This window comes from Cupressus sempervirens, chromosome 10 (assembly GCF_028749045.1).
Source record: "Cupressus sempervirens isolate cs-2001-9-10 chromosome 10, ASM2874904v1, whole genome shotgun sequence".
Classification (NCBI taxonomy): domain Eukaryota; kingdom Viridiplantae; phylum Streptophyta; class Pinopsida; order Cupressales; family Cupressaceae; genus Cupressus; species Cupressus sempervirens.
Window position 1 is genome coordinate 171,970,948 of NC_143127.1, and position 72,089 is coordinate 172,043,036.

Sequence of the window (72,089 nt, forward strand, 5' to 3'; positions counted from 1 at the left end):
TAAAAGAAAGGTGAATATTTACATTTATCTTGTTTCAGTCATTTTCATTTACATTTCTTGATTTAAGTTTGATTCCTCAATCTAAGGCTTGACCAAGGCAAGCCCTCATCTACCAAATAACAATAGCCTTTACTTTTTGTAATAAAAAAAATTATTACAAAAATGAGAATAACATTTTGAAATCTTTCTAAAGAACCTGGGGACTTTGTTACAATACCTCGAGGAACTAGGTGACCTCACAGGAATTGTTATAGAATAGTTACAACCAAGTCAGTCTATTTTCTACTCCTTAGTAAAAAAATTAGTTTCTAGGTTTTTATAGGTTTTACATTATGTTCAAGAATTTGTAGCTAGAGTTTTAGTTACATATTAACAACCACACTTTTCATAGCTAAAATAGAACTTTCTTAGTGCATTTCAAGGTGAGTCTTATGTATTTCATTTCCATTCACAATTTCATCTTTTATATATATATATATATATATATATATATATATATATATATATATATATATATATATCTTAATTAGGCTAATTGTATACACTCCACATCTAAATGTACATTAATTAATCAATTAGTTCATTTTTTAATACAACTCATCACACATGATCCAAAGAGTCTATTTCTTTATATTGCATTCCTTTTCACAATTCAAATTTAGTATTGGTATCCCTTCCTTTTTTGGCCTTACTATTCTAATTTGGATTCAAAGAGGAATTATATTTGGAGATTATCTCTTTCCCTACACATACATATTTGAATGGTTTAGTGCTCGAAAAGTGGAGGCCTTTATTCTATTAAAGTTATTCTATTTTCCACTGAACAAATACAACCTAAGATATGAGGCCTAGAAGGAGGAGGATGCTTAGAGATTAGATATTACCTTAGCCAATGTGTGAGAAAAAGGGGAATCAAGGAGGGGTTATTATGTGCTACCTCAATTTCACCTAGGAGAAAGAGAAGAAATGAAGGGAAGTGTGTGGTCTAAGTGAAATTATGAAATGTAGACAAACCAAAGAGGAGTTAAAAGGTCACAAATTGAAGTTCTTCCAATTTACAATGCTACAACAAGAAGGATAAATTTGTAGTTCCTCCCACTCAAGGGGACACCACCAACCTTTCCCCAAAACATTACATAATTGAAGAGGTAGATTTTTGGCAACCCACTAGGGAAGGTGGTAAAACACTAACTATGTTGGGCATAAAGCATCAGTTTAAGGAGTTAGATAAGGTTGAGGCTTAAATTCAAACCCTTAGGCCCTAAGGTATTTTATCAATACCATAATGGATTCCATTGACCTAGATAACCTACAAATTTCTTCGAAGTCTACACTCAAAAAGCGAGCCTCTTCTGCTATTCTTTCATATTCCTTCTTGGAAGATTAATGCTCCTAGTAGAGAAAAAGTTTTGGAGAGTTTATAGAAGAGTGTATAGGTGAGATGATGTGGCTTCTACACTCTATTTTTTATAATGCAACAAGGTTAGCAACCTTGGTAGAAGGGAAGAACAAGATTTTGGATTCAACCCATGATTTGTAGGGCCCATTTGCCGTTGTACCAAAAGCCATGACTGTTAGTGAACATGGAACACCACATAATTAACCACCTGTGGGCAGGGGAGCGCGTCGCATCACCCAACAATCTCCCCCTCGACGCGCATACCAGGTGCTTACGCGGGTCGAGAAGGCACCGGGGAGATTTGAACCCATGACCAGGCCAAAACCAGGCTCTGATACCAATTGTAGGGCCCATTTTCGTTGCACCAAAAGCCATGACTGTTAGTGAACATGGAACACCACATAATTAACCACCTGTGGGCAGGGGAGCGCGTCGCATCACCCAACATGATTGGTATATTTTAAGGCTAAGCTTGTAGAAGATGAAGAAGAAAGGTTAGAAGAAGCTCTTGGCCATTTTTTATAGAACTAAATTTGACAAATTTGGTGATTTGATTCAGAAAATTAGACTTAGAGAGAAGAAAATGATGGAAATTTTCTGGTAGATTTAGGATATTAGAGAAAAGGCATCTAATAAGTGGAAAAAGGAGGCCACCTCTAAAGTAAGGAGGTCTTAGAGATCTTCAAAGATTATACCAAGAAAGATTTATTCTTAGTCACTATGGTGGTACAATAATTTTGTGTCTCATTCAAGACCATTTTTATAGAGGAAGACCTATGAAGATTATTCAAGAGTGAAGAGATTTTGAAGAAAGTTGATCATGAGGAAATTTAAAACTTCTACTAGAAGATTAAAAAATTAATTCAAAGTTTAGATATGTCAGGCTCATTTGATGTAATGAGGATTGTATAGAGACTCAAGTCTAAGTATTCAAGAGTTTTCTCAAAACCACAAGGGAAGATACCTAGATCCCAGTTTTGGACTTATCCAATTTTCCAAAAAAAAATTAGGAAGCTTTGAAGCTCTACACTTTTTAATTTTTAAGGCCACTTCATAACTCTAAAGTTCACTCCATAGCTCCACAATTCCATAACTCTGAAGAAGTTTTGAGACTTAGTCGTGGACATAGAATCTCATTTGACAATTTTGGCAATTGACATGTTTACACATTTTCCACCACCACTTCTTATTATAGATGGATTTCATGTGCATTTTTGGAGGATATTAGGAAATATTTTGAGAAGTGGAGTCCAAATATCACTTTGAAGGATCAATTTTAGCTAAAGCTTATTCTTCTTCTCTTCTCTTCTTCTCCACTTTTCTCATCATGTAATGGCCTTGTGCATCTAATAAAAATATATAAAAGAGGGCATATCTAGTTAGCATCAAGTTAGGAGTTTTTTTTGCATACAATTAGATGAAATATGCATTATTTTACATATTTTTGCATGGTATAAATGCTACCTCTAAAAATCACAAATTTAGGGTTGGTACTCTATAATAGAATGATTGTATAATGTATCAAAGACCTCAATTTTGTGAAATAAAGATATACAATTGTGAATAGAAAGAAATATGGGTAGTGGGGAATATGATATGAGGGGGAATATAGAATACATCCTTAACCCAAATTCCCAACAGGAATGATCCAAATTGATTAACCACAAGGAAGTGATCAATGCACAAATGAATCAAACAATAGAGAATATGAAGAAAGCGGGAAATATTATAATCTACCATTGAAAGTAATTAATTGAAACCTTGAATGAATGAAAGACAAATACTAACCTCAAAGTAGGGTGAATCTAAAAAATGTTGATTTCTAGTGTCTGTGTACAATAGAGAATATGAAGAAAGCGGGAAATATTAACCACAAGGAAGTGATCAATGCACAAATGAATCAAATTGATTAACCACAAGGAAGTGATCAATGCACAAATGAATCAAACAATAGAGAATATGAAGAAAGCAGGAAATATTATAATCTACCATTGAAAGTAATTAATTGAAACCTTGAATGAATGAAAGACAAATACTAACCTCAATGTTGATTTCAGGGAATTCTGCAACCTACCCTAGACTAGAAATGTTTTTGATTTGGAAAACAAGTTTTACAGGGATCCTGAAACCCAAAGTTTTACAGCAATAAACAACTTAAAAGCATAAAATTCAAAAAAAACAAAAACAGCCACAAAAGGCCAGAAACAAAAAGGCTCGAAACCAGGGAAGCAAAGGCTAGGAACAGAGCCTGGCAGGCAGACTAGTGCCCCTTCTTCTCCATTGCTTGTAGGATTTCTGTAGCGTCGCCTTCCTCCTGGATGGCTTCCTCCTCCTGGGTCGTGGGGGGGAAATGCTTCTGGTCCCCCTGGCTTTCCTAGATTCCAACCTCTTTCTGAGGATCCTCCTGATTGGTTTCGTTATCTGTACTCTGCTCCATGTTCCCCACAAGACCAGCATTGGTCAGATAGTCCCCCAGATTGACAATATTTTCATTCAAGGTATGGAGGGTATCCACAATCTGTTTAGTCACAACCTGGTGAACGGAATCCAGCCTTTGGACCTTCTGCTCGAGCTGGGTGATTCTGTCCTCCTGATTGTCACTAGGGTCCTTACTTCTATCTTTTTCTTGGCTACCCACCTGGTCTTTACTGCCTCTGGCCTCATGATCCTTGGCTTCCCCCTTGTTGTTGATCTGGTTGGACCTGTCCTTCAAAGTCTCAATTTCTTGAAAAAGCCACTTTATGGAGCGGAAATTGTCAATCAGGCTATTCTTTGCATTGTTGAGGAAGTTGAAACCTATTTCATAGGCATTGTTAGAGAGAACCAAAAGAGTCGGGTCAAGGAGCTTGTCATAGTGGGTGTTACAGTCGAGATCCCCCAACACCTGGATTTTAGCAGGTTCTCTAACAATGTGCAAACTAACACTATCCATATTGAAATTTTGCCAGGCTCTTCTCTTACTTTTCTTGATGGCCTCCCCTCCCTTTTCAACCATAATTTCTATCATCTCTTCTAGGGGCAAAATGGGGATCTCCAAGGGGGAGGTGGGCGCAGTGGGGCTGGGGGGCAAATCAGTGTTATCATTGAGATGATCATGGGTAGGGGTTTGGTCCAATTTTCTTTTCTTGGGGTTATCCTGGGTTACCAAGGGGGTCGCCTCCATCTTGTCATTTTCTTTTTCCTTGTCATCTTCCAACTCACTATCCTTCTCTACCACTGAATCCGCATCCTCCGACTCCGTATCTGACTCCTCACTAGACTCCTTAGGATGAGGGGTAGGGGGGTTAGGGGGAGGGCATCTGGGGCTCTTCCTACTAGGGAAGCGGGGAGAGGGTTTGGCTTTTGGGGTTTTAGACTTGACAGATTTCACAACGTGCACTTCCCCTAATTCAAAGCTAGCAGTGTCCTCCGAGGAGCCACCCGAAGCCCCGATGGGCTTGACTCCTGTTTGGTTTTTCAGAAACTCAAAAATGAGGAGCAGGAGACCTTCATGAAGGGCAGGGTTCTTGACAGGACATTTTTTGTAACTCTCTATATTCTTAGTCATAGAAGTAAAAATATAGAAAGGAAAGGAGATTTTCACTTTATGTCTAAAATTATTTAGCAGAACAAAATGATGGGTTCTGACTCTATCAAACCTGGGCTCCAGAGTGACATACTCTATGATGATCCTCAGAACAAGCCCCCAGAACTTCTTAATGGACTCTATGTCGTAGAAGGTGTCAATCTTTACCAGTTTGCTTTTCTCCTTGTCATTCTTGACAAAAGCATTGACAACATTGGCGAACATCTTCTTATCCCTAAAGAAGCTGATGCCTTCCTGGGAGAAGCCTGTCACCTCCGCAATGAGACCCTCAGTGATTTGGTGTGAGACACCATCAATTATGACCTTTTCATTGTGCCAGGTTTCAACCATTATCTTTGTAACCCCCGCGTCGAAGCCATGGAGCCTCTCCATGAAGCTGGTTATGCCACCCTTCTGGAGTTTTTTCCAAACCTTCCCTTTTGCTTTCTAGCTCTTCGTTTCTCCCCATGGCTCTCTTCTAATCCTTTCTCTCACCATAGCGATTTATGCCACTCTAAGCCTAAACCCTGAACAGAATTGTAGAGCTCAAAGATGGACAAATCACTAAGGACAAAAGCTTTAATGCGCATGTTTTTGGGTTTAACTCTGGCTTTCTTCTGCTCGTGTAATCCGTACACATTATTATGAAACGGTGGGGGTTTCGCATAACTCTTTTTTATTCCCTTTTTAAAACATGATTTAGCATGTGTCGTCATCATAAAAAGATTTTGAGTTGGTACCTTGAATTTGCTCCTTTCGGATGAGCTCAATAGCCGCCGTCGAAAAATGATTATTGTTTCCCCACGTCATCACCAATTTGAATGTGACCGCTGCGTTGGCAAACTAGTCAGCAACCACATTAGCTTCACGACAGACATGGCTGACATCATAATTTCTAAATTTTCTCAAGTCCATTTTTAGATCCTCAATTATGCTTTCAATGGTCCATGATGGTTTGGTTAATCCTAAAATACAATTAATTATATTTAGGGAGTCACCTTCAAGCCAAAGTTGTTCAATCCCTAAGTCCAGGGCCAGCTTAACAGTGAGTTTGGCTGCACTGGCTTCAGCCAGATGGTTGGTTTGGTGACCAATAGGGGAGGAGATTGCCACAATGCCCCCTCCCAAGCTGTTTCTTATGATTCCACCACATCCAGTGGGACCCAAGTTCCCCTTAGCCACTCCATCGAAATTGGCTTTATGCCAATTTTCAGGGGGGAAGGACCAAGAAGCCAACTATCTTCTTTTGATCTTGTCTTCTTTCCTGGTCTTAATTTTCCCTTCGTCCTTTATGTTTCCATCTCTAGTTGTGGCATAGTTCTCTTTCATGAAGCTATCAATTTTCTCTGCTATAATACCCTTAGGATTTTCTCTATCTCTGAATATCCTGTTGTTGCGCTCCTTCCATATTCCCTAGCAAAAGTGTGGAATAATCCAGGAACTCAAAATTTGGGATTCCAAGCCTTTTATGGATACTTCTCCACTGAATGAAGAAATTCTGGATGCTGGCAGGTGGGCACCAGTAGGAGTTCATATTGGAACTTAGAAGACTCCACACTCTAAAGGAAAAGGGGCAGTGAATGAAAATGTGGCTAACCGTTTCCAGGTCAGTTTTACAGAGGCAGCATCTGTTGGGAATAATTTTTCCTCTTTTGGCTAAATTATCCAAGGTAAGGATCTTATCTTGCAAGAGGAGCCAAAAGAAAATGTTGATTTTGGGCGTTAATCCAGGGATCTAGGCCTTGGCCCAAATAGGTTTCTCCCTTGTTCCCACAAGGGAAAGATAGCCTGAGGCTACAGTATAATGGCCTCCAGAAGAGTCTCCCCAAACTAAGGCATCGCCTATCTGGTTGATGTTAATAGCATTCAAAGAGGCCATCAAAGGCTTGAGATCCTGTGAAAGATCCGCTAGATTGTGCCAATCATTCTCATTTCTGTAGTACCTAACCAGCATACCATATCTGCCTATTGCCTGATCAGCCCACCTGCCAAATGAAGGATGGTTATTGAGAGGTTCCTGAAAAAGCCAGCTATCCTGCCAAAAAAGGATTTTGTCTCCCATTCCAGCTTTCCATTTAGCCCTGTATTTGGCAAGGGGAAGGGCCTTCAAAATACCTTTCCAAATGTAAGAACCCAATGGCAACTTAGCCCCCTAGAAAATGGAGGAGAGAGACATGCCTCCCAGGTACTTCTCAGCCAAGATGTCCCTCCAAACCCCTATGCCTTGAAAGGTGCACCAAGGGAGTTTAGCTAAGAGGGATTGATTAAGGTGAGAAATTTTCCTGATTCCAAGACCTCCCTGGCTTTTGGGCAAGCATACCTGGTCCCAAGCTACCAGGTGGTATCTCTTGTGGTCATCAGTTCCAGTCCAGAGAAAGTCCCTCTGAATTCTCTCCATTCTATCCGCAAACTTAATCGAGATCCCAAAGAGACTGAGGGCATAGGTGGCGAGGTTCTGGAGAATCGAGTTAACCAGGGTGCATTTTCCAACCTGACTGAGGGTGGCCCCCTTCCATCCAGCAAGTTTCTTGTTGAATTTGTCAATAATGTTTGTCCAAAAGGAGTCCAGGGGTTTGGAGCCAAGAGGAAGCCTAAGATAAGTCGTCGGTAGGGACCCAATGCCACAACCTAGAATTTGAGCAATTTTCCTCTGCCTCTATAGAGGAGTGTTGAAAAGAAGACAGAGCTCTTGTCTAAGTTAATAGCTTGGCTATAACCCCTGGTGTAGGTATTAAGAATGCTATTGAAGGTCCTGGCCTCCCGAACTGAAGCTTCACCCCCCAAAATTGTGTCATCCACAAATTGTTGATGAGTGAAAGATGAAGGACCCGAAGAAGGCCTCAAACCCACTAAGCACCTATCCCTGATCTTCTTCTTAATGAGTCTTCCAAGGTATTTATCCATGATAACAAACAAGACCAAAGAGATGGGGTCTCCTTCCCTTAGACCCCTAGAGGGGGAGAAGAAAGGAGAGGAGTGGCCATTGACTAGAATCGACAAAGAGGGTGAAGCCACAAGCTGAGAGATGAGTTTGCAAACCTGATCATCAAGGCCAAAGGCATGAAGAACAGCAAAGAGAAACTTCCAGTCAACCCTATCATAAGATTTTGATAGGTCCAGCTTTAGAAGGAATCCTTCCTTTTTGCCCACCTCTAGAGAGTGGATGACCTCATGAACCAAAAAAATTGAATCAAGGATCTACCTTCCAGGGACAAAGTCGATTTGCTGAGGAGAGATAATCAGAGGGAGAACTCTGAGGAGCCTAGAAGTGAGAACCTTGGCAATAATCTTATAGAAGGAATTGCAGCGGCTAATGGGCCTGAATTTATCCAGAGAATCAACACCCGAGATTTTGGGGATGAGAACCAGAAAGGTAGCATTAAGTTCTTTAAGGAAATTCTTGGGTCCAAAGAACTCCTGAACTGCTTTAACCACATCCTTTTTCACAACATCCCAAAAGATCTGAAAAAAGAAAGTAGGGAAACCATCCAGGCCAGGACCTTTATCCCCCAGAAGAGAGAAGAGGGCCTGATGGATTTCTTCCAAGGAGGGGATTGCCTTCGGCATGGAGTTGTGGTAATCTTGAAGAATTGGGGGAATGGTTACTAGGATTTCCTCTTGTTCAAACCCAGAGAGGGAAGGGTCAACAAAGAGGAGAGATAAGAAGTAGCAGATAGCTTCCTTCTCAATTTCATCATCATTGGTAATCTAAACCTGGCCCTTTACAATGTTGGATATTCTATTATTAGCCTAGTGCTTAAGGGTGGTCAGGTGAAAAAATTTGGTATTACAGTCTCCTTCCTTCAACCAACTAACTCTTGATCTCTGTTTCCAGAAGAGCTCTTCCTTAGATATGATGTTGTGCAGATCTGAAAGGATGGCCTTTTCTTGCTGGCTATTATGTTCATTGTATCCTGAATGTTGGATTTCCTCCTGAATAGAAGAGAGTTGATTAGAAACCTCATCTTTCTCTTGGAATATGTGGCCAAAATCAATTCTGTTCCAAGATTTGATGTTTCTTATCACATTTTTTAGCTTCTGGGAAACTCTGTACATTGCAGTGCCTTCAACCTCAATGCTCCACTAATGAGATATATTATCTTCCAGTGTATGTTGTGAGAGCCACATTTTCTCAAAGAGGAAAGGGAAGGCCTTGTTGCTGGAAAGGGGGGAGGCAGAAAGAGAAATTGGGGAATGATCAAAGCCCACTCTGGGGAGGAGAGATAAGCTACAAGAGTGGGAGAGGAGCCATTCAGGGGAGATGAGGGCTCTATCAAGACGAACCTAGATACTATCACTCCCAATTCTTCTATTAGACCAAGTGAAGCTGCCACCTTGAAGGTCCAAATCTAGGAAAGCCAAATTTTGAATGAACGAAGCAAGGTCACGTTTGTTATCCTGATCTGGGGCTTGACCCCCCCTTTTTTCTGCATCAAAAAGAGGAAAATTGAAGTCCCCCATTATAATCCCTTTATTCAAGTTACAATTAGATAAGATGCCAATGAGCTTAGTCCAGAAGTAGTTCCTTTCTTTCTTGGTATTGGGGGCATATAGGTTAAGGATTAGCCAGGATTCATTGCTTTGGATGTGAAAAACCTTGCAAAGAAGAGCATTAGAAGAGTTGTAAAGAGTATTTAACTTGAAAGATCTGGTGTTATACAAGGTTAGGACACCTCTTGAAGCACCATTCGAATCAGAAGCTTCGCAGCAAAAAGTTTTACTGAAAGATATCCTTCTTACTAGGTCTCTTTTCATCTTAGTTTCCTGTAACAATAGAAAGTCAGGTCTTTGGTCTCTAATCATATTTCTAATGAGATCCTATTTGTGAGCCCCATTAAGGCCCCTTATGTTCCATGAGATAACTTTCATTTCTTACTCCCTAAGAAATCCTTAATGGACCTCTGGCTTCCATCTGCTAGGTTCCTTCTTGTTTCTTCTTGCAGAATCTGATTTAAGTTCTTTCTTCTTGCTCCCTTGGGGGGTGACCCAATATCAACTTTAACCCTGCTTCTGGTTGAAGCAGGAGAAGGGGGGGGGGGGAATTTTCTTCTGGTTCTTCTTTTTCTTCTTGACCATGCACTACTCATCAAGGCTATCTGATGCACTATTATCTAACCTATCTTCCCAAAGGGCAAGCTGAGATGGATCAGTGTTCTTAATGAGGAGATGAAGCTTGGCCTCAATTCCTATAGGGGCTAAAGAGTCTCCCCCCTTGCCAGAGATGACCCCTGGAGAAAGAGTGTTCTCAAGGGGAAGACACTTAGCTTGGTTGTCCTCATCCCAAGCCGGGGATTCCCGTTCCAAGCGTTTCAACACTGTAGCTCCCAAAAGAGGGACTTCCTCCGCTGCGGGAGAAAACTGAACTATAATTTCCAGAGGGAGATTCTGTTCCACAACGAGATCCTTAGCTAAGGAGGGGGAACTTACCTGTGTAGACACCTAAAAATCCTTTAGAAAATAAAGTATTTTTATTTTCTGAAAAATTCTCGATGACATCATCATTTATTAATTAATTAATTATTTAATTAATTAATTAATTAATTTTTATTCCATTAAATCCCTTTATCTTAATTAAAAATATTTAATTAAGGAATCCCTCCCAAAAATGTTTAAATCTTATTTAAACATTATTTCCTTATTTATTAATTATTTAATTAATAAATTGACCAAAAATCCTAAAATAAATAAAAAATTTATTTTTTGCCCAAAAATTGGCCAATTTCCTTATGACCAATAACCTCTTCCAAAATCTTCTAATCCTTCTTTAATTTCGATTAAAGGCTAATCTCATCATTTCCTACCCCTAACCCCAACTCAAAATATTTAATTAAAATTAAATATTAATCCTCATGTTTATTAAAAAAGTTTTAATAAATATCTCCTCAACCCAAACCCTTGAAATAAATAAAACTTTATTTATTTCCTAAAAATCTAATTTATCCTCACCCTAAGAAGTTCTAGACTCTTCTAGAAAGTCTTCATCCTCATCCTAGGAAATTCTAGACTATTCTAGAAAGTCTTTATCCTCATCCAAAATCTAGACTCTTCTAGAAGATGTCTTTAAACCTAATCTTGATCCCCTCCTAACCTTGTCACATTCCCTAAACATGGGTTAAAACTTACTAACCCAAGCCAAAGTTAACAAATATCTCTTCCTTCACCCACCCTCATTAAATGCCATCCACTTGCCTATCCCTAAGCTAATCCTAAACCATCCTAATCCATCCTCTAATCATTTGCACAAGCCTAAACAAGCTTAAAACATTTTTAATCAAGTCCAAGTCGAATTTGCTCTCATCACCCTCAAAATATCTCAACCATAAAACTTTATGAAGTCCACTAGGTCATAAATGACTCTTACAAGCCCTTTTATTGCTCTTACAAGTCATTATGAGGGTCTTTATGAAGATTTTTATCTCTTGAGCCTCCTTTGTTGACTCATCCTTGCCCTTTCCTCCATCCTCTCACCATGTGACATGTGTCACTCCTTGATTGGCTATAAGGAAGCACAATCCATGTGCTCTCCTCTCATGCAATCTGAGCCTTCCATAAGCTTTTTCCCATCCTTGCATCTTAGCCCTCAATCCCTCAAGCCTCTTGCCTATAAATTGGATCCTTCCCCTTTGCAAAATAACACAATCCATGAAGTAAAGTTATAATGCTATTTTGAGAGCCAAATCCATACTAAAGCCATCTATCCACACCAAAAATCCACAATCATCCATTGAAGCCCTTTTTGAAGCATAAAGCTTGAGCATACATCCTATCTATTTAGACAAAGCTACTCAACAAGAGAGCTTCTTATTGAGAGAGCCCATTAATGGCTCATATTCTCAATTAAGAGCTCATCTTAGTCTATCTTGAAGTTTATGAATTTTGTTTAGTTTGTAGAAGCTTTATTTAAATTTGGTTTCTATTAGCATACTAACATTTCTCATATACATTTTGGCACGCCCGGTGGGACCCCGCATGGGTCATCTTCATTAGCTTTTTTAGTCAAGTTTTGTATGTCATTTGCTGATTTTGGCTAATTTTTCTTGTTTTTGTGATTGGTAGGATTGTATAAATTGGTTTTGTAGGTCTACATGAGCATGAAGAAGACAAAGGAACTCATAGTCAATCTCATAGTGTTTGCAGATTTTTCAAGCTTATAGGTGGAGAAAGCACTTGGGATTATTCTTCCTCTTCTTGTCTATATTCTTCTTATTCCATCTACTTCTTCTTCTTCTTCTTGTGGGAGATCTTGGCCATTTTTTTTGTTAAGGAAGCAAAATCATACACACTTCTTTTTAGTGCTTAAAATGAACCCCCAAATCATACTTAAATTCATTGAAAAACTAACAATTTGCAAAAAAGAAAAAATCTTTTAACAAGTGAAACTAAACCAATCTAATCATTTGCATACTTGCAACATCAAGGTTTTAGATGCATTCATGCAAAATTAGGAACACTTCATTTTTGGGAATTTAAAAAGAACTTCAAGTTTCTATTTCAAAAGGTTCAAAATCAACACTAAGTGCACACTAAAGTTCTTTTAAAAAATTTCATGAAAACTAAGAGTCCTAAATGGTTGCCAAAAATTGTCCTAAAAGCTTTGTTATTTGTTCCAAACAAATGTCTTATTGCAAAATCTTGAATGTTTCTTAGGATTTTCATGCATCAAAACAATCTAGGAATATCATTTTTGGGCTTAAAATATGCAAACTAGAACACAAAATCTTGAATGAAAACCAAAGTCCAAAGGGTCATTTTCACTTTTGAGTCCAAAACAATCTTGAATGATCTAAGGTTAAAACAAAGCACTTCAAAGTTCTTAAAACAACACACAAAATCTCAATCTTGAATGCTCAAAAGAAAACACTTGAATGTTTAACCACTTTTCTTTGAATGCATGTTGCTAAAATCACTCTTGAATGCCATGGATTAAAATCAAATTTTCCTTGAATGCATGGTTAAAACAACAAATCCAATCTTGAATTCTAAGGATCAATTAACTATTGCAATATCAAACACTTCATTTGGAGCTTCTAAAAATTGAACAAAACAAATCTCTCTAGGTAAAGTTTGATTTTTGGACATTTAAGAAACCTTGTTAAGTTAAAATACAAATTTGCAAAAATCAATTTGAGTAGTTCCTTGGACTCACCTCTTTTCTAATCACCCATCAAATATTAACCATTGGTTGCAATCTCAGCGCCATTTATGGGGATGGGTCTACTTGAAAAAGGTGTTAAATGTTCCACAATCTAACTCACTCACTTGGTCTTTGAATTTTTGCTTTAACTTTATCAAAATTCTTAAATGATCAAAACTCTAGATTAAATCGATCACACTTCAAGTTTGGGCACTAAAATTGAACAACAACTGACGTGGAGAGCCTCCGGGCGCGCGCTTGAAATCGAATCTCACACACTTTTGTTTTGGGCTTAAAACAAACACACACTCAATCTTGAATGCCTTAAAGAAAATTAATCAATACTTGACGTGGAGGGCCTCTGGGCGCGCGAGTTTGCTTTTGTTGACCCTAACTCTTCTTATTGTTTTCATTCTTCGATCGATTTACTTTTGTTGGCGCTTCAAGTTGGAATAAACATTGTATCTTAAACATGAGTGCTTGCAAAGTCTAGATCAAAAAACTTAAGCGTCAGTTGGTAAAAGAACAAATGTGTTTTTTAGCCCAAGGTCATCCAAGTCTTCTCTCCCCTTGTCGTCTTTTGAGGCCATCTTGGGTGCATAAGATTAGGATCCAAAACCTTGTTTCTTTTTAGGAGGCCTGCTTGGGGATTTCATCACCCCTTGGACGACCTCAACTCCAGCGTTCTGGCAGAGTATAAGAATTGGAAGGTGAATCGAAAGACACCTCTCTTGGGATCAAGATTTTGTCACTCGGGCTAAGCCTCAAGGAACTTTATACCCTTGAGAAGTGAAAGAGGAGAAGTGGGTTACCGCTCCTCTCGGCTGTGTGACATCTTTTTTGTCTCATCTACGAATTTGGGCCTCACGTACCTTGGGTATATCGAGGACTCCTTAGCTAAACCAATTGTCAGCCTTGTAGACAACCATCTAGGATGTTAATGTGTTTGAGGTGATTGATCGAAACATTTGTAGAACATACACACTCCTTGGTGCAAGTATCACTTTCTGAGAATCAAAAACTTCTATCTGGTTGTTTCTATCTATTGCTTGATCTTTTATTTGTTGAATGAATGTTTGCCAAACTTGGTCAATCCTAGCTTAGGGCATACTTAGCGTAGTCACTGCCTATTCCAGAAGTTGAATGAGTTGAAGCAAAACAACCAAGATCTCTCAAAGCCAAGCAAATTCAGAAATTAATGTCAGAGCAACCCAAACCCAAATAGAAGTTCCACAAAGTTAAACTCAAACCATCTCTAGCATACCAAGAACTTTCAGCCAAGAGAAAAGAAATAACACCAAGCCCACGAATTGCCAAACTCCACAAAGCAGAGGAAAAAGCTACCGACGAAGCACTTCAAGAGGCCTGGTTAGAGCGCACCATCAAATTTAGCCAACATCCAGGAGTTAATCCTGCTTATGCCTTACCAACTAGGCATGATTTCTATGATTAGACACCCTTGTTTTTCCCCATCTTCTTGGATTAGCTTCACTTTAGAGTCATCTTTGTAGAAAAGCCAGCCATCTTAGGTTATCCCCTTAAGCATTATTAGCTCATCCATCTCATTTAGAATCAAACCATCTAGCCAGAAATCAACACCACACATCCAAGCCTTCAAAATTGTTGTCACTTTTGCCAAAAGTTTGCCACTCCTAAAATCTTCCAAATCCATCAATCTCACCAAGGTTATCCCTTTGATAGAGCTTTGTCTAGGGTAATCCAGCTTTGTCACTTGTTATCCCTCATCACCTTGAGCTAAAGGTTGGGATCCACAAGTGGTCAATCTCGTGTTCTTCCTAAAGGATCATCAGTCTATCCTTAAGTTGACACAATCACCACCAAGCTTACACATAGGAAAGCAGACCTTTCGTGCTTTGGCAACATATCTTTGAAGTTAGAATATCCAACCCAATCCTCCTTAGGTTTCTTCGTATAGCTTTGCCTTAACCTAGGAAATCATTTGCATAGAGAAGCCTTCCCCCTTTTGCATCCATCAGCATTATTGCATCTCATCCCTAGGAGCATTTTTCATGCCACCCGTCACTCGCTTAGCCAAGAAGAAAGAAACAATGGAGCCCTATCATTTGGATCGAACAGCCTCACCCCCCTTGAGCACTCAGCCATCCTTCAGCCCAGAGAAAGCTATGCCATCATGTACTGACATTGAAGCTTTAATGAACCAACCAGGAAATGCAGTGTTGGTAAATGCCATTATAGACAAGAACAAAGAGACAATCATGGCTAATTTTCGAAGGGAAAATGTAGGAACCTTTGACTTTGGAAGACCCCCTCCATTATCAGATCCATCTCACCCATTGTTTGGGCAGCTGCCACCACCCATAGGCTCTTATGATCCAAATTATCCTCAATATATGCCAAAAGAAGAGCCTCTAGCCAATCCATATGATCCAACAGACCCAAACATACCATCATCCACCCAAGTTGAAATCTCCATGCCGCAAGCCAACCCAGCCACCACCACTCCATCCTTGGTTCATACCTCTCCGCTCCAAACCCCCTTTACCCAAAACAGCTCACCGTTCACCCCCTTCACTATTGCTGCTGCTGCTCCCCAACCCAACCTTCCAAATCCACCCATCTCCCAAATTAGTGCTAGCATCTTTGGCCAACCTCAGCAATATACAACAGGGATGCCACCCATGGGGCCAAGTAATCAACCTTTCATCACACCCAGCTTGTTCACTGTAGCCCAAAGCACAATCCCATCATTTCCATTAGGTCTTGGGAGCTCAATACCATTAGCCACAAATCTACAAGCTACTACCCTCACTCCACAAAGCTATCAAATCCCACAAGCTACTACCAATTTTCTACCAATCTCCCAAGTGACCCCAGCCCCTGCCACCACTCTACCAAGCTTCCAAATCCAACCACAAAGCTATCAAACCCCATCAGTTCCATTCCCAAGCTTTCAATTCCCACCACCTCCACCACCAACTAATCCATTACCTCCAATTACCAACTACTTTTCAATGCCACTTCTAGGAGGTAATCCACCACCCCAGCCAACCACCAATTATTTGCAGATACCATCCCAAATGGGGGCACAACCCACATATATTGGTCAAACCCCACAAGCCCCCCGATCCTTTCCCCAAGCCTCTCAACCATCTTATACCTTACCTCCACAAAGCAATCCATTTATCCCACAGCCAGCTTATGTTCCTCAATCCCAACCTCAAATCCCATATCAGCAGCAAGCCTCGCAGCACATGCAGCAATATGCGCCACCTCCCCCTCAGCAACTTGTCATCCATCATGCAACTGCCCAAACAATGTACAATCCCTATCAGCAAATCCCTCATAGCCATCCATATTCAGTGGCCCCATCCAGCACATACCTACCTCAAGGCACTCCTACATTGGGGGCACCCCAGCCATCACCTATCAATTCAGAATGGGAGCAAATGAAGATAGCTCTGAAAGCCATCCAAGAAGGGAATGATCCGAAGACATTCAAGTTTGAGAATGTGTGTCCTTACCCATTTGACAGAGCCATTACCATGACACCATTTCCCAAACACTTTGAGGTACCCAAATTTGACAAATTCAGAGGAAAAGGAGACCCTGTCACACATATCAAAGAATTTTACATGCACTGCCAGGACGTAGCATACAATGATGTCTTCCTCTTGCGCCTTTTTCCCAAAAGCTTAGTTGGACCAGCTCTTGAATGGTTTTATAGAATCCCCTATGGCACAATTAAAAACTTTGCTGAATTATCCGAGGCATTTGTAGCCCAATATGCCCATCTTGTTGAAACAGAGCTATCAATAGTTGATCTTGTCCACACCAAGCAAAAAGGTGGAGAAAGCCTTGCCGAATACCTGCAAAGATGGCAAACCCTTACCACCCGCATATCCTGCACCTTGCCAGAACGCCATGTTGTGAAAATGTTTATTGATAATGCCCATCCTAGCTTGGCTCACCACATGACCATGAACTGTTTGCAAACCTACAAAGATATCAAAGAGAAAGGAATGATCCTTGAGCAAGGACTCATTAAAGATGGTGTGGTCAAGCTTTACAAGGAAGCCAACCAAAATCAATCACATTCCAATGACAAGTCTAGGTATTGGAACAAAAACAAGCACGTTGCAACAGATGGCGTCACTGACACCAGACATGTGAATATTGTTGGTCCTTCTCACGACCAGTCCAACCCACCATATCAACCAAAAAATCAACAAGCTATCAACTACCAACAACAGAATAACCAAAGCTATCAAAACCACAATCCAAGACCCAACTTCCAAGGGTCTAGCAATCAAGCTAATGCCATCAATGTAGTTGCAGGACAAAAGCCTAGATTCCAACCTACACCTAGAAACTATACACCCCTTGGTGAACCATTGGATGTCATTTTTGAGAAATTAGTCAAAGAAAACCTAATCAAATTTCCTCCTACCCAGCAAATTGACCCAAGCCAATCCAAAGCTGCATGGTACAAAGATAATGAGTACTGCAAATTTCATAGGGTAAAAGGTCACACTACCCTCAGATGCATGAAACTAAAAGACTATGTGCAGGACCTCATTGATCGGAAGGAAATCACTGTTGGTGCCCAAACCTCTCCCAATGCAGGCTTACAGATCTATCAAAATGCTTTTCCTCCACACCACAACCAAAATCCTGGAAAAGCACCTATCCAAACCAACAACAACAACACCAACAACCGTCAGCCAAACCAACAGCATGGGAAGAACAATGACCACACTTCATCCTATATAGACTATGGTAGCCTTATAGGTTGTATATCCGAGAAAGAGCCTTCCGTCAATGTTATCAATATCCAAGGACCAAACAATGAGTGTGCAGTCACCACTCGAAGAGCGCGATTTAACATCGCAGGCCCACCTGTTACACCAACACCATCAGCTCCATCAAAAAGCCAGTACAATATCTTGGAACACCTTGGGAACATGCCAGCCCAAATCTCCATTTTAGACCTTCTTCGCACTAGTCCTGTGTACAAGAACATCCTTGATAGTGCTCTCATAGAATCTTGTGTCCCTTTTGATATCAATGCTACTGATTTTTGTAATCTTGTTGGACACCTCTCATCCTCATGTGCCCTATCGTTCAAACCCACCGACATACCCGTGGTCGAGCCAGATCACACCCTTCCGCTTCGCATAGCCATCATGGTATCCAACTTTGCTGTAAAAAGAGTAATGATAGATAATGGATCAGCCTTGAATATTTGCACCCTAAAATTCATAAAACAAGCTGGGTATACTGAGGCAGATATCATCAGTGAGGTTATCACCATCAAAGCTTATGACAACTTGGAAAGAACCACAGAAGGAACTATTTTGCTGCCAATCAAGGTTGGGCCAGTCATCCAAGAGACACTCTGCCATGTTATTGATCTAAACCTACCATTTAACATCCTCCTTGGTCGCCCATGGATTCATGCCATGAAAGTTGTTCCATCCACTTACCATCAGTGCATCAAATTTCCGCATCAAGGCACTGAGGTAACCATCCATGCTGATCCAGAACCCTTTGCTTACTGCAATGCGGTTGAAGCTTCATATACAAACCATTGCCTTGGAATTGATATTGGCACATCCATCGCCAGCTCATCCCACACTTATAATGACCCAGAAACCATCCTCGCCTCTACCTTGTCTACCGTGAAGATCAATAACAAAGGTTGTGGAGAGTATAGTCTGTCAGATGCATTTGTTGTCGGGGCACTCCCACTTGATCCACATGCCCATGGATGACCGACATATCATAAAGCTAAGGAGGTTCCACCTCCTCGATACAAACAGTTTGGCCCAACAACCTTTGTATCCTCAAAAATCCCTCTTCATGAGGAGCTCACTCCAGATATCAACAAATGGTTACATAAGGATGCACCTCAAAGAAATCAAGCACGCCTTGATCACTTCAGCCAAAAGTATCCCCAAGAACATAAGCTCATCACTGACAAATGGAACTATCAAGGTGGTGGTCTAGGACCAGAAGAAAGAGGCATACAGTGCCCCATCGACGCACATAAGTGAGAATCGAAGTCAGGTCTTGGCTTTGGCATATCCACAACTGGGGGCACCAATGAGAACGGTCACGCTTTTTCGAACATTCACCGCAACCTTGTCGAAATCGAAGACATTCCTGAGGAAGTTGAAAAGAGAGCCTACGACGATATCCTAGACCAAATCTCCCTCGGAGACTCTGTTCTCCAAGAACTATCCATCCACCTCATTGACCTACCACTCGCCCATCCACAACTCATAGATTGGGACCAACCAAGTGTCATACACATCGATGAGTTCACATCAGAGGAGGCACTTCTAAGATTCATGGGAGCTGAAACTCCTCACAAGAAAACAAAGCCAGATTTTGCCTATATCTACAAGCTAGATCCCAAGGGGTATTTTGGAGAAAATCCCCAACCTAGTTCCGATACACCCAAAATTGGAACTAAGGTGAATCTGAGACTAGCTAAGGCAACGAAGAGAACCCCTTAGCAAGAAAATCCAGAGCCACAAGAAGAACATGAGGATTTAGCATTGCCTCCTCAAGATAATCGACCAGAGGTGTCTTCTATTCTAATTGAGGATACTCGAGAAGTCAACATTGGTTCTTCAGAGATCCCCAGACTTGTTCACATTGCTGCGTCCCTATCACAAGACCAAGCTGACCTCCTCTTTGAGGTCTTAAGAGAGAATATTGGCCAATTTGCATGGTCATATCAGGACATGCCAGGACTTGATCCAAAGCTTGTAGTTCATCATCTTGCAGTTGATCCAAAGATCAAGCCCGTCAGACAAAAGCTTAGAAAAATGCACCCCAAGGTGGCATTATTGGTCAAAGCTGAATTAGAAAGAATGCTAGCTGCTAAGGTTATCCGAACTATCGACTACTCAGAGTGGATCTCCAACATGGTCCCTGTCACTAAACCTTCTGGTGACATCAGAATCTGCACTGATTTTAGAGATCTTAACAAAGCTTGTCCAAAAGATGATTTTCCCTTGCCCAACATAGATATGATTGTAGATCTTACAGCTGGACATGAAATTTTGTCCCTCATGGATGGATTTTCTGGGTATAATCAAATCAAGATTGCAGAAGAGGATCAGCATAAGACAGCATTCACTACCCCTTGGGGAACCTTTTGCTACAACATGATGCCTTTTGGCCTAAAGAATGCTGGGGCTACCTATCAAAGAGCTATGACAGCCATTTTTCATGATCTCATCCATAGCATCTTGGAGGATTATGTGGATGATATCTTGGTCAAGTCTCATACCTTCATGGATCATCTTGCTGACCTGGAGAAAGTCTTTGATAGGTTAGCCAAATATCATCTCATGCTGAATCCCAAGAAATGTGTCTTTGGGGTCACATCTGGCAAGCTTCTAGGTTTCATAGTTTCTAAACGAGGTATAGAGATCGACCCCAAGAAGGTCAAGGCTATCTTAGACATGCCTCCTCCCCAGACACTGCGACAGCTTCACTCTCTTCAAGGAAAGCTCCAATCTGTTCGGCGCTTCATCTCCCAGCTTGCAGATAAGTGTACACCATTTTCACATTTACTGAAGAAGGATGAGAACTTCAAGTGGGATCCTTTATGTCAGTGCAGCTTCGACCATCTCAAGCAATATCTCATCAATCCCCCTATCTTGGTTCCACCAGTTCCTGGTCGTCCCCTGATTTTGTACATATCAGCAACACCTACTGCTCTAGGGGCACTTCTAGCACAGCTTGATGACTACAACAGAGAAAGAGCCATCTACTACATCAGTAGAACCCTAGTTGGTTATGAACTCAATTACACTCCTATGGAAAAAGCTTGTTTGGCAGTTGTTTTCTCAACTCAAAAACTTCGCCATTACATGCTAAGTCATACCATCCAACTAGTCTCCAAGATTGATCCTCTCAAGTATATGCTCTCTAGAACAGCACTTACAGGCCGTTTGGCCAAATGGGTTATGCTCCTTAGTGAATTTGACATCCAGTATGTGGATAGAAAGGCAATCAAAGGGAAAGCTATAGCAGATCACCTAGCTGATGCACCTCTAATAGATGTTTATCCGTTGATCACAGAATTTTTAGATGAGCATATCTGTCTAATTGAAGAACAACCCCCATGGAAACTTTATTTTGATGGCTCATACACATCTCATGGATCACGGGCAGGAATATTGTTGGTCACACCTCAAGGAGATTACATTCCAAAAGCCTTCAAGCTACAATTCCCTAGCACCAACAATATAGCTGAATATGAGGCCCTCATAGCAGGATTAAAGATAGCTGTAGAATGGAACATTGTTGAGCTACAAATCTTTGGCGATTCTCAGCTCATCATTAAGCAAGCCCTAAATGAATATCAAACCAAAGATGAAAAGCTATTACCCTACAAAGAGCTAGTTGATCAGCTAACCCAACATTTTACAAAGCTTCAGTTTACACAAGTTCCTCGAATACAGAACAAAGCAACAGATACTATGGCTACTATAGGCTCGCTCTTGGAAATTCCCCAAGCAGCTACACAATATGAGTTTTTAGTGGAGCAGCTCCTCACACCTGCCTATGCAAATGAGGATTCAAACCGTGTTTGTATCTTGGTTGGTCCCCAATCCCCTTGGTACCATGAGATTCATGCTTACCTTAACGATGATATCATATCCCCTCACCTCACACGTACCCAATGCCAGAACCTCATCCAAAAATCATCCCGCTATGTTATCATAGCCAATACCCTATATCGTCGGGGTTATCACGATACTCTCTCTCGATGTTTAGACCAAAATGAGGCCGCAATGGTGTTAAAGGAAGTACACTCTGGACTTTGCGGTGCCCACACGAGTGGTATTGTCCTAGCACGACAAATCCTTAGAGCAGGCTACTATTGGCCTACCATTGAAGAAGACTCCTGTGACTTTGTCAGAAAGTGTCTCCCATGTCAGCAACATGCAAATCTTGTGCACGCTCCAGCACAAGATCTACAACCTATTGCACCACCTTGGCCTTTCGCTTGTTGGGGCCTTGATCTAGTTGGAATTATCACACCCCTCTCATCTGATGGACATAAATGGATAATAACAGCTACAGACTATTTCACTAAATGGGTGGAAGCAGTCCCCCTAGTCTCAGCTACAGGAGTTCAGGTCTCCAAGTTCATCTTGTACCACATTGTTTGCCGCTTCGGCATCCCATCCACCATCTTCACCGACCATGGAGGTAACTTTGAAAATCTCAACATGGAAGAATTATGCACTTCCCTCCGCACCATCACCGCTTTTCTAGCCCATATTTCCCACAAGGTAAATGCCAGGCAGAGGCAACTAACAAAACCCTCCTCAAAATTCTAAAGAAAGTTGTCAATGATTCCGGCTGTGATTGGCACCTACAAATTAATCCAGCCTTATGGGCCTATCGAACTTCCTTCCGTACATCCACAGGCACAACTCCATACTCCCTAGTCTATGGTGCCAAAGCGGTACTACCTATAGAGGTTGAACTTCCCTCCTTGCGCATATCTTTGCAAGGGCAAATATCAGATGAAGAATATAGAGTAGCTCGGCTCACCCAGCTAGATCTCTTAGACGAGAAGCGACAACAAGCCTATGATCATCTCACAGTCTATCAAACTCGTCTCAAAAGGAATTTCAACAAGAAGGTGCTTCCACGACACTTTCAGCCAGGTGACATGGTCCTTAAAGAAAACATGAAAGTCCAAGCAGATCGAGAAAAGAAAGGCAAGTTTGAACCTACATGGCTTGGTCCTTATGTTGTCACTGCTTCCTTTGGCTCTGGAGCCTATCAGCTATCTACACCGGAAGGAGAACTCTTGAATGATCCTACTAACATCATTCATCTCAAGAAGTTCTATGCTTGAAGATCCTTGGTATACCTAGCTTTTGAAAAATACAAAAAAAAAAAAAAAAAAAAAAAAAAAAAAAATAGTAAAAAGAAATAAGCGTCCAATGGTGAAAACTTGGCAATTCAAGCGCCTTGGATAGGTACCTTGGTGAAAACTTGGTAATTCAGGCACCTTGTGTACTAAAGACTAATCCATTATCTATCACTATCCTATCCCTCATCCATTTACCCACCATCCCATAAGACACACTTGCTTGTTCCCTTGGTGTTCCAACCAAATATCCAAAATCTGATGAAGCTTGTAAATACCTCCTGTACAGCTTGTAAATCTTGTACCAAAGCTTGTATTATACCTTGTAAATCTTGTACCATACCTTGTCTATCCAAATCTTTTCCAAGGTTTGTACCATATTCCAGCCTATAAATAATCCTGTATCCTAGCTTGTATACTATCACGTGCACACACAAAATTCCATTTTCCTTAAGCTTTTCGCAAACCATCTACCTATCCACCTATCACCTATTATAGACATCCCATCCTTCACAAACATTTCCATGTCACAAAAAACCAAAACATGAACAAACTTGTACATTTGTAACATATCTTGGTCCATCAGCTTGTACATCCTCTTTAACTTAGTACCATTATATCTATCCAGCGTTCATGTCAGTTTGTCCTTGATCAGCATCTTGCACCCATCACACATCTTGGTTAGCTATTCCAACGCATCCTTTAGCTAGATTTCCTGTCACCAAAGTGTTATCTTTCTTAGTTCAGCTTTCCAGACACATCACTCAAACAAATCCACCAGCTTAGGTGCTCTCCGATAGGTCCTTGCAGGATATAGCTTTCCTCATGTCTGATCTTGGTCCGTTAGTACCTTGTCCTACCCATCTCGTTGGCAAACGGCTCTCTTTTGGATTTTCACTTTCTTTTGATTTGGGATCTTCCCTTTTGGGTCTTGAAGTATCTTTTCCAAGCAATCTCCTTGTTCCCTCCTCAAGGTTGCCACGATCTTCCATATCATGGTATGCTGCGAATGGGGCAATTAGAGTGTAAGGTCTTGATCAGGTCTTTCGTTTGTTTTTCTTTTCTGCTTGTGGGTTCTCCAGTGTCGTTTCCACGCTGCTTCCTCTAGGATTCATGTGTGATGCTGGGGCAATCCTTGTGTGTTTTTTTTGAGTTAGTTTGTTAGTCCTTTGGATGGTTGGTGAAAAGGCCTTGATGTTCTTGGTAACCTTGGCAATTAACCAATAGTCCTATAGCAAATCTAGTGCTCAACTACATGGTGGTACTTCTCTTTGAAGTATCCCCCGCTCAAAAAGCTTCAATGGTTTTCCTTCATCTCCATTATCCCCCATCCATATCCAGCATCCGTCTCTCCTACCCCAGCTGATGCATCAGTATCTCTTTGAATCACTCATCACTCTTAGCTTTATTAATCCACAATCCTAGTCTTAGGGATCCACCAATCCAAATCAACCCACCAAGCCTCATCTTTCGAGATCCACAATCCTAGTCCTAGGGATCTCCGAAACCCATCTTTCGCCAATCTAACTCTTTGAAATCCTGTTGCATCAGCTCTATAATCCCCTCATCCATCTCCCTATCCTGGATTCTTTTTTATAGCGCTCCGCTCCTTCATCCTCTACAATCCCTAAGATCTTAAGCTTGCTTCCTCTTGTGCCTCTGATTCTCCCTTTATCATTCTCTCATAGTAAGAGTTTGAGCTAACTAAACCTCTTCTCTTAATCCAATTTGAGTCTCCTTGCTCATCCCAGATTCTTGTATTTTTCAAGAAGCCACCAAGCCTCGCTTTCTCTCCCCGCTGCCTTCTTGAGGGGGCATCTCATAGTCCATTCTCTCCTCTTCTGCTCTAGCCTTGGGCATCTTATTTTCTTATCTTTGATGTCATGCCACTTGCGGCATCACATCAAAGAGGGGCAAAATGTAGACACCTAAAAATCCTTTAGAAAATAAAGTATTTTTATTTTCTGAAAAATTCTCGATGACATCATCATTTATTAATTAATTAATTAATTTTTATGCCATTAAATCCCTTTATCTTAATTAAAAATATTTAATTAAGGAATCCCTCCCAAAAATGTTTAAATCTTATTTAAACATTATTTCCTTATTTATTAATTATTTAATTAATAAATTGACCAAAAATCCTAAAATAAATAAAAAATTTATTTTTTGCCCAAAAATTGGCCAATTTCCTTATGACCAATAACCTCTTCCAAAATCTTCTAATCCTTCTTTAATTTCGATTAAAGGCTAATCTCATCATTTCCTACCCCTAACCCCAACTCAAAATATTTAATTAAAATTAAATATTAATCCTCATGTTTATTAAAAAAGTTTTAATAAATATCTCCTCAACCCAAACCCTTGAAATAAATAAAACTTTATTTATTTCCTAAAAATCTAATTTATCCTCACCCTAAGAAGTTCTAGACTCTTCTAGAAAGTCTTCATCCTCATCCTAGGAAATTCTAGACTATTCTAGAAAGTCTTTATCCTCATCCAAAATCTAGACTCTTCTAGAAGATGTCTTTAAACCTAATCCTAATCCCCTCCTAACCTTGTCACATTCCCTAAACATGGGTTAAAACTTACTAACCCAAGCCAAAGTTAACAAATATCTCTTCCTTCACCCACCCTCATTAAATGCCATCCACTTGCCTATCCCTAAGCTAATCCTAAACCATCCTAATCCATCCTCTAATCATTTGCACAAGCCTAAACAAGCTTAAAACATTTCTAATCAAGTCCAAGTCGAATTTGCTCTCATCACCCTCAAAATATCTCAACCATAAAACTTTATGAAGTCCACTAGGTCATAAATGACTCTTACAAGCCCTTTTATTGCTCTTACAAGTCATTATGAGGGTCTTTATGAAGATTTTTATCTCTTGAGCCTCCTTTGTTGACTCATCCTTGCCCTTTCCTCCATCCTCTCACCATGTGACATGTGTCACTCCTTGATTGGCTATAAGGAAGCACAATCCATGTGCTCTCCTCTCATGCAATCTGAGCCTTCCATAAGCTTTTTCCCATCCTTGCATCTTAGCCCTCAATCCCTCAAGCCTCTTGCCTATAAATTGGATCCTTCCCCTTTGCAAAATAACACAATCCATGAAGTAAAGTTATAATGCTATTTTGAGAGCCAAATCCATACTAAAGCCATCTATCCACACCAAAAATCCACAATCATCCATTGAAGCCCTTTTTGAAGCATAAAGCTTGAGCATACATCCTATCTATTTAGACAAAGCTACTCAACAAGAGAGCTTCTTATTGAGAGAGCCCATTAATGGCTCATATTCTCAATTAAGAGCTCATCTTAGTCTATCTTGAAGTTTATGAATTTTGTTTAGTTTGTAGAAGCTTTATTTAAATTTGGTTTCTATTAGCATACTAACATTTCTCATATACATTTTTTACTAACAGTTCTCATAAACAACCTGCACCTTAGGGACCTCCAACAGGTCTAAGATTGATTTTTCCAATACAAGGCTCTGTTCAAGGGGGGTGGAGATGGCATTTTCCTTGGGGGGATCCTTTTGAGTAGTGTCCTTCGCTACTATAACTTTTAGGCTAACAGTCTTTCTCCCTTGCGCCACAGAGAGTTTGCGCCTCCATAGCATCTTCATCTTTCCCTTACCAGAAGGGCGTGGAGCAAGTTTCTTGGTTTGATCAGGGATGACTGGTTTCACGATCTTCTTCTTTGCCTCATTGGGGCACTGGTGGGCCTTATGACCAGCCTTCAGATGGAGGAAGCACGCAAAGGGGATCATTTCATAAATAATTTGCTAGTTGTGCACTCCAAGTTTGGAATGAAGTTCAACCCCTAGACTGGAAATGTTGAGACAAAGAAAACCTAGAAAAAAATTGTACTTACAAGGGTAGATTGACCTTGACCTAAATAGCAGGGCACAATCTTACCCCAAAAAGTTGACTGTCACTTGCACTACAATAATGAAAATTATGTTTGCAGATCTTGGAAGTTCGGCAAAAAGGGTATCCAAATCTGCTCTCTAGTTTGTTGTCTTGTACCTATATCTGCAAGAAAAATGTTTTTTGTTTGGATGGGGGCTTTGCCTTGGTCAAACCCTAGTTTGGAATCAACCTTGAAATGTAATTGAAATTGCAATATGTATAAACAAACTAAATGGAACTATTCACCTTGCTTGTATTGAAATCCTTGTAGAGGATTTGAATCCTTGGATCCACAAGTACGTATGCTCCAAATGACTATAGGATGTCTCAAATAAATGGAATTAGATCTTCAACACCAACCTTGAATGGATCTTTGCATAGGAAGAGACTTGGACAAATATGGATGGAGAAATCTTCAACATGAGGGTTCAATAGAGATTGAATCCTTCAATAGCTAACAATGGACCTCCTTGATGAATTGGATCTTGAAGGCTTGAATGCTTGAGTGCTTGAAAATGGATCATCATATATATCTTCTCATGTGTTATTAAATAGTAGATCTTCACTTCATAGAATAATGGATGTGCAAGATAATGGTTCATAGAAAGTGTATGTCAAAATGAGGGAAGAAGGCTTCCTTATATAAAGATCTAGGGCACAAACTTCTAGAGAAGGCTAACATTGGAGAATTAAATCCAAATTGACCTTAACCACTAAAAATGGACCTATATTAAATGTAATTTAATATTTTACCATTTTGAAACCCAAAATAGCCAACGCAAAAGTAGGAAAATGAAACTTTCCAATGCTCAATATCCCAAAACTCCCAAAACTTAAAAATTGGACTTTGGGTCAAGGACAAGGTCAACCCTACCCTAGGTCAGGGTAAAGGTCATCCTTGACCTAGGTCAAGGTTAAGGTTAACCTTGGCCCTTCAGGTCTTCCTTGAACTTGAAAGTCAAAGTCTTCAGTTTCTCAAAGAAAGTCATTAGAAAGAGTGACGTAGAGTGGCACAGTGGTAGAATTCAAACTCTTAGCTTTTAAACAACTAGGCTCCAAAACACCAATACTCACCTAAGGACTCAAAAAGAGTACCAACCCTTAGAAATGAGTGCTATGACTTCTAAAAACCCCAAGAACCTCAAACCAGCCCTCACAACACAATTCTCAACTTGGAACAAAGATCTAACAACAAGTTTCCAAAACAGGGCTACAAGGCAAAAACTAGAAAATTCAAGGTTCTAACTCAAACAATTTCACAACCTCTAAAAGGATGATGGATTTTGATGAGGTTTTATAACCCTAATAAGATATCCCAATACCAAGGTTTGATTCACTCCAACACTCCAAGGATCCACCAAAGTACACAGACCTAATAGGGCCCTAAAAGGCTTGGTTTTCAAAGGAAGACCAAAAGAATGGGTACATGGACTAGATATAGGGCTTAGGATCTCTTCTAGGGACTATTTTAGCACCAAATCCACTTTAACTTGGTTGCTTCTCTCCACATACAACTCTAACAATTCAAATTCCCTCAAATTTAAACCAAATACATGCAAATATTTGGCCTAGGACTTGCAAGCATAATTAAATCCCTTTGTTTCTGCAACTACTACTTTTTGAATCTGATAGTAGACTCCTAGGGCTTCCATTTGCATTGGTTTTTTTTCCATTTGAACTATACAGTAATGAGCTATACATTCATTTGTACAAAACCCTCCTTTTCTTATTGTTTACTGGTTAACTAGAAAGAAATGCCTGTAAATTTTGTTTGGGGTTACCAAATTTGATCAAAAAAAGTGCATGAGATAGGTAGATCACTAAATTAACTCCTCATAGCATCAAACCCTCCTTCATAGTCTATACCACACATGTCTAATATAAATAACAGAGAAATTGAGCCAAAAACACAGAGAACTTTTATTAATGTTTGAAAATTGCATACATCTGACAGCTTGGTCTTTTGGGAAGGTTGTCTTAGACATTTATACACAAGACTAACTAATCAACTACCCCTAAATCAGTTATGATTATTTAAAACTACCTTATTATCCCAATGACAACTTTTAGCAAAAATTGCAAAGTTGCTGAGTAACTTTTGAAAAGTTGCACAACAACTTTTTATTGCACTTTGCAATTTTGAATATACAGAAGTCCTAAGACTCTCAAACCATCCTAAGACCTATATAAACCTATTTTTAATGTTTTTTAAACCATTTTAGACTATATTCCTTATTCTAAGCCTATTTAGCCCTTATAGGTCTCTAAGGATTCATGGCTTATAGAAACACCAAATGAACCTTGAGCCTTTACAAATGGGCTTTTTTTTGTAACTCTAACTATTCTAATACCTTCATTACAATGGGATCCATCCTGAGCCATATCCAAAAATTTGAACCAAAACAAGTATAGTGCCATGCTAAATAATAAATGCCTTATAGGATGCATTGTGTCCTTAATGACCTGATTAAGTCTCTTGGATGATTTGAAGCTAGAGTGCACTGCACCAAAGAGGCTAGAAATAGGGAGAGAGAAGTAGAATAGGGGGAAAACAACTAGATCCATGCAAAGACCTATTTAAGGCACTTGACATGACCCTAGACCACTTACTCAGAGGGCTAAACACTCCTAATATGGAAGTGCTTCCATTTTAAGAAGATACAACTTGGTACTCATATTTTGTGTGTGGTATAGCCAGCTTGAATATTGTATCTTTATACATTTTCATTTATGAATGATGATAGAGCTAATTATTTTTTGCATGTGATGCTTATTGATCTTACTATTTTGGAGTTTTTCATAATTATTGTGAATATCTTTGTAGTAACAAATTGGAAATGGAATCTCTATTAGTGCATTTACAGTTATTCATCTTGTGTGCTTGTACATTCAAAGTGGTTTTTATGATATAATGAGTTACAAAACATCCTACCTCTTTGAATAATTCCTCTAATTCATCAATTTATTTCATATCTAGTTACCCTATCTCTTTGCATTTATTTATTAATCTAGTTAATTAGGAGATTCATACTAGTTTACATGTCAAAATTTTCATTCATTAAAAATAAAAAAATAAAAAATATTGGAATTGCTTTCTTTTTCCAATTTTTATACATTTTCATGATTAAAAAAATTGAACCAACAAAGGTCTCCTTGTAGACATTCATAGATATCTCCTAATGTGCTACTTAGGCAATTAACAAATAGCCTAAAGGAACCTTGGATTTGACACCTTTAACTTTTAAAGAGAGAAATTCATCTCAAATTTTTGTTGTTATCATTGTGTAAAATTGAAACAAAACAAAAGTAGCACTAGAAGGAGGGCCTATTTTACCAAGTGTGAAAATCTAACAATATGGAAAATTCTGAGTTCTTATCCCCCTACAAATTTGAGTGAGTGTTGAGGTCTTCACTTAACAAGGGTGATTTTCTTGAACTTACACATTATTATCAAGCTCACACCACTAAGGGAACATCCACATCAAAATCTCCATCTCTTTTGATTTCTTTTTCTAGAGCTCTATTTCAGCATATGTATAGCTCATCCATGGAACCAAATTCATCTTCTACCATCAACTTGTTGGATAACCAAAATAAGCCACCTCCACCACATCAAATGACCTTATTTGCAAATGCCCAAAGGTTGCCATTAAAATTTGAGGGACAACTCTACAAGATGCCTAAAAATATTGAAAATTCTTGTTCTTGATTTGTATATGGAGATTCACAAACAATAGAAAAAAAAAATTCATACCTTTGACGAAATATGAAATCAAAAGAAGATCATGCACCAGGATGTGGTCAGTCAACTATTTTTGTACAACTTGGGGTAATTTACATACATATGGTACTTGAATCTACCTCATAGTTCTATTACCTCTTTGCAAGAATTTGAAGTAAAATTCTTCAGCCAATTCAATCTTTATGTGGACCTTTCTATGTAGCATCACCAACTTATCATGACAAAGGAGCTACATGAGCCTATCATGATGTTCATTAATCAATTCCACAAGCTCCACCAAAGACTTGAGGCCCCTTATACTTTGTATAAGGAAAACATAATTTAGGTTCACCTTAAGGAACTTGATCCTCTAATGTCTATATTCTTGAGGAGATTAGCTCTCGAAGAAATCAACACCTAGAAAAAGGCTTACAATGAGGCTATCAGATTTACGTGATAGATGGATAATCAAGGTGGAAGTAACTATGGGTCTCCATATGCCTTAGGAAATGCTTCTCCCTTGTAATCTTATACATTAGGAGATAGCTCATTTATAATCAAATATCCCTGCTAAATCCTATACCTGTACATTAAATTATTCTTCCTCCACTAGCCATCACTTATACACTAGGCTATGAGCCCCACAAGACTACTTTTTTTTAGCAAAAAATTATTTCACTAGTAAATCCTAAAATTAACCTAGATAATGAGCTTCAAATCATGAAAAATACCGTGTCACAATTTTCTAAAGAACTCACTCAGATGAATTTGAATCCAAAGCAAGGCCATAATTACCAACATACATCTACTACTCACAATACCTATTTACAAAATTAGAATTGTAGCTAGAATTCCTATGATAAAGATGAAAACAAAAACAATAGTGGAAATAAAAACTCCCAAGAGAGGACATTTAGAGTCCCAAGATAAAGCCATACTTGGAATATGAGGCTAAACAATGACACCGTATTGTTGATAATGCTAATAATATTGAATTTCTAATGTGAATTTCATAGGTACAACATCTACTGGTTAGAAAAATAGTAATGGGTACCACTATAATAATAATGATGATCAAAATCAGCATTCTAAAGATGTAAATAACACTCTCCTATACTCTAATGTATTGGTCTTTAAGTATTGTCACTCACTAGCAATGGGAGAAGAAAATACCAATAATCAGGAAGAGTTTGTGTTCACATTCAATGAAGATGATGAACTAAAAAGTGCTAAAATGTATACTTTCATGAATGACAATTAAAATACTTATAACTTATAAAATATAGGAGAGCATTTTACTGATCACATCCCTTCTTGATCACATCCCACTCCTCTAGATCTAAGGACAAGTAACAATCATGTTCCTCCCAAGGCCCCAACATATGTCACCCCAATAGTCACAAATACACACAAAATAGTGAGAAATCTAACATGGTCTTTAGAAAAATTTAGTTCAATCAAAGAATTAAAAAGGACTAGGGAAAGTATCTCTATGTTCAATATGTTGTAAAGCTATCCTAGCCAAAGGGAAGCTTTGTTGATATCTTTAGATCAATCAAGGTCATCAAAATATATAGATTATCCAAAGGAACCTACCTCAAATGTGAATGTAGCATAACATATGCCTACTATGTTCAAGGAAAAAGTGGAAGTCATTGCATTCATGTTAGTTCTATGAATCTTTAGGAAAAATATTCATAACTATTTGATAGATTCAAAGGCCTCTTGCAATGTCATGCAACTATCAATCTTGAAAATATTAGATATGACACCTCAACTTATGAATAGTGTAGTCATTCAACTTGATAAGTTAAAGGTATAAGTGATTGGTGTGTTGAAAGACACACATATTCAACTAACTATAAAGCCTCGGTGGTCATCCTAGAAACCCACAAAATTCTATTGAGCAAGGACTAGACCAAGTGTCATAACGGATGGTTCTCTACTAATTTTATACATCTATAGTTATGTTGAAAGAGACTAAACAATTAGATTAATATTTATGAGGGGCCCAAATTGAAGAAAATTATCACTGAATATAATGTTCCCAGTGAAATTCTATTCTTGCAGTCTAACCTGGGTTCTTATCTAGTGATGTAATTTTATGCATAAGACTCCAAGATATTCAATCAAAATACTATTTCCAATCTATAGTAATTTTTCCTCAAAAGAGAGATATTACAATAATTTATGGGCAATATGGTTAAAAATTAGAAGTACCCTAGAGATGATGCAAACCTAAATATTTTGGAGATACCTAGTTTTTTTTGCCTACATCATGAGGGACACTCAAAATTTAAATGTGCAAGTTGTCAAGATGTTATTTTGAGAGTTTTATCAACAATGCGGCATCCATATGAAGTTCCCTGGCTCACAAAAAATATAGATATACCCATTGATCTAGTTATAAAAATATTGTGCTAATCCAAAATGAGGTGGAACATATGAATATCCTATCAGAATAGAATAAAGAAAGAATGAGAAATGTAGGAAATCTACTTGTAATGGTCATTTTTGGAACTTCAAAAAATTGAGATACATGAAGATAAAAATATCACTGTAACCATAGAACTCTTTGAGCTATAACCATTGCTTGAGGATGATCACAATGCCTCTTACAGTGATACATCTTCTAATGGGGGAGGATTACCACCCTACAAGGGTCTCAATGGGTCTATACATAGATAACATTAGAGACATTATATGAAAGGATAAGGTTAGGTATTTATCACAATCAAGGCTGAGTAAAGTACCTCTCAACTTAATGAGCTAGTTGAATAAATATAGATCAAAAAATAATTATGTGAAGAGCTTATTTCTAGTAACTTGAAAGAAAAAATGTACCAAGAAGCTATGGTGATGTGGAGCCTAATTAGACTTAGAGGTTTACTCAATATGGTTTCCCCCTAGATTATGGCTATGGGGGTTTGGGGGAAGTGCCCCCAAGATAGGGTCAAAAGGAATCACCCTTGTAGGGTATTGGGGAAGTACTATAGGTGTGCTCCTTGTCACAGTACAGGGTGACATTGAGGGAAATGCCCCTATAGGGGTTTTTAGGGGTGGCACCCCTGAAGACAAAAAAAAAACACTATTTTAAAAGGAGTGGGTTGCTATTTTTTCTATTGGACGACTTTATTCTAGCCCTAATTTTATAAGCAGCAAAAGCTTGTATAAAATGGCTTAGGGTTAGGGATTTCATCATGTATGGTGATATTGTAGCTTCTTACAGTGGTATTGAGATGTAAGGGATTATGGATTATAATCACTGGATAATAATAATAGTGGACTTTCTACTAGTGGATGTAGCCCAGGGATTAGGTGAATCATGTTAATCCTTGGTGTCTTGTGTTCTCTTCTATGTGATTTATAATTTTTTGATATTGGTTATATTTGCATGTAATTATTATTTATGTATATGGTTACTTCTAACAAGTGGTATCATAACCAGATTGTCATTTTTTTTTTAAAGCCAAACCATCATTTTATTTTAGAAATCCTCTATAGGAAGGTGTCACAGTTGACTAGGAGTAATGGCAGATGAGGGTAAGTTGAAGGTTAAGAAGTTTAATGGACAAAACTTGAAAATGAAAATGGAGGACTATCTTTATTAGAAGTATTTATGGAAGCCATTAGAAGGAAAAACCAAGAACATAGAACTATAATAGAGGAGGGTTGGGAGATTTTAGATAGAAAGGCAATTGGAAGCATTTAATTATGCTTGGCACTATTATTGACATCTAACATTATAAAAGAGAAGAAGATGGAAGAGTTGATACAAACCCTACCGAAACTATATAAAAATTCCTCAACTTCAAACAAGGTATTTATCATGAAGTGTTTATTTAATATGAAGATGGAAAAAGGGAGATCTATTGTTGATCATTTAAATGAGTTTAATATGGTTACTAGTTAGATATCTTTTTTGAATGTCAATTTTGATGAAGAAATTAGGGCTCTCTTGATTTTTTGTTCTTTTCCTAAAAGATGGAATGGCTTGGTAATGGCTATGAGTAATTCTATTTTTGGACCTAATACACTAAAATTTGATGATGTGATTGGTGTTATTTTGAGTGAGCAAACTCATAGGAAAACCATCAGTGGGTCTATGTCAAGAAGTGCGTTGAACACATAAAGAAAAGATAGAACAACTAAGAGAGGAAGTAATTATAGAAATTATAGAAAATCAAGAGCAAAATCAAAGGGGGAGAGGTCTCAATCTAGAAGACCAAGAGATTGATGGTACTATGGGAAACCAAGGCATAAGAAGAAATGTTGTTGGACTCAAAAGAACAATATTGAAGGAGATAAACAAGATGAAAATAAGGAGGAAAATATGGTAAGTAAAAAATATAAAGAGGATGCTTTGCTTCTTTCCTTAGAAAGTGTGGATGATTCTTGGGTTTTAGATTCTGGGGCTTTATTTCATGCTACACCCCATAGAGGTTATTTTATTGATTATATCCAAGGGGATTTTGGGCTTATTTATTTGGGGGATAATGAACCCTATTAGATTTTTGGAAAGGGAAAAGTTAAGATTAAGTTGTAGAATGGGAATCATTGGCTTCTACATGAGATAAGACATGTTCCAACCTTGAGTAGGAATTTAATTTCAGCAAGGCAATTCTATGATGAGGGTTGCATAGTTACTTTTAATGATAAAAATTGGAAGGTTACAAAAAGTTCTCTTGTTGTAGAAAAAGGTGTGAAATTAGGCACCTTATATCTTTGTACAAGTCATATTGTTCCTTCTACTTTAGTTATTTCAAAGAAAAATGAATGTTCAAGAATAGTTGTTGTAGTTGAGTAGGGCAAACAAATAGTTGTTGTAGATTCTGATACAACACTATGGCACAAAAAACTTGGGAACATGAGTGAGAAATGTATGAAATTACTTCATTCAAAGAAAGTTTTACTAGGTTTGAAATGTGTCAATATAGATTTCTGTGAAAGTTGTGTGTATGGCAAATAAAAGAGAGTGAGTTTTATGAAGAGTGGAAAGGAAAAGAAAAATTGGAAATTAGAGCTTATGCATACAAATGTATGGGGACTAGCTTAGGTATCTTCCCTTGGTGGCTCTCATTATTATGTTGCATTCACTGATGATGTAGCTAGAGAAGTATGGGTTTATTTTCTTAGTGTGAAATCTAATTTATTTCAAACTTTTAAGAAATTAAAATTCTTGTTTGAGAATGAGACTAGTAAAAAACTAAAATGTCTCAGATCTAATAATGGTGGTGAGTATAGCAAAAAACATTTGAAGATTATTGCTCCACTAATGGTACTCACAAACATAAAAGTATTCCAAGGACTCCACATGAAAATGGAGTGGTTGAATGCATGAATGAGACAATAATGGAGCATGTAATGAGCATGAGGTTGAATGTTGGGATTCCCTTAAACATGTGGGAGAAGGTTCTCAATACTATTGTATATTTTATTAATAGATGTCCCTCTACTCCTTTGGATTGTCGTATTCTAGAGAAAGCATGGATTGGTAAGAAGGTGAGTTATTATTTTCTTAGAACCTTCAGTTATGAAGCATTTGCACATATAGAATCTAAAGAATAGAACCAGGCTTGAAGCTGAGTCAAAGAAATGTGTATTTGATGGATATGGCATTGATGAATTTGGTTATAGGCTTTTAGAATTTGAAAATCATAAAATTATAAGAAGAAAGGATGTTATATTCAATGAGAAAGTGTTATACAAAGATATGTTGCAGCAGCATGAGAAGAAAGAAAATGATTATGTAGTGGTGTATGATACTCCAAAAAATGATCTTCCAACAATTCCTCATGATTTACAACAAGTGTAATAGCAAATACCACACACCCTAGTGAATGTTAGAGGGTCAACAAGGCTAAGTAGACCTCTAGAAAGATTTTCTCCTTTTTTGTATACTATTATAGTTATTGATGTTGGTGAACTTGAATGTTTTGATGAAGTTGTGTAGGTGGATACAAATATTCAGTGGGAGCCTACAATGAAAGAAGAAATGGACTCGTTGCTAAAAAAATAAGACATGAGATTTATGCAAGATTCTTACAAGTAAAAGGGCTTTACAGAATAAATGGGTTTATAGGTTGAAAGAAGAGGATGGAAATAAGGAACAATTTAAAGCCAAGTTAGTGGTAAAAGGATTTTCACAGAACAGGGGCATCGATTTTTGATGAGATATTATATCCTGTTTTTAAAATGACTTCTATTTGCACTATTTTAAGTATTGTGGCTCTTTAAGATTTGCACTTCGAGTAGCTTGATGTTAAAACAACATTTATTCATGGTGATTTGGATGAAGAGATATATATGGTACAACCATAGGGATTTGGGGTCAAAGGTAAGGAGAACTTAGCATGCAGATTGCAGAAAAGTTTATATGGTTTGAAGCAAGAACCTTGGCAAAGGTATCTAAAATTTGATAATTTTATGCATGAACATGAATATAGTAGGTGTCATTCAAATCATTGTGTTTATTTTAAGAGGTTAGATGATGATATCTATATTATTTTATGTTTATATGTTGACGATATGCTTGTAGTTGGGTCTAACATGGATCACATTAAGGGGTTAAAAGAACAGTTAGCACATCCATTTGTTATGGAGGATCTGGGGTTAGCAAAACAAATCCTTGGTATGAAAATCTATAGAGATAGGAAGAAAAAAAAAATTGACTTTATCTTGGGCTGATTATATTGCGAAGGTGTTGCAACATTTCTCTATGGAGAATGCTAAAGTTTCCAAATGTGTCCAAAGACACCAGAAGAGGAGGATAAGATGTCCAAGGTACCTTATGCTTCAATTGTAGGAAGCTTGATGTATGCTATGGTATGTATGAGGCCAAATCTTGCATGTGTAGTGGGAGTTATTAGCAAGTATATGAGTCATCCAAGGATCGAGCATTGGAATGCACTCAAATGGATTCTAAAATATTTGAGAGGAACATCCAATAAGTGTTTACATTTTGGGGGATCTACTAATTATTTGCAAGGCTATGTTGACTCAGATTTGGTAGGGGATATTGATACCAAGTGGATTACTACATGTTATGTATTTACTATTGGTGGGGAAGCAGTCAGTTGGGTCTCTCAGTTATAGAAGGTTAATGTCTTATCCACTATAGAGGCAGAGTATGTTGTTGCTACAGAGGTAGCAAAGGAGATGATATGGCTTTAGTTCTTCATGGAAGAATTAGGACACCCATAGAGGGATAATTATTTGTTTACAAATAGCTAGAGTGTCATTCATCTTGCAAAGAATTTTTCTCTACATTCAAAGATGAAACACATATAGTTGTGGTACCAGTTCATTTAATCAATTTTAGATGATGGGTAGTTAAAGCTAGAGAAGATACATACAGATGATAATCTAGTAGATATTTTTACCACTACAGTAACAAGGGAGAAGGTGAACTCCTCTTCATATTTGGTTGGTCTTCTAGACTGAACAAAATAAAAGAATAATAGAGTCCAAGATGGTTTAATTTTCCATTGGGAGCTACAGGTTTAGCGATGCTATGATTAGTCTCTACGTGGATATTGTTTTCATGTGGAGCATAATCAAGCTCAAAGGTTTATTCCACACTATTTAACCCTAGATTATATCTATAGGGGTTTGGGGGCAATTCCCTAGGTGCACTTACTATCGTAGTACATGGTGGGGTTGAGAGGCAATGCCCCTAAAGCCAAAAATGATTCACTATTGTAACAGGCATCAACTGATATTTTTTTTATTAGATGACTTTATTCTATCCCTAATTTTGTAAGTAGAAAAAGATTGTATAAAATGGATTAGGATTAGGGATTTCATCATTTATGGTGATATTGTAGCTTCTTGTGGTGGTATTGAGCTATAAGGGATTACAAATTGTAATCACTAGATAATAATAATATTGGAGTTGATTTTGGTGGTGTAGCCTAGGGATGGGTTGAGCCATGTTAAATCCTTAGTGTCTTGTGTTCTCTTCTATGTAATTTATTACTCTCTGATATTGATTATATTTGCATGTAATTATTATTTTTGTCTATGATTATTCCTAATAGAAATAAAAGTACACCTCACTCTTGAAAAGGATAGTTACTTGCATAATGTTACTCAACCAAAAGCCAAAAAAGAGTCTTTCAAGGAAAAATTAATGACTAAGGAAAAACTAAAATTAAGAATAAGTCATCCAAAATTATGGGCATGAACTCTAAGATTCAATGGATCCAAGTGCAAAGAAGGAGATGGAGTTGGTATAGAGCTAATTAACGCAAGATGTAAGTCCTTTTACACTTATTATTAGTTATAATTTATTTGTACTAACAATGTCACATAGTATGAAGCTCTTATTTGTGGTCTTCTAATGACATTATAGAAGAATTCCAAGATATGTATAGTGGAGAGAGATTCATAGCTTGTGATCTGATAAGTCAAAGGGGTATATTCATGCAATGATAGAGATTTCTTTCTTATTTAAAGAGAATCTACAATTTGATTGAAAATTTTTGAGCTTTCAATATTGTGTTGATTACCAGAAGAAGAAGAAAATATGTCACTAATGCATTATCCATTTTGATGAGTGTGTTAAGCATATGGAGAGGACTAAAATAAAAGATTCTTAATAAAATTGGTCATAGATCCCTCAATCCTTGATAACACCATCAATTTTCAAGTGTTCCAAAATGATCAACATATTCTATAATTCATAATGTGAAGTAGAATGTTCCAAGGATAAAAGAGGGTAACAATGATTGTGATTCATATAATTTGGATACTAAAGAAGACCTGAAGATGATAGAGATTGGTAAGGTCTATGATGAGTAGGATAGGAAAGACATTTTGCAATTAGTGACCGAATAGAAGGATGTCTTATCTTAGATTAGTTTTGACATATGAGTGACTACACACTTAGTCATATTCACAAAGTGCATGCCAAGTGAGTAGTGTATGTCGAGCATAAGTTATTATTTAATACATTTCAAGCAATATACAGTGTGTTGAGCACTAGTATGTGTCAAGTAGACAGTTAGTGCTAAGTCACTCCAGTAATGAGCAAGCTAGTATATATCAAGTGATTCAGATGTTGAGTGAATTACATCATTAAAGATATACTAGATGTCGAGCATCAGAGGCTTCAAGTGTCAAGTAAACAATTTTGGACATAGTTGTTTGTAATGACACAAGTTCCTATGTAAATCATTTTTGAGCTAACTTAAGAAATTTTTTGAAATTCTAGATGATAAGAATGAATATATATTGAGAATCCCTCTAAGAGGGAAAATGGTTGAATCACAATCATTGATTCCTTCCTAACCCCAAGTCCCCTAGGTCTTCTTAAGGATGGAAAACCCTAAAGAGTTAATGAGTGAAGAGAGAAGCTTGCATGTGTAGAAAAAGCATTCATGGTGACTAAGGAGTTGTGATTGAGATATGTATTGCAAAATCAGTTAGAGAGAATAGAGGAAAGAAGAGAAGAGGATAGAAGTGATACATCTGATCAAGAGGATCAAGTATATGCCAGTAAAAAGAAGATCTAATATCTAGTAGACCCATGCTAATCAAAGGATCAAGTCTATGACATTCCAATAGGTGAATCAGTAAAATCTCTTAACTAAGTAGTCCTAGAAGGCTTTCGTAAATCCTTTAATAGGATGCTTACTTCATTGTAAGTTGAAGTCCTTTAACTAGGCACAACAGGGTAAGATCTAACAATCTTCCTAAGCCTTTAACAAGGTAGATCATAGTTTATGATCAAACATTGTAACCTTCATTGGATACACTTTACAACTGTAGTAGTGAATATTTATGGGTGTCATCCCCATCCTAGTTTTACCTTCATTGGAGGGTTTCTAGGTAACCAAATATCTTGTGTCATATGTTTTGAATGTTTATTTGCTTTCATGTTATGGATGAATATGTTTAGTTTGGTATTTTACCGTACATGCAAATTGTGAGATGGATGTGTGGTGAATGTTTTAATGGATAAAATTTGGAAGTAATGATTCACCCCCCTCTTAGAGTTTACTTTCCCTATTGTATTTCCAACAATTGGTATCAAAGCATTGGTTTTCTGGAAAAGAACGCTCTGTAGCTTTGAGGAAAGATCTTGAATATGGAAGTCTACAAGTTAGGAAAGATTATTGATAACTAGAAGATTGAAATCTAACTTGCTCTACATAAGTTGAAAGAAGTAAGAGATGAGTTAAAGTGCTCATTAAAGAGAAGGAAAGAGATAGCTATTGAAGAGAATGCCACACAATACCAAGAAGAAGACACTACTGAATTGTTTGTAAATGGAAAATCAAGTGAGTTTGATGCACTAGTTGTAGATCTGATGCAAAAGAATGGTGCCCTAGCTAAAGAAGTCAAAAATCTTAAGACAAAACAAGAATTCCAATTAATACTGATATGTGAGGTGACTGAATAGAAAAAGAATTTTTTTTGAAGACAAGTCACATAAGTAGAAACTATCAAACTAGGTCAAAGGCACCTAGTAATAAATTCAACAAAGGAAAAGAGAAGATTGATGTTGAGAATGTCAAAATGCAGATGAACAAGACATGGATGAAAAAGGAAGATTGCAACACATCAATGTTAGATGAGGTCACTTCATCCAATGGATCAGGTGACCACATCACCCCCAAATAGGAAATCAAAAGGTATGTGGGATTGATATTTTCATTGATATATTTTAAATCAATTCCAAGAAAGTAAGTTCTTAGAACATTATATATCCATGAATTAAGATGCAATTTATTGGTTATAACCTTGAAGAAATCTATAAGTTTTTGTTAGTTTTCTTGTTGCTGCCAAGTGAAAATGAAATTTCAGTTGATGTCGAGCTATTAAGGGTGATAGTATTGGTTGATCTTGTTGTGGTTGCCAAGTGTAGAATAAATCATTTGTAAGTTGAGTGAGTTGAAATTTCTATGATATTTGAGCTTACAACTGTGTAAGCATCGAGCATTTATTGCCAAGTTTTAAGGGCTATACGATTGATTTTTGACTCATTTGCATTCATTCAAGATCGAAAAGAGCATGAAGAGCTTAAGGAAAACTAAGGAAAAGGATTCAAGCATTTGTGAACTAGATCAGTTGCTACTTGTCACCAATCATCAAATTCATAAGGTATTTAATGTGTGCCAAATTATGCTATCTAAATTATAGCAAACCCTAGTTATCTATTATGGCATCTAGTTCTTCTACTGATGTTAGGAAGGAAGGAAAAGAGGTTTTAAATGTTCAGTTAATAAGAAAAGAAGTTACACAGCCACCCTTCCAAGCTATTCCCAAGATTTCATACAAGGGAGATCCAACTGGTGCATTATCGATGATACCACCACAGGTTTTGATGATACAAGATGTAAGATGTTGCTACACTTGTAAAGTTGGAAGTATTGGAGAAATGGAAATTAGAGACTTGTATGGGAAACTATGTTTTGATGGAGTGTTGAAAGAGGAAAACAAAATTTTAGAGAGAAAAGGTGACATGGGGAGGGATGAAGAACTAGTGCCAATGGCACACCCAGCTATCCAAACCACCATGCAAGACTTAACATGACAGAAATACAACACAAAGAATAGAACCAAAGGAGGAAGAAGAGCAAACACTTTTATTGATTCATAAAATAATCAACATACATGCCCAGCTATAAGGCCTTCCAGGTTATGGCCAAATGTAGAATACATTCAAATCCACAATCCAACTTCAAATTTGGATTTCCAAACACATATGCTTCCTACTTTCCAAAATCTCCTCGAGTCTATCCTAAAACTCAATCTTGGACCTCCTTAAACACTTGTGCGGCCACAGGTCAATCTACCACATAGTTAAACCTTACATTAAATGCATTCACAACCACATATCATCTCACATAAAATATTAAAAACTAATACTAAAATTAAATACCCACAAGGTCAGCCCAAATTGGAACCAAATATAGACAACTCGTTCAAAGAAGGACCAAGAAAAATGCTGACATTTGGCATCAACTAATTTACTTAGCGCATGAAGGAAAACTTGATCAACACTACATTGCTATAGAAACTCAGCATCCACTAGAGCTATAGTAACTTAGCATCCATTAGAGCTATAATAACTCAGCATCCACTAGTGTTATAGTAACTTAGCATCCACTAGAGCTACAGTAACTTGGCATCCACTAGAGCTATAGTAACTCAGCATCCACTAGAGCTATAGTAACTCGGCATCCACTAGAGCTATAGTAATTCAGCATCCACTGAACAACTTGGTAGTAATAGAAGATTGGAAACCACTAGCACTTGGCTCCAACATGCAAAATGAACAAAGATGAGCAAGATAACAAGGCAACCTGAGATGATCCTACATCAAAAGGGTTAACCCATGCCCTAGATTTTCCAAATGTATTCAAAATATAATGGATTAAGATAGTGTTGAGAAGAATACATGATCACTCTATATGGTTGGGAAATAGCCCTACCAAGATCACAAAAAGGATCATTCAACAAGTAACAGGGTATCCTACCCTAGATAGACCCAAGACCATGCAAAGTGATGCTAAGGAAATAATTGAGAAGAAGATAGGGTTGTATAGAATAAAAGAGGGATGACAATGGACATAATTTTAGATCCCCTAATTGCATTTGCAGTGAGAATAGTTGTTCACAATTTCTTTCAATCTAGCATATTGAACAGTGTGTCTTATATGGCTATGGATTTAGGCTACAAGATAGTGAAGAAGGATCACTCTTATGACCTTGCCGAGCCATATGAAAGATAAAAAGTGCACAATGCAAATTTAGTTTAGTACTAGTTTGCATATTCTTTTATGTGCAAAATGCATTCCCTTCTTTTGGAAAAGTTGTTTGGAAGACCAAAAGGTCTGTTGTAGTTCCAATTGGAGGTTCATAGAGAAACTTGGGGACAACTTTGAGTCAATCATGACAAGTTACTTTGAAGACTTTAAGAAGTCTATGAAGTAGTGATTGAGGATACCAGTGTCACTAGTAGAGAAATATTATGATGATGTTTGTTTTCTAGTTGATGTTGATTATAATTATGTACAAATAGTTATTCCTAGGGTCAGATGGCTTAGGCCATTGCCCTATGAAATCAATGTGGATGAGGCATCAGCAACCATCACAACTTTACTTGTAGAAGAAGTGGACATGGGTGCAACCTCATTTGGCAATAATAGGAAGCCAAATCAAGGATTACAATAGATTTGAAGACAACTTTTGCAGTGAGAAACAAAAACAAATTTGTGAAGAAGCTAAAGGAAAGATTTGGTGAAGGGGAAGAGGAAGAATAAGATGATGAAGGATGAGGATGATGAAGATGATCAACTAGCTCAAGCCCCTCTTGCACTATTACAAGGTCAAGGAGAGGACCAAGAAGAAGAAGAAGTAGAACATGATGAAGGTGTTGAAGAAAAAGAAGCCAGTGAAGCACCTAAACCTACAAAGAAGAAGAAAAGAAAAGCTAATGAGCCTATAGTAAGGAAACCAAAGAAGGTTGTGAAGCCAACACAACAAAAACCAGCAGTACCTATCACCAGGGCTAGCACAAGGGAAACTACAAAGAACGCATGAAGCTAACAAACCCAAAGTTAAAAGAATAACTGCTACTATAGAGCATAGTCAGCAAGAGAAACCACAAAGGAGAAAGTATGTACCTCTAGTTGAGTTAGATGAGGATAAGATTGAATTAGGTGACAATAGTCAATTCCAAGTGGTAAGCCATGGTCCCTCTTCTAATTTAGACTACTTGTGTGACAATATTAAGAACAATGCAAATTTTTCAGGGTTAACACATGTTGAGTTTGACAAACTTGCAAAGGTAGAAATGAATAAGGTTGAGGAATTTGTGTATAAGATGATGGCCCCATTTAAGAATACTCCTATTGAACTTTCCAACTCTTTACCCAAAATTCTATATGATAGAGTTGAGCAAAGGTGGCAATACAACTTAACTACTAAAAGGAATATATCAGAGACTACTCTAGCCAGGATAATGCCAAAATTGGACAAGTCATCTATGACTAAGGCCATAAACAAATATAAAGGGAGATTTTCTCTAAAATATAGAGCCTTCAAAATTTTGCAAAATAATATTGAGGAGGTTGTCAAGAAGAGCACCCAGATATGGAAGGTTATCTATGGGTTGGCAACAAAAAAGGCAATTGAGAAAAAACCTGAGGTAGGTGAGGAAAAAGAAGAACAAGAGATAGTGGAGATTACTAAGAATGGATCTATCAAAGATGGAAATGAGGGAGGCATAGAGAAGGAAGCAAGTGAAGAGGCTATAGCTGAAGAAGAGCAATAGCAAGATTAGAATATAATTGAGGTACATATGTTGAGTGCCAATCCCCCTCATATGGACCAAGGAAGTCAACAAGATACTATCAAGATAAAGGATGTTTTTGATAACACTGTGCTAAACATCAATCCTTTGATAGAGGATTATTTGAAAAGGATACTATAGGATTCAAATTTAGCTACTAAACTATGCACTAATCCTATATTAATTAGCACAAATAAAATTGACAAGGTATCCATGGGAGAGAAACAGAACACTGATACATATAGTGTACCCCTTTTATCTACAGAGACAAGAGGTTTAGAAGCATAACAAGGTGTCACCAAAAAAACTCATGTTTCAATGCCCATTATGGTATATCAAAGAAAGGACATAGCGATATCAGTTATGATAGTTGAGCAGGATGGGACACAAGTCCATATAGGTCAGGAAGGTAGTCTTGCAACTAACTCGTGGATATAAGGTGAAGAAGAAAAAATAGAGAAGGGGAAGGATGAGGCTGAAGAGTCAGTTTTCACTATGAAACTAGAGGAACAAATAGAAATTCAAACATTGGTTATCCTACGAACCTGTGCATCTCCTATTCCTAGTAAAACTCTTCATAGGCCAAGTGTAGATGCTACACCATTGCAATCATCAAGCCCTAGTCCTAATACATCTAAGGTTGGAGATAGCACATCTTATGGAGATTTCAACTTAGATGAGGTGGTCAAACTTTCAAAGTTTGATCTAGCAACAATCACCATAGAAGAAGTGAGCATATTAGAGGAAGCTCTAGCAAGGAAGAAGAATCAAGAGTTACTCAGAAGGGAGCACAAGAAAAAACAAGTGCTATATGACATCAAAGACATATTTCTTGATGCATTTAGCCTCCCAAAACCTCATGAGAATAAACCTATTATTGAGGAACTAGTAAATATTATTGATAAAATCAATGATGCAGACTTGGACACAAACACTAAACTTCTAGAATTGTTTGAGAAGAGGTTTCAAACAAAGGTTGATGAAAAGATTTATAGTGTTATTGCACTCAAACAGGTTGAATTAGCAACCAAGATGGAAGATGTAAAGAATGAGTTAGAGAATATATTTTCTCTATACACAAAGATTTGTGATGTGAATTTTTTCACACAAGAAGCACAGAGGGCTATTGACCAGTTGTAGGGAGATTTAAAGACAACAGGTAATATTCTTAAGTTGTCTCCTGGTCATAGCTAGACTAATTTTCAAAGAGTGTTATCTACTCAAGGTTAGTTAGTTGTACTACAAGCACAAGATTCAAATGCTAGGGCTATCTAAAGAAAGATTCTCATCTTTCTACTCATGAAGGCCTAGTAGACCTTGTTGCTGAGCTACATGTTCAAATTCAATTGCTAGAGGTAGCATGCAACAATTGGGATGCAACACTTAAGATTATATTGGAGGTCCATCAAAATTGTTTGGACTAACACACTATACATGTACCACCCATGACATAAGTGTCAAAAATGGGGGATATTGAGTAAAAAGGGGACCAAAAAAAAGAAGGAGAGATTGCACAAAGGGTAGTAAATGTAGAAACAAAGTATGTCAAAAGTTAAAGTAATTTTACTCGACAAGAGTATCAAATTCAGATACAACACAGAAAAATCAACTTAGGGGAGTTATAAGGTTTTTGAGGTATGATTGATAAGTCATTAGTTTTGAAAAATTTTGATATTTTGAAATTTTGAATGCAAGCTAAGTAAATATTATAGATTATCCGAGTTATGCTCAAGTTAAGGTTATATATGCATGACAAAGTATTTTTTCCACTCATGTCAAAGGGGGAGATTTTTAATCTCATATTGGTTTTGACATATGAGTGACTACACACCTAGTCATATTCACAAAGTGCATGTTGAGTAAGTAGTGAATGTTGAGCATAAGTTATCAGATAATGCATATTGAGCAATATATATAGTATGTTTCACGCACCAGTATGTGTCGAGAAAATAGTTAGTACTAAGTCACTCTAGTGATGAGAAAGCTAGTATATGCCATGTGATTCATATGTTGAGTGAATAGCGGATGTCAAGTCATTCGAAGGCTGAGTTATAGCATTGAAGATATACTGGAGCATCAGAGGCTTCAAGTGCCAAGTAAATAGTTTTGGACATAGTTTTTTGTAATGGCACAAACTCCTATGTAAATCATTTTTGAGCTGACTTAAGGATTGTTTTTGCAATTCTAGATTATAAGTACAAATCTATATTGAGAATCTCTATGTTGTACATGCAACCAATCAGATTGAGGCATGTTGTAAGTGGAAATATGGGTGAATCATAATCATTGATTCCAACCTAACCCTAAGTCACCTAGGTATTCTTAAGGAGGGAAGACCCTAAAGAGTTTATGAGAAAAGAGAAAATTTTGTATGCACAGACAAAGAATTCATGATGATGATGGAGTTGTGATTGAGATATGAATTGCAAAATTAGTCAGAGAGAATAGAGGAAAGCAAAGGAGAGGAAAAAAGTGATACATTTGATCAGGAGGATCAAGTATACACCAATAAAGAGAAGATCTAATATCTAGCAAACCAGTGCTAACTGAAGGATCAAGGCTGAAACATTCTAATAGGTGAATCAGTAAAATATCTTAACTGAGTAGGCCTAGCAGGCTTTTGTAAACCATTTAATAAGGTGCTTACTTCATTGTAAGTTAAAGTCCTATAATTAGGCACACTTCTATGAAATTCTTTATCAGGGTAAGATCTAACGATATTTTTAAGCCTTTAATAGGAAAGACCTTTCATGGGGTAGATCATAGTTTATGATAAAACATTGTAACCTTAATTGGATACACTTTAGAATTACAGTAGTGAAGATTTGTGGATGTCATCCGCACCCTAGTTTTACTTTCTCATTGGAGGGGTTTTGGGTAACCAAATATCTTATTTCATATGTGTTGAATGTTTATTTTCTTTCATGCTATGGATGAATATGTTTAGTTTGGTATTTTAGTTTACATGCTAATTGTGAGATGGATGTGTGGTGAATATTTTAATGGATAAATTTTTGAAGTACTGATTCGCCCCCCTCTCATAGAGTTTACTTTCCCTATTATATTTCCAATAGGATGTCATATAAGGGAGATATAAAGATTTAAAAATTTATAATTGGGAAGTGATCGCACATAATATACATCTAAAACCAGCTGCAAAAATATTCCTTTAATGGCAAAGGCCAGTCAATCCACTCATTGAACTATTGATTCAAAAAGAAGCATAAAAATTGCTAGATAGAATAATCTTCTTCACAATTTAAAATTCTACATGGGTTGCAAATGTAGTGCTAGTATTTAAGAAAAGAAGAGAAATTATACTTTGTGTTGATTTCAAAAATTTGAATTGATCTTCACAAAAGGATATTTACCCATTTCCCTCACTCAATTAGGTGCTGCAAATTGTGAATGGTTCTAAGATGGTGTAATTGTTGTATGATTACTTTGGTTATGAAAAGGTGATGGTTCAAAAAGAGGACAAGCTAAAAATTGCATTCATTACTAAATGGGGAAAATTTTCATATAAATGTATGCCTTTCATATTAATCAATGTTGGTGCTAACTTTTAGTGCACCATGGATGTTGCATTTAGAGGGTTGGTTAATAAGTGTTTTCTGATCTACATAGATGATCTCACAATGTTTTCCAAGAGTAAAGATCATTACATTGGAGATCTCAAACATGTTTTGAATTGGCATTTAAAGTACAAGATTTTGTGCAACCCTAAGAAGTGTTCTTTTAGGTTCACTAAAGGGAAACTTTTAGGTCACATCATGTATGAAACTGGCATTTCTACTAATCCCAAGTGAGTGTATGCTATTCTATAATTATTGCCAGTAAACAATAGGAAGGAGTTGAAGTATTTCCTTGGGAAGATCAACTTCATTTGTAAATCCATAAGTTGTTTCGAAAGAATAGTACACCCTCTTAATGACATGTTCAAGAAAGATACCAAGATTGGGTAGATAACACCTATGAAGAAAAAAATCAAGAAAATTAAAAGAATGGTAGCTACAACACTAGTCTTGGTATGTCCAAACTACCAACTACCTTTCAAAGTCTATTATTTGTCTTTAGAACATTCATGTGCATGGATACTTAAATGTAAAAAAATGAAGAGGACAAAAGGCCCATAGCCTTTATGGGTTTTTCTCTTAAGAATGATTAGCTCAATTACCAAGATCTGGATAAGTAGATTTTTGCCTTGGTAAAGGTTGTAAAGAAATTCAGACACTTTATATTATGGAGTAAAGTATACACCATTGTTCTTGATCCCATAGTCAAGTTACTTCTTATGTAGAATGAGTTGGGTGAATGGAGAGGAAAACATATGGCTACATTACAAGAGTTTGATCTAGAAATCTAACTAATGAAACTTATCTAAGGATACATATTGATTAAAAATAAGTGTTGCTACAAAACAAGGATTGGTTGCATTTTTCTATACAAATGAAGGAGTCATTTTAGATATCTGGTACAAAGATATTATATACTACTTTTAACAAAATAGGTGTCCTAAAGGTATGAGTAGTTCACAACAAAGAGATCTCAAAATGAAATATAGTTTGTATTAGTGTAAATAATTAATTACTATTACACTTTACTTATGTTTACTTAGGTTAAATTTATTATTTTATTATTTATCATATAGACACCTAGGAGTATGTGTAGTTATATGTTGTCTTGTTGACAACATAGGAGTTTGCATAATCAGTTGAGTTGTCATGTAGACAACACAGTTGTTCACACTCTAATTAAGCACATGGTGTCTACAACATCTCTTTATGAGATACACCTCAGTATTCTTATCCTCTCATCATCGCACTAACTCCTATGCTCAATGGAGGATAATCCACTCTTGGTGGACATGCACTTAGTTGTAAGGCTTATCACTTTGCTAACTCCTAGTCAGTCTAGAGGCCTTTATATATATAGGTATTCAAGTGTGTATGTACACATATGATATTCTCATTATTTTTATTTTCATCATTCATTATTGGTCCATATTGTGCTAGTGTTTGAGCTTCTTGATCTTGGTGTTATTTTGCCCTAAGACAAATTCTTACATGGTATCAGAGTATACCAAATTCTTACATGGTATCAGAGCTAAGGGAGCTTCTCTTCACATAGCCATTGGAGACCATTTTTGCTTCACCTCTCAGAGGACTACGATTTAGATCTAGAGCATCTACAATTATTGGGAGTGTCTAGAGCTAAATCAAACCTACCATTGTGTCCAAAGGATCAATTCGGTAAATTTTGACTATAAATTTGTGTACCCTAGGTCGTAGTCAAATTTGAGGCTTTTTTTTTTGCAAACCTGAACTTGAAGGCCCAATTTGTGAAATTAGTATGATCTCTTTAGATCTGTGCAATTAATTTTTTAGATCTAAATATTTTTGCATCTCTGCATTTTTGCTTTTTGGATTTACATTTTATTTTTGAAATTCTATAGAAAAATTGGCCTTTTAGGCTAGTAGTAGAGATGTTTTTTGTAGGATAGGATTGGAGCTTGTTGGTGCAAATTAGATATTGGCATCATATTAAAAAGGTCAAAAAACCCCCAAATTGAATTTTGTTTCATCAAAATTGGACATCTGAGGTGAAATCTAGAGTCAATTGATTTTTGGAGGTGCAACAACAGCGATTCAGGAAAAATAATTGTAGAGGTGATTTTCAAACAGTGATATCTCCCTCATATGGACTCCTTTTTTTGAGATTTTCTTTTTGTTTTGGGGTAGAATTTCATGATCTGCACATTAGTGTAGGATGTTTGAGATCTTTGTTCCTAAACTTTTTTGCAAAATGCAAATCTCAATTTTTGCAACTTCAAAGGCTTAATTCGGGCTCATCTGGACACATATTCAAGTTCCATTTTTTTTGAAAGTGCATAATTTTTCATCTACTTTCCAGAGCTATAATCAAATTATAGGCCTATGTGGATAGAAATACAACTTTCAAAAATAGGTCCTTTTTTGCATTGTATTGCTTTGATGAAACTTCAAATTTGTTGTATATCTAAGCTCCATTACTAAGTACCAAATTTAAACTCTAAGAGAAGGTTGTAGATAGAAAAATTAGAAGTCCACTTCTTTCTATTTTGACAAGTGGCCTATTGCAATTGCACAAATTATAAAGTGCCTAAAGCATTCATTTGAGGGGGTTCTTTGATTGAGTGAAAATAGGGGGGGTGTGTCTTGTGTTCTTGTGTCTCCTTGATCTTGTGCTCTTTCTTTTGCATTATAGGTTCTTTTTCTAAGTTAACTCCACATAATTATGCTACTTGGAAAGAAAATATAAAGGAAACATTGGTTCAAAAAGGTTTACTAGGTTATGTAATTGGTGCAGCAAAGAAACCTAATGATGATGTTGATGATTCTTGTAAAGAAGACTAGGCATCAAAACAAGAAATGGCCCTAGAAACCTTGTTAAATAATATCTTAGATCCTATAAAATATCACATTAGGAACCCTAAAAATCCAATAGAAGTCTAGGATAAACATGAAGCATTGTATGGGGTAGTAGATAAAGATATGGCCTACACCATTGAGGACAATCTTCTCAAATTGGATCCTAGGAATTTTGACACCACCAAAGATTATCTTACCCAAGTAGACATGTATAGGGCACAACCTAAGGATTTTGGTAAACCCATCAAGGATGAAAAGTTGATCAAACATGTGATGACTCATCTTCCTCCTAAATATGCAACTTTTATTTCCATTTATAATACTCACAAGTTAACAATGGGTAGTTCCTTCACTAATCCTTCATTCAAGTCATTTTTAGGAATGTTGGTCTTAGAACATGAAAATTTATTGAGTATGGGAATTATCAATTCTTCCAAGACCAAATCCCTGGTAGCTAATCAAGGAAATCAAGGTGGTCAAAATTCCAACAATAAGCCAAAGTAGTGGAAGGCTAAGCCACAAGATGACACACAAAAATATTTCTCTATGCATCAATATTCCTCTACACAACAATCTTCTTCACAACAAGGCAAGTATTTTTCCAAAAACAATAAGAAGGGAAACAACCTCAACAAAAGAGAGAAGAAAACTTGCACCTATTGTAAGAAGAATGGTCATGATGAACATAAGTGTAAGGATAAGTAGATTGATGAGTTGCTAAACTTGATGAGGTAACATAAAATTGATGTACCAAATTTCTATAGAGATAAGGGATCTTCAATCACTTCAAAAGGTAAGGGACAAGCTTTGGTAGCAAGTACAAACAATTCTGAGGAATGGGTTCTTGATTTAGGAGCTACACATTGTATGGGTGCTTCAAGGGAGCATTTTTCCTCTTTGAAATCACCAAATGTACCTTACATCTATGTGGGAAATGACACACAAGTGGAAGTTGAAGGTAAAGGGAATGTTGAGTTGGACAATGGAATCTTTAAGGATGTTCTTCATATTCCTAACCTTAGCACCAACCTTCTTTCCATCTACCAAATAACTCACTATCGATGTGGCAACAAAGTGGAGTTCCTTCCTAATTTAGTTGTGGTGAAAAATCTAAAAGATGATTCTATGTTGGCAATTGGAAACGCTAATCATGAGACAAGACTTTATTCTTTTTCTCATTTTATGCCTAAGTCTACTTCCCTTTCCTTGTTGACCCACTCAAATTCACAAAGTAAACTATGGCATGAGAGGTTTGGACATCTCAATTACCGATACCTTCAATAACTTAGCAACAAGGATATGACCATTGGTCTACCTCAAGTCAAGTATTTAGAGGGTGTATGTTCAAGTTGTGAAGTAGGCAAGCATCCTAAAGAGAAGTTTGACAAGGGGAAGTCTTAGAGAGCTAGTGTTGTTCTTGAATTGGTTCATAGTGATGTAGCTGGCTCATTTCTAGTACCATCATTTGGAAAGGCTTGCTATGTTCTCACCTTCATTAATGACTTTTCATGCTACACTTGAGTCTTCTTTCTTGCTCATAAGAGTGAAGTGTTTGATAAGTTTATCACCTTCAAAGCTCAAGTTGAGAAGCAATTAGGGAAAGCCATTAAGATTCTTCACAGAGATAATTGAAGGGAATATGTGAACTTGAGGTTTATGGACTTTTTTACTCATGAGGGTATTGATCTTCAACATTCAATTGCATACACTCCACAAAAAAATGCTGTTGCTATAAGGAAGAATAGAACCCTTAAGGAGATGACTACTTTTATGCTACAACATAAGTCTCTAGATTAAGTTTTTTGGGAAGAAGCCATGTGTTGTGCCGATTACATCCAAAATAGAAGTCCCCATAAAGCCTTAGATGGAATTACACCTTTTGAGGCTTGGTGTGGAAGAGTGTAAAACACTTTAAAGTTTTTAGTTGTCCAGCATGGGCAAGGATACCTCTACAAAGATAGAAGGCATTGGAACCTCAAAGTAAACCTTGTATATTTGTTGGATATCTTGACCACATTAAGGCATACAAACTCATGAATCTAGAAACACATGAAATATTCTTTGAGAGGAGTATTCACTTTGAAGAGACTTGTCCAAATTTGGCTTCTTCAACTCCTCCCTCCTTCATGGAAAATGATGAAAGTGGTAATAGTGATGATAGTGACTTGAAAGATGATATTCCTTCAACTTTGACTCATACAACACCACCTTCATAGGGTCCACAAACTGTTCAGGGTATTCCTTCTTCTTTCACTAGACCTCGTTAGGCACAACAAACAATTGATTCAGTAAGTTCATTGGTGGGAAATCCTTTAGACACTAGGAGGACAAAGTCACAACACAAATAATTTCCACATGCATATATTGCCATTTCTTCTAATCCATAGTCATTTAAGGAAGCATCAAGGATTCCTGAATGGGACAAGGCCATAGAGGAAGAATACAACTCTTTAATGAAAAACAACACTTGGGGCTTAGTTCCTCTTCCTAGGGGAAGAAAGTTGGTTCAATGTAAGTGGATCTATTGGACCAAGTTTGCAATAGATGGAAGTTTGGATAAGCATAAGGCTAGACTTTTTGCCAAAGGTTTCTCATAGGTTCCTAGTATTGACTATACTAAGACCTTTGCACTAGTAGCTAAGATGAACTCCATTCATTTGACACTAGCTATTGCTATAGCTCATGGTTGGATTGTTCATCAGATGGATGTGAAGAGTGCATTCTTGAATGGTGATCTTCTTGAAGAGATTTATATGGAGCAACCATAGGGTTTCTTTCAGGATACTACTTTGGTTTGCAGGTTGAAAAAGTCTATCTCTAGTCTTAAGTAGGCTCCTTGGGTTTGGTATGCCAAGATGGACTCCTTCCTACTCTCAATAGGATTCACTAGGTGTCATTCATAATCAAATGTCTACATTCTTTAGAGTGATGACTGACACTTGATACTCATGCTTTATGTAGACGACTTGATCATTATAAAAAGTACTTCATCCATCATTGATAGTGTCAAGACTTCTTTGCAGGATAGATTTGCTATGACAGGCTTGGGGTTACTTCATCATCTCCTTGGTATTGATATCACATAGTCTTCAATTGGGATCATAATTTCTCAACCTAGGTATGCTCTTGATTTACTTTCTTGCTTTCACATGATTGACTATAAGCCTACTCCTACTTCCTTTCTTTCAGGTGTCAAGTTAGAGGCAAAGTGTTCCACTCCACTTGTTGATGCTACATTGTATAGATAGTTGGTTGGGAGTCTCATCTACTTGACACATACATGCCCTAACATATCTTTTGCAGTTGGAAGGGTTTCTTGCTTCATGCAAGAGCTACATGAGCTTCATTGGAAAGCCACCAAACACATCTTGTACTACATACAGGGTACACATACATATTGGATACACTATGTAGTAGGTAATAGACTTTAGATGGCTGGGTATACATATTCAAACTATGCAAGGGATCTTGATTCTTGAAAGTCTACTTTAGGTTACATGTTTCATCTTGGTTCCAACCCCATTTTCTGGCAAAGTAAGAAGAAAAATACTATCACTCTTTCTTCAACTGAGGTTGGGTATCGAGGATCTATCACTATAACTATAGAAGCTATTTGGTTACAACATATTTTGAAGGATTTTGGGTTTGACATTCCTAAACCCATAGTCATTTATTGTGATAATCAAAGTGCTATTGAGATCTCAAAACATTGAGTTCAACATCAGCGGACCAAACATATTGAGGTTCATATGTACTACATCAGAGAGTTGATTCATGCATAGGTCATTGCATTGTAGTATTGTCCTATAGCAAAGAAAGTTGTAGATATCTTCACCAAACCCTTCACTAAGGTCAAGTATCTTCATTTGTGACATCTCTTGGGGGTGCAGGATATTTCACTAGGGGGGTCACATGACTCTTGTCTTCTTTACTATATTCATCTCTCTTTTTGGAGGAGGTTTTTCCCATGAGGTTTTCCCTCTTTCTCCATTTTTAGAGAGATTTCATTGCATTGTATAGCATTTTATGTAGAGCATTACATTTGTACATGGGTACCTAAAATGGCCTAGTAGTAGGGACCCAACATGCATTTTCATCATAGCTTTTATGAGCTTAAGTGCATTCCCCTAAGTTTCACTTAAGGGGGAGTGTTAGTATAAATAATTAATTATTATTACACTTTACTTAAGTTTACTTAGGTTAAATAAATTATTTTATTATTTATCATATAGACACCTAGGAGTATGCATAGTTATATGAGTTGTCTTGTTGACAACAAAGGAGTTTGCATAATCATCTAAGTTGTCATGTAGACAACACACTTGTTCACACTCTAATTAAGCGCATGGTGTCTACAACATCTCTTTATGAGATACACCTCAGTATTCTTATCCTCTCATCATTGCACTAACTCCTATGTTCAATGGAAGATAATTCACTCTTGGTGGACATGTGCCTAGCTGTGAGGCTTATCACTTTGCTAACTCCTAGTCATTCTAGAAGCCTTTATATATAGGCACGTATAGTGTGTATGTACACATATGATATTCTCATTATTATTATTCTAATCATCCATTAGTGGTCCATGTTGTGCAAATTTTTGAGCTTCTTGATCTTGGTGTTATTTTTCCCTAAGGAAAATACTTACAGTTTGTATATGCTAAAAGATGGACATCTCTACAAATAGAACTATGAAGGATTGTATCTAAAATTTCTAAATCATGACAAAGAAAAAGGCGTGTTGGAGGAATTTCTTGATAAATATAGAATTGCACATGGCTCAGCTAAAACTACGTCACATTAATTTTGAGATCAGGTCACTATTTGCCTACAATATTCAAAGATGTGTAAGAGAGTTTTTTCTCCTTCCATGTATGCCAAATAAGTGAAAATTAAAAAAAAAAAACTAAAAATGTTATTACAACCAATATATAACATACACCCCTTTACTAAGTGGGGGATTGATTTTATTGGTCTTGTAAACCCACCATCTTCAATGGGAATAGGTATATTCTTACTGTAATGGATTACTACTAAAGCTGCGACATTTTGTAACTACACTACCCAAGTCATCACCAACTTCCTTTAGGAGTAAATTGACATGACATTTGGAATGACCTTTTTTTCTAATATGTGATAACATAACCTCTTTTTCTTTGTTAATTCTTATGTAATAGGCATTATAAAATTAGGTAATCATAAAATTTCTAATCTAGTTACTATCCTCAATGAAATGGAGTTTCAGAGACTACTATTAAAAATTTAATCATTGGTGTTAAACATTTACTTGATAAAAAATTGAAAGATTGGCATTCATAATTTAAATATGTTCTATGAACTAATATGGTTATGGTCAAGAATTCCTTAGGTACCTCCCCTTACTTGTTGGTTTATGTTCAAGAACTTTTCTTATCAATTTAGAACTCTTGTGTAGAAATTCATGAGAGGTTATGTTGAAAATAAAGACAAGGTTCAAGTCATATTGATGAATCTTTTAAGACTCAATGAGAGAAGAACTTTCGAATTAGAACATGTTACTAAACATCGGGCTATATCCAAGTGTTGGTTTGACAAAATAGCTATAAAAAAATCTTTCAAGATATTTGACCTAGTCCTCATGTGGGACAAGGAAAAAGAAAAGTCATGAAGTCATACTAAATTTTAATGTTTATGGATTGGTCCATATCAAATCACATATATCTTGGGAGGAAACACTTTTATGTTGAGCTCATTGTATGGATATTTTCTCTCATTTCTCATAAATGGTCAATTCCTAAAACACTATCTTGGGTCCTAAAAAGTGAAAGTTCCACCTTGTACCATAGTAGATTTTCTAAGATATTTTGGGTCTTTCATTGTTATTTCATCTTTTTACTTTTCTTTGGGGTCTTTGAGCCAATGAGTCAATGTGTTTTATTGGGGATGTTCATGGCATGTGGTCCACCCTAAATGATCTTAATTTTTGGAAGAGGCACTTCTTACTCAAAGTGCTCAAAGGTCTTGTCTTGCAAGAAACTTGGCACAGATATCATAGATGGAGATGTTGGTCTTCAATTACCAAGATAAAAATATAAGGTTGATCATTATCATTACATTAAATACTTAAAAATTATGCAATATTCATTGATGGTCTAGGAGAGTAGTGGTTAAGATTTGTCTAAGCTAATTGGCATTAGAAACAATGGTTCATAGAACCATTTTCCATATACTTCTTAGCATGTGAAATTTAAAAATTAAAAAAGAGGAATGAAAATAATGAGAATCAAACAAAAGAATAAAAAAAAATCAAAACCCCCAATAACATAGTCTAATTATTGTCTAGGCAATATTTTTAAAAATAGAGAGAAAAAACAAAAGAAGATATCGCACGATAGCACAATCTAATTGCCACCCTCAACACTCAAAAGAAGAATCAAGGAGAAATAAAATGGAAACATATAAGCTTACTTGAAATAGAAATATAAAATTTTACAAAATAAAATAAAAGAACTTTGACTCATTGAAGAGAATTTTGAATGTATTCTTGCATCTAGTCAAAAAGGTAGAGATGGGTGACTCTAGTAATCTCTACCAAAACTGAAGGGTTCATCTCACAATAGAGAAAAGTTATATTGAGTTTCTTAAATTTTATGTATGTAGGCAAGGCCTAGTTCTAATTAGTATGTATTCATGGTTGTCCTCTCCTAAGTATAGAAAGAATGAAGACATATGTACACACTAAATGTCAAAGTTGAAGGTGTGGACTTGCTAGTTAGAAATACTTCATTCCCAAAAAAGAGATGTGCATTTGGTTTACTGTTCAACAAGTTCCACAAAGTGCTTGGTGATGAAGGAATGCCTTTTTCATTTATTCCTTTTTTGGGGCTATTTTTTTTGGTCCTTCAACACATGCCCCATTTTTTCTTCACAAAATGCAGACACCCTCTTTTCTTTTATGTATTCCTACCTTGTAACATGTACCTTCTTGGTAAGTTAGATAATGACTATTCCTGAGTGTCCTTCATAATCGATAAGTTTTTTGTGTTTCCTGATATGATCCTTTTTTGGGTCCTACTGATGCAGGAGCATCCAGAGGTATAAGGGCAATCCTGTGTCACCCAAAAAATGTACTTAGACTTAGTTTCTATTTTATGTCTTTACATTTTTGGATACCCATTTGGCTCAAATAAAGGTTCCAACTCTCATAGTTCAACTATCAGTGCGTTTGAAAATCCCAAAAAAATAGGAGCATGTATTTGGGCCATCATTTCGGTAAACTAGAAGGTGTGAATTGGCCAAATGAATTTAATCATGATTTAGAGCATTCCAAAAAAAGAATCAGGTCAATAGGCCCCACGGTTTGAAAGTTATTGCAGTTTTTTGGGTTTTGGAGACCTCCTAAGAATGCTTCAAAGTCAGGTTTGGAGCATTAAATGACCAAAAAAAGGGTCAAAAAATGGGGGACGAGTGAAGCTGGTCCAAAGGGCTATAGAGTGCTTTGAGAGCTTTCCGAAAATGTAAACGGTTAGTCAATCGGAGCTAGGGTTCAAAAGTTATGCCTCCCGGAAGTTCGGCTACCGTTTCTGGATTCTTCTAGATTTGCACCGACTTCTAACGCAGCTTTTGGAACCTTCTATTTTGTCAGTGGATGCCTACTAGCACTTTCTAGAATGTACTCCTAGTCCTTAACCCTCCGAGGTCTATTTAAGGAGATTTCTGGCATTGTAAAAGGCAGTTCGGATTGGAGCTTGAGAGGAGGTGCTAAAAGGAGAAATATTCTCCAGATTTATGCTATTGTAAGCCCGTAGGGCATGTTTTGAAGTTTATTTTCTCTGCACTGTTTGTACTAGCTTATTTTCTCAGTTAATATAATTCCCCTTTTCTATTGTGTCCATTCTGTTGTTGGGTTGTGTCCCCATCACCTACTATCTTGTCTTGGGTCTCACTTTTTGGTCTTGTCTTGTTCCAAGTCTTTAGTTTTTTGCTTGAGTTTTTTTTGCACTTGCAGATGTGCAAGCTATCAATGTTTGCTGTCTATAAGGTTCACAAATTCTTCTAAGTAATTTTTTCAAACTTATGGAGTTGCAAAGCTAAAATTATCCATAGCCTTGAAATTTCCAAGATTTATCCACTTAAAGTCCTCTCAAACCTGCGGAGTTGAAGAGTTGCGAAGCTCTACAACCCTACAAGTTTGGGCCTTGACCTCATATGCCCATTCTTTTTGCATCTTTTTAAGCTCATAACTAGCCTTGGGTGGAATGATTCTTGGGGTAGATATCAGCTCACCCCAAGATCTTTAAAAGGAGGTTGGGAGGTCTTTTTTCTCACAATTTTCATTCCTCACTTTCGCAATTATTTGATCCACTTTGCATCAAGTCACTATGCTTGTTAAGGGATCTTTGGTCTTTCAATTGGGTTTTAAGATTTTATTTTGATGATCTCCTTGCCTTTATCTTTTCCTATGACTTTACTTCGCTTCACCGTGTCAATTGTTTATTTTTATGACATCAAATAGATAAGGTTTTTAATTTTATCTTTATAATTAGGATTTGGGATCTTGCATGTTCCAAATTGTGTCTAAGGGTTAGGTTAGAGTCCAACTTAGGATATTTGTTGTATCTTCCTCTATTTCTATGGTTTTTTATCCTATTTAGTTGTAGGTGTATCATTAGTGTTGGTAAATATATTTGTAAAAGAATGACATATAATGACCCAAAATGCTCAAATAGAAAAATACACATGACCAACAGTTGGAAAGGCTATCATGAGATTGATAGTGTTCCTCTAAAATGAGAGGTACACCTCCCTCTTCAATTATATCCAATGGATTTAATACTTTTTTTTATGTCTTTAACATGAAGATATGAGGTCAACTAACATCTACCTATCAATGTGATGTAAATGTGATTATTAGATTTACAAATTGAATAATGAGAGAAAGACAACCTCAAGACCACTTATTCAATATTTCATAGTATAGAGATAATAAAAGAAATTAAACATGTTACTCTACAAAACATGAATTTATGAACCACTTGATTTACAAACAACATATACTTGATACAATAATGGAGGATGATATCTAGAAACACGAAAAAGAAAACCACCTGAGTAATCCCAATCAAAAAAGTAAAAATACAAATTGATTGATCTGTCACATAAACTTCTCTTTATTTATGAATATGACAAAGTGAATACACAACACCTTAAGCCCTACCATTACAATCAAGATGTATAAAATATAAAATAAATTCCCCTTATTTCCCTTTGTTAAAATGATACTTAGAAAGATATTCTCCTTCCCCTCGTAGTCAACTGACTTTTGCAAAAAAAGAAGATCCCCCACTTAGTTTTTCACTAGCATATTTAACGTGTGTGCCTTCTGATGATCTCTTTAAATTTTAATAACTAATTCTTGAAAATATTAATATTTAATCTTTTTAAATTTGATTATAACATTGTTTGTAAGTATACAACATTATAATAACATTGATATAAAAAAGGCTGGAACCTATGACTTTTCTTTCTTATCTTTTAATATAATGTTGCTTGTAAGTATTATAACATAGTATTATAAAAGAAATATTATAATAAAATAGTTATGGTTGTAGCTAGTATTCTCAAATATATTTTTGGGTCTTAATTTCAAAACTCTCCATGCAATGAGCTTTCATAATAATTTATTTGTCTCATAAATTTATGGATAAACCCATACTCTGATATTAATAACTTTTTAACCTAGTAATATTTTTCCAATCTCTTCTCTAAGATTTTGGGAAATTTTCCTCTCAACAACATATCCAAAATTAAGGAAAATCTAATAGTTAACTTTGGGGATATAGCCCCCGCACCAAGTTTATTTTTCTAGGACTACCATGCATGTTTAGATATTTATTCATCTTTCACTTCTAGCTGGTAGCTCTAAATAGTCATCATTATATCATTTTAAAATTCTTACACTTTTGATCATTTTTCTCATCATGATTGATCTCATTCCACCAATATAAATTTATGGGCTTGCAACAAGGAACTTTTATTGAAATTCTCCAACATGACCAAATGATCTTAATATTCAATCTTTTGAACTTTCAAACTCTAGTAATCTTGACCTCTTAAATCCATTGAGCCCATAGACTTGAATATGTTAAATATGATTAACATTGAACTTTTAAAATGTACCTCTAACCCTGTGTCTTTTAAACTTTGAACTTTGAAGCTTGAACTACACTTTGCACCTACACTTTCAAACCAATGAATTTGAACTTTGAACCTTGAACTTTTAGGTTTGGGGTTCAAGTTCAGTATCTCTCCCCAATGCTTCTCTTATAAAATTTCATTGTACAAGGAGATTATCAATAAAAAATAATCTGAATATAAGGAAAACTTAGCAAATTCCTCTTGAGCTTGATTTTAAAATTTTAAAATTTGGGAGTGTCATAGGCAAGCCAAAAATCAGGCTAGAGTTTTCAAGTCTCAAATTATCGGTTGTTCAATCATAAAATTCACTAACTCCATGCGAACTTCATATTTTCAGACATGCAAAACTAGAGTCCCCCAAAATTTTCCAATTCCCCAAAAAAAAATTACGTAAGCACCTTTGGTGGTCTATAGGTGTGAAACTATGAAGTTATTCTCTGCACCCTAGAGTCCTTGAAATATTATGTTGATAGTTTTCTATACTTGCAAACGTAAAAAGGTTGGTACGCCTAAATATTATGACAATATCTTGTGCATATTTGTGCACTTATGGAGGTGTACAACTGTGCAAGTGTACAAATTTGGGGTTGCCTTTCCCAATTACTTTTCTCATCCTCTCGTTAGGGTTGTCAGTCCACTGTTGGTATTTTTATTGTTATTTCATGCATGGTTTTATGAAAAGGTATTAATGGTTGTCCTTTTACGTGAGTAACAAATGGAATCCACTTCCACATCTAAACCTAAGGTGACTTCACCAAGGCTATTTCAATATAATTTCAAGGGAGTCCTTCCAGTATCAAAGTTTGTAGATACACATTATGAAATCAAAGACACTAAATTGAGTAAAATTGATTAGAATTACTTTCTTTGCCTTTGCAAATAACCTAATGAGAGGTTAGAAATGCTCACCTCAATGGTACTTGTCAAGATGGTGACTGTTGCTTCACATCCTATGTCTATCCAATCTTCAGAGTTGATAATTTTCCTTGCACATTATAATGTACTAGATAAAAGGGTAGTAAAGAATGTGACTAGAGAGATAGTACTAAATAGTAGGAACAATTTCATTGAGAAGGTGTTCCACATTCCAACCTTTGACACATTTTATTCCATTTCATTTGAAAGTGCACAAAGGTGGTTTATTAATAACAAGGAAGAAGCATAGATAATTGTATATGAAAGACATCTGATAACCCCCACTCCTCATGGTAAGCTTAGATGAGTATATATGAGCCAAGGATATATGATAGTAGAGGTTAGGTATTGTATTGTGTTCTTAATTAGAGTGATGATATTTCTTTCCCTTGGACATTTGGATACATGGATGGTCCACTTCATTGAAAATATCAAAAGAAAAAAGAGCCACATTGATTAGGCCACTATCATCAATGATTCTCTTAATGACCAACTGAATTCTATCATGAAAGATCCAAAATTCTATATGACTTTATATGTAGTGTACTTTTTGGTGGCTAGAACAAATTATTTGGGTTTGGTGAAGAGGGAATCACTACAATATGTAATAGATTGGCCATAAAGGGTCTACCCCTAGTTGGTAAAAAATAAATTGAAGGAGGACAACCCTGTGTTTTGCATTATCAACGATGCCTTTATATTTGTGGTGATAAGATTTATTGAAGGTGACTATGCAAAGATGATGTTAGTGGAATCAACTACAAATATCATATGACTTGGTATGTACTACATTTAGTTCCAAACATTCACTTATGTCAAGGTAGTCAGTTATCTTGTTCACCCAAAGAAGATACCAATGTATCATCCCAATAGATTGGTTGAGATCAATAAGCAACTCAACAATGCTTACAAAAGATGTAGGCATAATCATAGGCATGGTTGGGTATTTCCCATGATAATAGGAGCATATACCATTCTTGAGTACATAATAGTCAAGACATATGTGTCAAAGTAGGAACAATACCATCTAGAGGAATTTCCAATAGCCTAACTAGATTTTGATTTGGTCAAGGATATAAGAATATAATGAGTAGAAATTCATTCATGAGCTACACTTGGAGAATCATTAGGTAAATTGCATTGATGATTATGATGTTAGAATTAATGATTACAACCACATGTACCTCTCATTAGCGAAAGCAATGTTGGACATTCAAATCCCTCTTTAGGCCTAGAAAAGGGATTATCCTAATGTTTTTAATCCTTTAAAAAATAAATATGAGATTCAAAAAAGGGAAATCACCAATGTTGAAGTGGCTAATCTAGAGAATAGTGGTATAGTGTTTCAGGATAGACATGTGAAGGCACTTACTTTGAGTTAGATCACTAAGGCTTTCACTTTGGATCATGACCCACAAAGACCATAGTCAATAGCACTTGTAAAGCCTAATAAATGCAAAGGTAAAAAGGCTACCATTCCTAGATAGGGGCACACTATGTCGATGAAGCTTTGGATACTATATGGACATCAAAGGGAGATTTCTTATAAACACAAAGATGAGAAAGTTATTAGAAAAGCCAAGAAGAGGAAAGATTATGTTGCTAAAGAACAATTGATACAAAGGTAGGGTGCAACTCAATAGTTGATTACAAAGAAGAAAAGGACAACTCTTATAATGATAACACCTAAATCTATCAAGGGGAAGGTACATAAAAAATAGAAGGGGAGTGCCACTCCATATTTGATAGTGGGATCCATTCCCAAAGAAGAAGAGGAAGATCCAAAGGACAAAGTGCCTGTAATAATGAGATCTTAGGTAAGTTTAGTCATAGAGGCAGATAGAAGGAGAAAAGGCTAGTTAAGAAATCATTTGTCTACAAGGGACCAACCAATTCATATTAAGGAGTCCACAAATCAAAAACAAGGTGGTACACCATAAGAATGGGGTTTAGATGTGTTTGATCTTTGGGATTTTTATTTCACTCCAGAGAAATAGATAGAAGTAGAAGAGACTATCCCTATATTTAGCCTAATTTTAGAGACAAATAAAGATGATACAATAGAAGAAGGAGAAATAAGGGAAGATAGACCCATAGAAGAGCCTATGGGAAATTATTCCCAAATAGTATCATGTACTAAGGAGATTCCACCACCTCCTCCTAAAAAGCTAGAGGAGATACCTCTACCTCCTCCTAAGAAGATGTAGACTCCACCACCTCCTCCTCTTAAGAAGGAAGAAATAGTTTTATTGTTGCCCCTAGACATAGAAAAAGAGGAGATGATAACCAAATAAATTATTGATATTGAGAAAACACCGTAGATGCCTTCTAAAGATAAAGTATCAATTATCAAGTCTCAACCCTACCTTCCTAAAAAACTAGAAGATGTCATAGTACAAACAATGGAGAAAGGAGTAGAGGCTAAAATGGAGAATTCAACAAATAAGAGACATGAGATTGAACATGTCAAAATCCTATCACCTAGGAAACTAGACTCATCATCTCATGCCTCTAGGACTATCCAATTATCTAAGGTTATTTAGTTGAAGAAAAGAACCTACATGACCATGGAGGACATGGACATGCTCTTGGGGGTGAGTCTTTCTAGTTTCCCACAATCACTTTGGAACCTAAGAGAATATCATTTGTGACACAAGATTGGAGGGTTAACTAGAAGAATCAAATTGTATTTCATTGTAATCAAGGGGACAATGCCAAACTTTCCCTGTAAAATTATAGAATTGAAGAGATAGATCTTAGGAAACCCACAAAGGAAGGCAGTAAGGAACTAATTGTGTTGGCCATGAAGCATCCATTTAAGAATGTGCATGATGATAAGGCTCAAATTAAATCCCTTAGGAAGTAGAAAGAGGTCCTCAAGGATTTCATCAATAAAATAATGGGTCCTATTGACTCAACTAACCTAGACATTATTTTGAAGATTACACCTAAAAAGCAAGTCTCTTTTACTATCTAAATTCAAATTCTTTCTTGGAGGCACGCTCCCAATGGAGACTATGTATTAGAAAGTTAGGAGAAGAGTGTATAGGAAAGATAATGCAACTTATATATTTTATTTATGATAATGCAACAACATTTTAGATTAGACCCATGAATGGGATGTTTTGAGGTCAAGCTTGTGGAAGAATGAAGAAACAAGGTTATAAGAAGTTGTTGGCTATTTTTGAAAATTTTGAATTGGACAAATTTGATGAGTAGATTTGAAATATTGGATCCAAAGAAAAGAAAATGATGGAAATATTCTCATAGATACAAGACATCAAAGAAAATGCATCTAATAGAGAATGTCTCTTTAGTAAGGTGAACTTGGAGATATTCAGGGATGATTCTAGGATTGAGTTATTCTTGGTTGCAATGGTGGTAAAATATTTTTGTGCCTCATTTTAGACCATGTATATAGAGGAGGGCCTACAAATATTATTCCAGATTGAAGAAGTTTTGAAGAAACTTGATCACAAGACTGAGAGTATTGAAGAGGCAAGAAAGGAAATTCAAGAATTCCTCAAGAAGACATAGGAAGAACTTCAAAATTTGGATATTCTATACTCCTTTTATGTAATAGGGATTGTATATAGATTCATATTAAAGTATCTATGAGTGCTCCCAAAATCATAAGGGAAGATATCCATATCCCAATTATGTGGTGTTGGACCTAACCAATATTGCACATTTTTGTTTAGGAAACTTCAAAGCTTCACACCCAACAATTTTGAAGGCCACTCCACAACTCCAAAGCTCACTCTTTATCTCTACAACTCTAAAGAAGTTTTGAGATTCAACCCATGGATGTAGAATATCCTTTGATGATTTCAGTACTTGACATGTTTACACTTTTGTGAGTGTTTTTGGAGGAGATGAGGTAGTTGAGGGTTAACTATGATTTGTATAAGGAGAGATAAGGATTTTGTATTTTTAGAGGCCAAATTTTGAGAAGTTAAGTTCAAATAGCACTTTCAAGGATCAGTTTAAGAAGGAGCTTCATCTTCTTCTTCTCTCCTCTTCCTCTTTAATTTTCTCGTCATGTAAAGGCCTCATGCACATAATAAACTTATAAAAGGAGTGTAGGCCAAGTTGGCATCATGTTAGGTAATTTTTGTGTACAATTGGATTAGAATGCATTATTTTATATATTTTCTACATGATAGAAACCCCAACTTCAAAAATCATATGTTTGGGGTTGGTTCTCTTTAAAAGCATGAGTGTATAATGTATCAAAGGTCTCTATTTTCTAAAATTAAAATATACAATTGGTTCTCCTATTATGTGTGTGGTATAGGCTACTTGAATATGTTGGCCTAATTGGTGAAGACCAACTAGTCAACTTAGCCATCAAAGATGTTGTCATTGCTGGCAACACAAGCAAAGAGATCCAAATCTATAGATTGGAACAATTAGTAAGGCACACTAATGTGCACCCCTAACTCAGAAGGGAAGAAAGGAAATATTGCAAGCCTAGTGGAAAAAATGAAAAGTTAATCCACTTAGAAACAACATGCTAAGTTAGTTCCATGCAAGTATAAGAAAGACAAGTGACAGAAATAACAAAAAAAGCAGCAAAATAACTCAACATAAAGAGCATGAAGTAGGATACCTGTGACTTCCTGGTTATTTAGAGGGAAAATAGTGCACTCAACATTACATTTAATGGTGATGGGAGAAAGGATCAAAAATAAGTCAAAAAAATTCAAATTCAAATTCTTCCAACATATGCAAGACAATGAAGACACATGACACATGTGACTCTTGTATGAACACACCACAAACTGATAAGAGAGACACACTACTATGATGGGTGACTAAATTGGTAATGGGGAGGGAATTCAAATTTTTAATTCTCAGAGAAAAGATTCCAAGAAAATTAGGAATAAAAATATAAAAATAAACAAAGTTGAAGGAGAGAAAGTTAGATTTCCAAGTGATTATCCTGAGAACTAGAAGAGCCAAGCTAAAAGTGTAATCTCATAGAGAAAAGAAGAGTGATCAAGGAGAGATCAATTCTTTAAGGTGACTATTATGCTAAGAAGAGGAGAGAGAGCCTAAAACAATAGAAGGAGTATCATGTTCTTAACTAAAGTAAAGAAAGTGCACAAGTGATCAAAGACTAGAGTTGCAAAGCTAAAAGAAGGCAAAGCACAATTGTAGACTAGTCAGGAGACCCAACCAAGGATATATACTAAGCTAAGTCCAATAGTTAAACTTTTAGATCATCCTTATGTTGTTTTCTTACCTTTTCAATAGTAAATACAATTAAGGGTAGATCTTAATAGGTCATTTGTAAAAATCCCTTAACAGGGTGACCCACTGACTTGTGTTTTGAAGTCCTTTAATTGGACTACTCCTAATAGAGAAAGATCTTGATAGGTCTTTTCAAAATCCCCTAATAGGGTGGTGCCTCATAGTGTCATTTTAATCTTCTGAACGGGTTAAACTCTTGATTTGGCACACTTTGGAAGAGCTCAAATTTATAAGGATCATCTCACACATCATGGTTTTTACTCTAATAGGGTTTCCATGAGATAAATACTATATTATGTGTTTGTATTTTCATGCGATGTATTTTTTTCTTAACTCTAACTGGTTGAGTTACTACCTACACTAACCTGTAGATTGAAGATAAGTGTGAATTTATTTTTTGGAGAGTGTACTGATTCACCCCCCCCTCTTAATATAATGACCTATGGTTGGGACCAATAATTGGTATTAGAGTGTAGGTTCTGAAGAGGTAAGAGTTTAACAACTTGAGGAAAAAGTCAATTAGAGTTTAAAAACTCTAGGAGAACTATAGCTCATGGTGTAAAAAGATTTAACTACATCTAAAGACATTGGGTGATGCATATTGAACTCATGTGAAAGTCCAGTACATTGAAATAGGTGGTCAATCAGTCCAGGCTAGTCAAAGGATAAGGAGATGCATACTACTATAATGGATTCTCTAGTGATCACCCTATCATAATCTAAGTATAAAGATGTGGAGGAACTAGAAACTACATTTGAAATGTGGGAAAAGTTGAAGGTCATCCATGGTGGAGACAAAAAAATCATGAGAGCCAAACCATGGAGCTTGAGAGGAAAGTTTGATGACATGAGAATGCAAGAAGGAGAAGAAATCAAAGTCTACGGGAAATGAGTAAGGGACATCATGCTAGCCATCAGAGCATGCAGAAAGGTGATATCAAAAGATGATTGTGTGACAAAGATTTTGAGAACCTTACTTCCCAAATATTCCATAAGGATACTAGCTATCCAAGAGCTGAGAACCATGGGTAAGATGGAGGTGTCACTTGATTCCCTAATAAGCAAGTTTATTGCATTTGAACTTAGAAACTATGATAACAATCAACTAGCGAAGGTTGAGACTACATTCAAAACCTCAACTGCACTACATGAAACTCAAAGAGAGAGAGGTGAAACAAGCTTGTCTAGAAACATAAAGGAGCTAGAGAGTCTATATGCAGAAGAGGTTGAGCAAGAAGAACTAGAGGCCATTTTTGCAAAAATGATGATTAGAGGAAAAGAGAAGTACAAAGGTAAAATTCCTTTCAAATGGTCTAACTACAAAAATGTGGGACATTACACAGATAGATGTCCTAAGCTAGTAAAAAGGAGACCAATGACTTAAGAGAAAACAACAACTAGAAAGGATCCAAGAAGAAATGGTCCAAGGTGAAAGAAAAGAAGTGGTTACATTGCTAAGATGTGTATGAAGAAGAGTCAACCAATGATGAGGAAGATGATGATGATGAAGTATCCTTTATAGCCATCATAGAAGAAAGGGTGGAGAGAGCCTTGAAAACAAGTACTTGTATCTACAAGAACTAGATATTAGATAGTGTTTTCTCACACCACATGTCAGGTGATAGGAGCAATTTCCACAAGGTTGAAGCCTACAATAGAGGAATGGTGAAGTTTGAAAATAACTCACCATGCACGGTGATAGGTAAGGGTGTTATAGCTCTAAATGAGCCTACTACCTATGAATATGTGTATCTAGTGGAGGGATTTAAATATAGCCTATTAAGGATGTCTTAGCTAATGTACAATGGCTACAAGTTTGAGTTCAATAAAAGGCCCTGCAAAATATTCAACAAGATGGGCAAGTTACTGGCTACAAGAGAATAAAGAAGAGGTTGTTGGAAATTTGTTCAGCACTCCCCTTAGGATTTGTGACAATGGCTTAACTACCTCCTATTTACTATAAGTTGACTAGTTATATCAGGCATTAACAAATTAGTCGTTTGGTGCAATGACAACCCCACTCTAACAAGTGGTATTAGAGCTTGGTCATAGGTTTGAATCCTCAAACCCTTGGATAACAATGAGGGGGAGATTTTTGGAAATTTGTTCAGCACTCCCCTCAAGATTCATGACAAGGGCTTAACCACCTCCTATGTACTATAAGTTGAGTGGTTGTATCAGTCATTGATAGATCGATCTTTTGATGCAACGACAACCCCGCTCTAACAGAGGTAACCTTTTCTACCTCAATATTTCTAGAAACACTTGCATGGTAGCTAGAAATCATAGTAGTGTATTATGGAATATGAGATTGTGCCATGTTAATTTTGAAATAATTTTCAAATTAGGAAGGAAGAATTGTGTAATGGGTTTACCCCCAATCACCAAAACCAACAATGTGATGTGTAAGGACTGTATAGTAGAAAAGTTGGTAAGCTCAAGTTTCTCAACAAAGCCATTTACTTTAGGAAATTTATTAGATCTAGTGTGTACTAACTTGTGTCATCTCATGAGGACAAAGAGTATATCTGGAGACATATTTTATGTTGTTTATTAACTATTTTTCTAGAATAATGTAGACTATTTATTTGAAAGAAAAGTTAGAATATTTTCACATGTTCAAAGTGTCCAAGGAAGAAGTAGAAAGAGAGAATGGTAGGGCACTAAAGTTCTTGAGATCAAACCATGGAGGTGAGTTCACCTTATAAGAATTCAAAAGCTACTATGAGGAGCATGGAATTAGAAGGCAAATATCTGCCTCTAGAACACCACAATAGAATGGTATTTCTCAAAGAAGAAATAAAACAATAATAGACTATGCCAGAATATTTATGATCCAAAATAATGTTGCAAAAATCTTCTAGAGAGAGGTTGTAAGAACCACAATATACACCTTAAACCAGGTACAAGTATAGAAATGGACAAATAAAACTCCATATGTGATATGGTTTTGTAACACAACATTCTTCACCTACTTCAATGTATTTCAAAGCAAGTTTTATATCAAGATAGATAAATACTAGGGGAAGTTTGATCCTAAGAGTAATGAAAGTATCTTTTTGGGATACTCTACCAAGAGCAGAGCTTATAGGTGTCTAGATCTTTAGACAAACAAAATTATGGAATCAACCAATGTAAAGGTGGATGAATTCTCAGAGAAAATTGAGGAAGAAAACATAGGGGAACTATATGAATATAAAAAAAATTGAGTACATCCTACTAAATGATAAAATAGAAAGGGTTCTTGTTGAGGCAAAACCCATGCAAGAAGTTGTACCCACTCAAGAAGAAGAAGCCAAACCAAAAGAACAAAGAGAAGATGCACCAGAAGGTGAACCAATGCTAGAAAAATGTGTGAGAAGGCACCACTTAGTAGATCAAATCATTGGAGACAAGGATGGTGGAGTAATCACTAGGAAAAAGGCTAAAGGGACAATATGTCTACTCTCACAAATGGGACCAAAGGACACAAGAGAGGCATTGAAAGATGAAGATTGGAGGAGGGCCATACAAGACAAGATTGATTAGATAGTGAAAAATGATACATTGACCTTAGTAGCTCAGCCAAATGACAAGAACTTCATCAACACAAAGTGGATATTTTTCTCGGCACCTACTATCCACTCAATTAAGCTTGGTAGACAAATTTGTTTAACTTGTTCTTCTAAACTTTTCTTAGTGTAGCCAGCCTTTGTAACCTTTAGTAGATTATCAATATATCGTTTTATCACTATCTTAGCTAATTCTTATACTCATTTACATAATCATAACTCAAGCTTTCCTCTAGGTGCTATTGTTACATGTTTTGATCAAAACCTCTCCATCAATCAAATAAGTGATAGTACTTGAATCTTGTAAGTAGTTGTCTTACTAGAAAATAGTAGGTTTGACATCAGTGGCAAAAAAATGATTGAAACATATTGATCATACTTGTATCAATCTATTCTCAATAGTCTCCTTCTTCAACAATCTTCCTCAATCTATTCTCAACAAGAACTTCAAAGTATATTAGATGGATGTAAAGTCTGCATTCCTTGATGGAGTTCTAGAAGATAAATTTTTCATTGATAAATTTGAAGGATTTGAGAATGAACAAGGAAAGAACTAGGTGTTTATGCTAAAGAAATCCCTATATGGTCTAAAATAGACACCAAGGGCATGGTATGAGAGACTACACTCATACTTGCTAAAGATTGGGTTTGTAATAACCAGTGATAACTGCACTCTATACATGAAGCAATAGACAAAAATAAGCTTATTGATTGCCGAAATCTTCATGGATGATATCATCTTAGGTGGAGATGACAAGATGAGTGTTGATTTTGTAAAATTCATTAAGAAGGAGTTCAAAATTTCAATGATTGGAGAAATCTAATTCTTCATCAACATTTAAGTGCCCTAACTAAA